Source organism: Callorhinchus milii, unplaced genomic scaffold (genome assembly GCF_018977255.1).
Source record: "Callorhinchus milii isolate IMCB2004 unplaced genomic scaffold, IMCB_Cmil_1.0 Scaffold2, whole genome shotgun sequence".
NCBI lineage: Eukaryota > Metazoa > Chordata > Chondrichthyes > Chimaeriformes > Callorhinchidae > Callorhinchus > Callorhinchus milii.
The window spans coordinates 125,301,722-125,362,669 of NW_024704743.1; the positions used below are offsets into that span (position 1 = coordinate 125,301,722).

A 60,948-nucleotide genomic window follows, 5' to 3' on the forward strand; every position below is an offset into this window, starting at 1 on the left:
TAACAATCATTGTATTTCATATCGCTCCTTTTATGTCAAAATAAGCTGTCCTACCCGAAAAGCAATCCCAATATACATTTGGTTCTTCACTGCATGGCTGTTTAGGGGACATTGCTGTGCAAATTACGTGCTATGTTACGACCACAAAAAACAGTCACTACAGTTTACAGTATATTCTGTGAAGCGCTTTGAGATGTCACGACGGTGTGGTAAGCTGCTATATCAAATGCAAGAATTATTATGTGTGTAGAGACTGTTTTCTTTTTGGCAAGGGTGGCAGCCATTTTGAAAATAGCAGAATTCCACAAACAGCCATGAAGTGAAGGACTAATTTATCTGGAGGAATGTTGGTCAGGACATTAGGAGAAACAGGCAGATAGTTTCAAGTCTCACAGAAACAGGAGGAAGCCATTCGGCCCCTCGAGCCTGTTCCGCCATTCTATAAGATCATGGCTGATCTGTACCTCAAGTCCAATTACCTGCCTTTGCCAAGTATCCAATGATACCCTGACCTAACAAATAGGTCTCAACCGAACGACATCAACTTTCAACAATGCAGCGGCACCGGGGCGAGAGCCGAGAGACTGAGTCTTACATTAATAATAATAATAATCCTTGCATTTGATATAGCGCTTTTCACGTCGGGAGGACGTCTCAAAGCGCTTCACAGAACACACTGTAAAGTGAATTGACTGTATATTTGTGGGCGAACGCGGCAGCCAATTGCGCACAGCAATGTCCCACAAACAGTCGTAGATTGAAAATGACCAATTTATTATTGTTTGGTTTTGGAGGATTATTATTAGGCTCTGTGTGGAGTAAGGAAACTTGCCCGAGGTTTCGCCCTCTGCCTGGAATTGAACTCAGGTCTCTCACTTGCAAAGCGAGTGCTCTAACCACTGAGCTACAGGACTCCACATTGTTTAAGTATCTTGACCAAATTTATGTTTGTTTTTTTTGGAGGGATTATTACCTCCAGAAAGTGATCCACAAATCGACTAACAACTGGGTTCCTACTGACTGTGAGGTAAACACGTGGGATCACCCAATGGTAAAGCACTAATACTCTGCACAAATCCTTGTACAATCAGGTGGGGCAGTGGGTGTTATTTGGATTACACAACACATGGCATTTACACAGAGCCTGTCTTTCACGTTGGGAGGATGTCCCAAGGCGCTGGATAGTCAGGGATTTGGACCCGAGCTGGAGCTGTGATCAGGAGGGTGGAGGACACGGAGGGTGGGGGTAGGAGGGTGACCGAAGGCCTGGCCAAAAAGAAGGGTCTTGAGACGGGTCTTGAAGGATGCGATGGAGGAAGCGACGCAAAGGAACTTTTAGATAGAGTTCCAAAGGTTGGCGGCAGAGAGGCTGAAGGCCCAACCGCTGATGGGGGAGCGGGCTGGGCGGTGGATGTGGAGCAGGCCGGAGCCAGTGGAGAGAGGTCGACATGGAGTTAGCAGGTCAGAGTTTCAATCCTAGAGATAGATCCCACTGCACCAGACTGAGAATTCCTTGCATGTCACCTACACATAGAAATTCCCTCGTTTGGAATGGATTGCGCTGTCTCCCTGGACGGACGAAACACACATACCTAATTCCGATTATGTGCACAGAGTTCCTACTCTGGTAAAGTCCTGGAGTTTTTTTTGCTTCCTGCACCAAATACCTTCCATGTTGGCTCACGAAAACAGTCACTACACCCGACAGTCATTACTTGTCACGTGTGTCCCACAAGGAAAGTTCTAGAAGCTTATTCTTTCCTGGCCAATAACTCCCAACGTAATTTTAACAAGGTAATTTAAAACGTAAATTTAAATGGCCCCAATGCTTTTAAAATTGTTTACGAGTTATTTTATAACTCGTAAACAATCGTAAAATTTACCAAATGAAAAGTGGTGGATGTGAGGAAATGGTGCCTTCTGCTGGTCAAGTGTGGTCAGGCAGGATAGACAGAGCCCTCGGGTGAAACAAACTCTCTTCATGAGCGAAGAAATAACAATAATAATCCTTGCATTTGTGGTGTGAATGTCCAACTTTATTTGGGGGATTTTTGGCCGGGACACCAGGAGAGAGAAACTGCCTTCTCGTCAAATAGTGCCATGGGATCTTTAACAGATACACAGAACCTCTATTTTTAATATCTTGTTGGCATTAGCTGCTGCATTATATATTGGAGAAGGGGAATAGTTGCTGTAGAAAGATCGTGAAAATAAAATTATTTCCTGTGCTTATTTATATCAAATCTGTAAAGGATTTGAGATTTATTGAGTATCCAAAGCAGGTCTTAATGCACAGAAATCACTGGCTTCGGGACCACATCACTCCCACCCTCGCTCGCCTCCACTGCTCCCCATCCCCCAGAGGATTGATTTCAAGATCCTCATCCTCACCTACAAGGCCATTCACGGCCTCGCTCCCTCCTACCTCTCCGACCTACTATCCCCCTACCTACCTGCCCGTACCCTCCGTTCCTCTGGCTCCGGTCTGCTCCACATCCCCCGCCCCAACCGCCCTACCATCGGTGGTCGGGCCTTCAGCCTCTCAGCCCCGAGGCTCTGGAACTCTTTCCCCAGTGCCTTCGCCGCTTCCTCCCTTTCCTCCTTCAAGGCCGGTCTCAAAACCTTTCTCTTTGACCTTCAGCCTTCAGCTCCGCTCTCGACTCTCTTCCCCCTCCTCGCTCCCTCCCTTCCCTCCCCTTACCCTGACCATTTCCCCCCTCCTCGCTCCCTCCCTTCCCTCCCCTCACCCTGACCATTTCCCCCCTCCTCGCTCCCTCCCTTCCCTCCCCTCACCCTGACCATTTCCCCCCTCCTCGCTCCCTCCCTCCCTCCCCTCACCCTGACCATTTCCCCCCTCCTCGGGTCCTGACCCAACTGTGCAGCGCCTTGGGACGTCCTCCTGACGTGAAAGGCGCTTTATAAATGGAATCTTGTTGTTGTTGTTGTTGTGGTTGATAGTTTTGAGGCGATAATAACACAAGATTGACATTGAGGTTTATTTTGTTTCTCCAAGTAAATAATAATAATAATCCCTACATTTGATATAGCGCCTTATCACGTCTGAGATGTCTCAAAGCACTTCACAAAATATACTGTAAAGTGAATTGACTATATTTTGTGGGTGAAACGCAGCAGCCAATTGTACACAGCAGCGTCCCCACAAACAGACGTGGATTGAGTGACCAGAATTTTTTTTAAGAGATTATTATCCACAAATAAGTGATTTTCCAATCAATCGACAAACAACCAGGTACCCACTTACTGCTGGTAAACAGAGACTTGTGGAGTAAGGAAACTTGGCTAACGGGATTGAATCCGGGTCCTCTTGCTTTCGAGTGAGCACTCCAAACACTACACTCACGCTCCGCCTGCTCCACATCCCCCCCGCCCGACCCGGGTTACCATCGACGATTGGGCCTTCAGCCTCTCTGCCCCCACCCCCTGGAACTCCATCCCACATTCCCTTCGCCTTGCCCCCTCCCTTGCCCTCTTCTTTGACCGTGCCTTCGGTCCCCCCTCCCTGATCCCAACCCCCCACCCCACTCGAATGCTAATCGACTGTTCAGCGCCTTGGGACGTCCTCCTGACGTGGACGTCGCTTTACAAATGTAATTTTGTATTGTATTGTATACTAGAGACTCCGCATTATTACTCCATAGAATATTCTAACACTTTAAGCCGCTCTGATTTAGATAAATTTCCTTTCATGTTTAATGCATACTTGAATACCATAACTACTGATATCAGACTGTGCCATGAATAATTTGCATTTGAGAATGTCATTAAATAAAATGTGTGGATAACAGCAACTCTCGAGTGCAAGACATCGTCCACACACACACACACAGCTGAATTTTCTGTGCAGCTTTGGACATGCCAATATCATCTCCGGCCTCAACGTCAGACAAGAAAGACATCCAAATGAATTTTATGTCAATATTTCAAATACTATTCTAAGCAGAATTATTAATCTGAGGGAAGTGAACAATGATGGAGAAGTCTGAGGTTTGCAGCAGATGCTTGTAACCGAATCAGCAAGTCCACACATCCTCTCCAGAAATATAAGTCTCTACTGTGTTTTGCTCAAAATTAGTTGAAATAAAATAATCCACGACTGTTTGTGGGACACTGCTGTGCACAATTGGCTGCCACATTTCACCCACAAAATATAATCAATCCACTTTATATTCTGTGAAGCTCTTCGAAATGTCTTAACAATGTGATAAAGCACTATATCAAATGCAAGGATCATGATTATTATAAATAATCCTTACATTTGATAATGCCTTACATCGGGAGGACGTCTCAAAGCACTTCACAAGACACATTGCAGTGAAGTGTCTGTGGGTTTGTAGGGAAGCGTGGCAATCAATTTGTGCACAAACAGCCATGAAATAAGCAACTAGTTTTACTGGGGAATTGTTGGCCATTTCGAGCATTTTTCCAATAGCCCCGCGGGATCTTCAACATGCATCTGAACAGGCAGACGGGACCTCGGTTTAACATCTCACCTGAAAAATGGCACGTCTGATAATGCAGCAGTCCCCAGCATTGGGGATGTCAGCCAAGTCTATATGAGGTCAAAGTCCTGAGGTGGGGCTTGAACCCACAACACTCAGACTCAGAGAGCTACGGAGAGCGGACTGAGCTAGGCTGACGTACAGGCCTTATGTCCTTCATAATCCTTGCCTCTGACAAAAGCTCTGGAAATGTCAAAACATCTCAAACTATTTCACAGGTAATTACTGACAAATCTACTGACTGTTTGAGCTTGTAGCAAATTATTGGTCCATGAATAATTTCAAACTATTCTTACTCCTTAATACCATTGTCATAAAGTTTAAACACTTTGCAAAAAATTCTGAGTTAGTTGTGGTTTAAAAACCTAATAATAATAACTTGGTCATTCAACCCACGACTGTTTGTGGGACACTGTGTGCGCAATTGGCTGCTGTGTCTCGCCCACAAATATACAATTAATTCACTTTTCAATATATTCTGTGAAGTGCTTTGAGATTTCCCGAAGATGTGACAAGGTGCGGTATCAAATGCCAGGATTATTATTATTAACGCTGAAAGTTCAGGTTGATTGTCTCATGGCAAGGGGCCATTATTATTGCGTGAGCCATAACAGCAGAGCTCCCAGGGGAGGGGGATGGGGAGGGGGGGAATGTCTGGATAGTGATCAAGAAATCAAGAGCAGGAATCCAGTGATCTGTAAATAGAAAACAGACAGCTTTATTGCGTAATAAAATAATTTGTGTTTTTTTTAAAAAGTCATTTTTTACAATCTGCACAAGTCATTATATAATAAGTTAGTAATAAACAAGTAATTCACACAAATGTATAATGACTAGCGTCTGTGGGTAATTGGGAGCCTTTGCTGGTGTGTGAAACCCTGACCTGAAAAGTCACTGCCAAACCACACAACCCCTGAACCAGTCAGTCAGTCACTCACTGGAGGCTGGAGCACCTCTGCTTTCGAGATGCCAGTGTTCACAGTGTTCAGAGAGGTCACAGCACTGAACGATATTTACATGCAAACATGATCCAGACAGCACAGGCGGACTCAGGGTAGGCGAAGACCCTAACTCGCACAGCCAGGCGCACCTGGTCCCCACGGCAGCAAATTATTTCTTCGCAAAACGGAGACCTGAAGAGCAGAACGGAAAACAGAGGAAACTATTTTGATTGCACTTTATCATGTCAAAACGTCGTGCTAGCACTGGAACCCTGTAGCTCAGTGGTTAGAGCACTTGCCTCACAAGTGAGAGACCCGGGTTCGATTCCGGGCGAAACCTTAGGCAAGTTTCCTTACTCCACTTAACTCTGTTTACCTAGCAGTAAGTAGGAACCCAGTTATTAGTCGATCTGCAGATCGCTATCCTGAGCGACTGTGCGTTTTGTGGGTGAATGGTGGGGTCAGATAATGATTGCCCAAAACAGTGCAACATCTGGAGGGGTTTATCAGTCAATTGGCTGCCTGTTTCGCTCTTAGTTAAAAGAATTTCAATTTGCAACATTGTGCACTTATATAGCACCCTCCCACAGGGCAACGTCTCAGTCTGACACCGAGCCGGGGGGCGTGGGGTGCGAGGGGTGATTGTAAGCACGGATGAATAGGAAGGTCTTAGGTGGGAATTTGAAAAAGAGAAGGGGGGGCAAAGCGGAGGGATTGAAGGAGAATGTGCCGGAGTTTTGGGGTGTAGTGGCTGAAAGCACAACCTCCAATGGTGGGGCAGAGGATGCGAGGGATAAGCAGGAGACGGTGGGGAGCGAGGGGCTCGGAGAGGTGGGGAGCGAGGGGCTCGGAGAGGTGGGGAGCGAGGGGCTCGGAGAGGTGGGGAGCGAGGGGCTCGGAGAGGTGGGGAGCGAGGGGTCGGAGAGGTGGGGAGCGAGGGGCTCGGAGAGGTGGGGAGCGAGGGGCTCGGAGAGGTGGGGAGCGAGGGGCTCGGAGAGGTGGGGAGCGAGGGGCTCGGAGAGGTGGGGAGCGAGGGGCTCGGAGAGGTGGGGAGCGAGGGGCTCGGAGAGTTGGGGAGGGAGGGGGTCGGAGAGTTGGGAGGAGGTGGGGGAGTGAGGGGGTCGGAGAGGTGAGGAGGGAGGGGGTCGGAGAGGTGGGCACTGAGGGGGTCGGAGAGGTGGGAGTGAGGGGGTCGGAGAGGTGGGGAGCGAGGGGGTCGGAGAGGTGGGGAGTGAGGGGTCGGAGAGGTGGGGAGGTGCCAGGGAGTGAAGGGATTTGAACACGAGAGTGAGAGCATCTTGAAGTGGATGTGTTGGGTGATGGGGAGCCAGTGGAGCCTGGGCCAGAGCGGATGAGATGTGGGGATGGAGTTTGGTTCAGGTCAGTATGTGAGCGGCAGAGTCTGAATGAGCTGATCTTGTGAACAGTGGAGCTGAGGAGATGGCGAGGAGGGGGTTGGAGTAATCCAGGGGGAGGTAACAATGCACGCACGAGGGTTTCGGATGCAATTGGGATAAGGTACGGTCGGAGGTGGGAAATGTGGCGATGTGGAGGAAGGCGTCCTGATCAGGGACTGAATGTGGGGGAGGAAGGACTCCTCCGTCTACAAGAAATCCATGCATTTAATACACCGCCTTTCACGTCGGGAGGACGTCTCAAAGCACTTGATAGAATCTTACTGTAAAGTTTTGTGACTGTGTATTTTGCAGGTGAACGCACACCAATGCTTTACCAACAGCCACGATGTGAATAACCAATGGGGAAGGAAGAGCAGGACACCCGGAGAAACTCCCTTCACTGTGTAACGGGATCTTTAACAGCCACCTGAACAGGCAGCCCGAACCTCGGTTTAACGTCTCAGCTGCAGGACAGAGTAAAGAATAAAAGATTTTGGGAAACTGACCTTAAACACGTTGCGAATGCTCTCCTGGCGTTGCGATGGATGAAGTGGATGGGGAAGCCCTTGAATGTGTGGCCATCGGGCACAGCTCGCTTGATCGAGTCCTGAAACTCCTCATTACCAGCAGACACTCCAGCCGAGCGCTCAGTCTCATACGCAGCGAGAGCCGGAGACAGCAGATAAGACAGATGGTCGTCCCACGTTGTGTTCAGAGACAGGTCCTGACGTGCAAACAATCAGCAGCTCAGACACGGGGCAGGTGGAAGGACATGTCGCATGTTGTTGTTGTTGTTGTACGATCACACTGGCTTGTGACAGACGGCACCCAGTCATTTGGCAATGACAACAAATGGCATTTACACAACAACAACTTGGATTTATATAACGCCCTCCACGCCGGACGGGGTCTCAGAGGTTTACAGTAACGGATCCCGGGACCGGGGGGAGGGGGAGGAGCCAGGGGGAGGGGGAGGAGCCAGGGGGAGGGGGAGGAGCCAGGGGGAGGGGGAGGAGCCAGGGGGAGGGGGAGGAGCCAGGGGGAGGGGGAGGAAGGTGACTAAAGGCGCGGTCGAAGAGAAAGGTCTTCAGTAGAGACCTGAAAATGGGAAGAGAGGGAGCAAGACGATGGGAGTGAGGAAGGGAGTTCCAGAGCCTCGGGGGTAGTGGCTGAAGGTACGGCTGCTGAGGGTGGAGCGGAGGCCTCGGAGGAGGCCAGACCCGGAGGAACGAAGGCAACGGGTACTGTTGTGAAGAGAGAGGTCAGAGAGGTCGAGGGATGCAGGGACTTGAATACGAGGGTGAGGATCTTGAAGTCGATCCTCTCTGGGATAGGACACGGTGCCTGCCGCACACGTCAGGGAGTCATCCTGAGGCGCTGGACAGTCAGGGCTGGGGTTTGGGATCAGGAGGGGTGGAGGGCAGGGAGGGTGACTGAACGCGTGATCGAAGAGGAGGGTCTTCAGATGGGCCTTGAAGGAGGCGAGGGAGGGGGCGAGGGGGAGAGACTGTGGGATGGAGTTCTATAAGGTGGAGGCAGAGAGGCCCGACTGCCAATGGAGAACTGGGCTACACAGGGGGCGGAGAGCTGGGCTACCCGAGCGGGGGGCCGTGGGGGATGGGGAACCGGGTTAAACAAGGTGCGGGTGGGTGGGGGGCGCGGGGGAGCTTACCTTCCTGTGCTCACAGACCAGGCCTCTCAGCACCAGCTCAATGTCGTTGCTGGCTGTGGCCGCATCCAGCCCCGGGGCACACAGAGGGGGGAATGGGGGCAGGGAGGTGGACGACCCAGGCGAACACACTGATTTTATGGCCTCGACGCTCATGGGCTTCCACTTGGATTCATCGTGGAGGTCGAACACACACAGCTCCACGACATCCGAGGGCTGACAATTTGCATAGAAGCTCTGGTGGTTGAAGAGGCAGCCGATTGTGCTGTAGGGATAGGCTGGCCTCGGCTGCTCTACCATCGGGGGGGCGTTTGGATTAATGGGAACGTGGACGTACCTAGAAAACATTAGGGTGGGAATAAATGTACACAAAGGTCCACCTTAATAAGAGCATTTATAATTCATCCTAAAATAATAATAATCCTTGCATTTGATATAGCGCCTTATCACATGATCGAGACATCTCAAAAGAGCTTTGCAGGATACACTGTAAAATGTAGTGACTGTGTATTTTGTGGGTGAAACGTGGGGCCAATTATGCATAGCAGTGTCCTATAAACAGTGGTGGATTGAGCGAATGTTTTGTTTTGATTTTGGTGGGGTTATTACCCCTAGAAAACGATTTGTCAATCGAGTGCGGAGTAAGGAAACAGTTTTAGACACAAAGACAGCCAGTTATTGACATCAATTGTGGATAAATATTGGATATGGATCCATGCAGATGACAGATCATCAGGCAAAGCCAAATTGTTAGTCTTTCTGTGAGAGTGAATTGTGTTCCCAATCAACTTGTGAGCATGAACTCAACCAATGTTTTTTGGTGTTGCACTTCACCTCAGCCCTGTTTATGATGTTCTGTTGTATATTGTTCACAAGCTGTTGATGTTCTTCACAAGCTGCAGATCATCCAAAACTCTGCAGCTCGTGTACTCTCACGCACCAGGCTCCGTGACCCCATCACTCCCACCCGACTCCACTGGCTCCCCATCCCCCAGAGGATCGAGTTCAAGATCCTCGGTTTCATCTTTAAGGCCATCCATGGCCTTGTCTGTCTCCTCCCTCTCTGACCTGCTGACTGCCTACCAACCTGCCCACTCCCTCTGTTCATCGGGCTCCGGCCTACTCCATGACTCCCGCCCGACCCGCCCTACCATCGGTGGCCGGGCTTTCAGCCTTTCTGCCCCCACACTCTGGAACTCCATCCCACGGTCCCTTGGCCTCGCTTCCTCCCTCGCCTCCTTCAAGGCCGGGCTCAAGACCCTTCTCTTCAACCGTGCCTTTGGTCTCCCTCCTACCTCTCTGCCTTCCCTCACCCCTACACCACCCCAACCCCATGCTTGGGCCCCGACACCTGACTGTTCAGCGCTTTGGGATGTCCTCCTGACGTGAAAGGCACTCTATACATGTAATTTTGTCGTTGTTGTATATGTGACACCAAATAGTCATAGAATCATACAGCACAGGAGGCCATTCAGCCCATCGTGCCTGTACTGGCTCTTTGAAAGAGCTACCACTCCCCCGCTTGTCTCTCAAAACCCTGCAATTTTTTTCTTTTCAAGTAAATATCCAATTCTCATTTGAAAGTTATAATCAAATCTGTTTCCACCCCTTCCAGGCAGTGCATTCCAGACTATAATAACTCTCTGGGTAAAAATAATTTCTCCTCATCTCCCTTCTGGTTCTTTTGCCAATTATCTTAACTCCATGTGCCCTGTTTACTGAGCCAGTAGAAACACTACTTTCTGTTCACGCGATCAAATCCCTTCATAATTGTGAACACCTCTATTAAATCTCCCCTTCACCTTCTCTGAAGTTAGGAGAACAATCCCAGCTTCTCTGGTCTCTCCATATCACTAAATTAGTCTAAGCCTAAGTACAACAGGGTTTTAAATACATTTTGAGGGGGGAAGGGAATCAGGATGTAGCATTGGAGAGGAAAACAAGTTACATAGAGGGCTGGGAGATACAAATAGCAATGTAATCAGGAGTAATCCAGAAAAAGGAGGGATTATATGGGGGAGAAATGCAGAACAGACTAAGTTGCTCTTGGAGTGCATATGCATAAATGCACGGAGTGTGACAAATAAGATTGGTGAGCTGCGGCTCAAGTTGCCACATCGAGTTATGATGTAGTGGCAATAATGGAGACCTGGTAGGAATGGGAGCTGAATATTCCTGGCTACAATGTATTCAGGAGGGATTGGGAAGGAACACAAAGGGAGGGCTGGGAATATTGATTACAGACACGGTTACGGACCTGAAAATGGACGATGTGCTCAAGAGTCCAAAAACAGAATCTATTTGGTTAGGGCTAAGGAGCAGGAAAGGAGCTGTTACTCTGTTAGGTGTGTACTATAGATCACCAAATAGTGGGAAGGAAATAGATGAGCAAATCTGAAAGCGATTTCAGAAAAATGCAAAACCAATAGAGTAGTGATAATGGGGGACTTCAATTACAACTGGCAAAATAACAATATAAAGGGGAAGGAGGGGGAAGGATTGCTGAAATGTGTGCAGGATAACTTACTGGATCAGTATCCAGTCCAACGAAGAAGGAAGCAAAGCTGGATCTAATTCTGGGGAATGAGGTGGGGCAAGAAGAGCAGGTTTCAGGAGAGCGTCTGGACAACAGTGATCACAACATCATTAGGTATAAAGTTCTTATGGAAAAGGACAAGGAACAATTAAAGGTGAAGATATTCAACTGGAAGAGGGTCTAATTTCAATGAGTTAAAAAGGGACCTGGCCAAGGTGGACTGGAAAGAGAGATTGGCAGGTCAAACAGCTGACAAGCAATGGGAAACCTTCAAGGAGCAGATAGTTCATTAAAAAACAAATATATTCCCAAAGGGGAAAGGTAGGGCATCCAAACTCGAGCAGAGAGCCCAGAGTGAGCTACGTCCGGAGTGAGGCGAGGCCAGAGTGAGAAGGAATTGGGTGAGAGTGGGAATTAGGTGCAGAGGGGGAAGTATACCTTCTAAACGACAATAATACAGGGATAAATAGAGTGAGAGGAGAGAACGGCCTGGCAGGTGATGTGTGAGCAATGTAGTATATGGGAGTTGATGGAGGGCAACCTGAGCCCAGGTGACTTCATCTGCAGCAAATGTCTGCCACTGAGGAAGCTCCAGCTTAGATGTCAGTCCTTGAACATCTTCAAGGCTGAGACTGATTGATTTTTAAAAAATAGAAGGATTAGGGGATATGGGGATAGGGCAGGCAATTAGAGTTAGGTCTGAAGATCAGCCATGATCTTATCTAATGGCGGGGCACAGGCTCGAGGGGCCGAATGGCCTACTCCTGCTCCTAATTCTTATGTTGTTATAAACCTCCCGGATGAATAAGGAAATTGGGATTAAAATAAAACAGGAAAAGGTTTATGATAAATGTCAGGTCCAAAACACAGAAGATAATCAAATAGAATATAGAAAGGAAAGAGGAGAGCTGAGAAAGGAAATACCCTAAGGTATTTTATCAGCATATAAAGAATAAAAGTTTAGTCAAAGGTCGGGTGGTCCAATTTGGGATCAAAGAGGAAATCTTCTTGTGGAGGCAGAGGGAACGGCTGACGTACTGAATGAGTACTTTGCATCAGTTTTCACAAAAGGAGAGGATGCAGCCAATGCCACAGTATCGGAGGAGAGAGTAGAGAAATTGGATAAGATGAGAATAAACCGAGAGGAGGGACTAAAAAGGCTGTCAGTGTTCAAGGTAGGTAAGTCACCCGGTCTGGACGGGATGCATCCTAAGTTACTGAGGGAAGTAAGGGTGGAAATAACGGAGGCTCTGGCCATAATCTTTCAATCCTCCTTGGACACCGGGGTGGTGCCAGAGGCCTGGAGGGTTGCAAATATTACTTCACTGTACAAAAAGGGACAGAAGAATAAACCCGGGAACTCCAGGTCATTCAGCCTAACATCAGTAGTGGGGAAACTTCTAGAGATTTTAATCCCGGACAAAATAACTTAGAAAAATATGGATTAATAAAGGACAACCAGCACGGGTTTGTTAAAGGTAAATCATGTCTAACAAACCTAATAAAGATTTTTGATGAAGTAACGGAGAAGGTGGATGAAGGGAGTGCAGTTGAAAGTAGGCATTTGATAAAATATCACATAAGAGACTTGTAAGTAAAATAGAAGTTCACGATATTAAAAGGACAGTGGCAGCGGATACAGAATTGATTGGGAGGCAGAAAGCAGAGAGTGGTGGTGAACGGTTGTTTTTCTGACTGGAAGGAAGTGTGCAGTGGTGTTCCCCAGGGATCAATATTGGGACCACTGCTGTTTTTGATCCACATAAATGACCTGGACTTGGGTGTAGGAGTACAATTTCCAAGTTTGCAGATGATACTAAGCTGGAAACAGTAGTAAACAGTGAGCAGGATAGTAGCAGACTGCAAACAGACAATCTTAATGGGGGTGAAGGGACAGAGAGACCTGGGGGTCATATAGTAAATCTCTGAAGGTGGCCGGACAGGCAGATACAGCTGTTAAAGAGCATCCGGGATACTCGGCTTTATAATAATAATAATAATAATCCTTGCATTTGATATAGCGCTTTTCACGTCGGGAGGACGTCCCAAAGCGCTTCACAGAACACACTGTAAAGTGAATTGACTGTATATTTGTGGGCGAACGCGGCAGCCAATTGCGCACAGCAATGTCCCACAAACAGTCGTAGATTGAAAATGACCAATTTAATTATTGTTTTTTGTTTTGGAGGATTATTATTAGGCTCTGTGTGGAGTAAGGAAACTTGCCCAAGGTTTGGCCCTCTGCCTGGAATTGAACTCAGGTCTCTCACTTGCAAAGCGAGTGCTCTAACCACTGAGCTACAGGACTCCAATTTATAAATAGGGCATAGAGTACACAAGTCAGGAAGTTATGATGAACCTTTATATAAAACACTGGTGAGGCCTCAGCGAGAGACTGGGTTCAGTTCTGGGCCCCACACTTTAGGAAGGATGTCAAGGCATTGGAGAGGGTACAAAGGAGATTGACCAGAATGGTACCAGGAATGAGGGACCTCAGTTATCAGGAGAGGTAGAGAAGCTCGGATTATTCTCCTCGGAGCAGAGAAGGTTAAGAGGAGACATAATAGAAGTTTTCAAAATGATGAGGGGATTCGTTCGATAGGGTGAACGAGGAGAAACTATTCCCACTGGCGGTGGGTTGGTAACCCGAGGACACCCATTTATAGTAGTTGTTATAAGAAACAGAGGGGAGGGGAGGAGAAATGTGTTCACACAGAGAGCTGTTGGTATCTGGAATGCATTGCCTGAAAGGATGGTGAAAGCCGATTCCATAACAACTTTTAAGAGAAGCAGATAATTATTTGGGGAGGACAAGTTTGCAGGACTGTGAGGAGAGAGCGGGGGAGTGGGGTTGATCAGGGCTCTGGGGAGAGCGCGGGGGAGTGGGGTTGATCAGGGCTATGGGGAGAGCGCGGGGGAGTGGGGTTGATCAGGGCTATGGGGAGAGCGTGGGGTTGATCAGGGCTATGGGGGAGCGGGGGAGTGGGGTTGATCAGGGCTATGGGGAGAGCGTGGGGTTGATCAGGGCTATGGGGAGAGAGCGGGGGAGTGGGGTTGATCGGGGCAATGGGGAGAGAGCGGGGGATTGGGGTTCATTTGGAAGCTCTTTTTAAAGAACCGGCACAGACACGATGGGTAGAATGGCCGACTCCTATACTGAATATCCTCATCCTCACCTACAAGGCCATTCACGGCCTCGCTCCCTCCTACCTCTCCGACCTACTATCCCCCTACCTACCTGCCCGTACCCTCCGTTCCTCTGGCTCCGGTCTGCTCCACGTCCCCCGCCCCAACCGCCCTACCATCGGTGGTCGGGCCTTCAGCCTCTCAGCCCCGAGGCTCTGGAACTCCATCCCCCAGTGCCTTCGCCGCTTCCTCCCTTTCCTCCTTCAAGGTCGGTCTCAAAACCTTTCTCTTTCACCGTGCCTTCAGCTCCCCTCTCGACTCTCTTCCCCCTCCTCGCTCCCTCCCTTCCCTCCCCTCACCCTGACCATTTCCCCCCTCCTCGCTCCCTCCCTTCCCTCCCCTCACCCTGACCATTTCCCCCCTGCTCGGGTCATGACCCAACTGTGCAGCGCCTTGGGACGTCCTCCTGACGTGAAAGGCGCTTTATAAATGGAATCTTGTTGTTGTTGTTGTTGAATAATTCTATGATTTTGTGGGTGAGTGCTCTGACCTCACCTGTGCCCAGTCAAACTCTCCCAGAAGGTGATTGCTCCATTGGTTCCACATGTCAATACCCAGGTGTGGGGGACTCCCTTGGCTTTTGTTCCAACGCACACATAGGCACCGAGTCCGTAGCCCAGCAGTAAGCTGCATAGCAGTGTGGCATGATCCTCACAATCTCCCTGCACATCAACAGCCACAGTTACATTATAATAGAGAAATAATAATAATCCTTGCATCTGATACAGTGCCTTATGTTGTTGAGAGTCTCAGAGTTTCACAGAACATACTGTAAAGTGAATTCACTGTATTTTGTGGGTGAAAGCCGGCAGCTAATTACGCACAGTACTGTCCCACACAGAGTCGTGGATTAGGGGACCACATTTTTTTTTGCGGGATTATTACCCCTGGAATGCAATCAGCCAATTGACCAACAACCGAATTCTTACCTAGGTAAACAGAGGTGTGTGGAGTAAGGAAACTTGCCTAAGGTTTCGCCCTGCCCACGTATGTGCACATATAAAAATATTTACAAAATTCTAGTGCATCATAAGAAATAATAATCATAGCATTTGATGTCGTGCCTTATCAAGACATCTCAACAGGCTTCATAGAATATCATGGAGAGTGTCGTAGTGACTGTATATTTTGTGGGTGAACGGGATAGCCAATTGAGCACAGCAGTGTCCCCATAAACAGCCATGGGGCGTGTGAGCAATATTATTTGGGGGATTGTTGTCCAGGACACTGGGAGAGAGAAACTCCCTTCTCTTTTCCAATAGCCCCGCGGGATCTTTACCATCCACCTGAACAGGCAGACGGGACCTCGGTTTAAAGTCTCCTCCCGAGGACTACACAGGAACGCGGGGGGGGGGGGGGAGATAGAAAATCCGAACTAGGATTCAGATTTCTGGAAAAGCATAAGTTGCGTTTATATAGCGCCTCTCATGCAAGGTAACGTCCTAGAGTGCTTGGTGGTGGAGCACGACACTAAACACTAAGCCGGGGGTAGATGACTGTTAGGCACAGTCGAATAGGAAGGTCTTCAGATGCGACCTGAAGATAGGAAAGGAGGGGCCAAGGCGGAGGGTTGGAGGAAGAGAATCAAATTCAACAAGAAACTACAGAACATATACCTTGCCTCGACAGAGAAAGGGTAGGAGCGTGCACCATTGCTCCTGCTTGCCACCACCTCCAACCACCGGGGCCCTTTCGTAACCCAGAACATTGACAAACCGGGCGGCTTGCCTCGGGGTGTCCAGCAGCCTCCCAGCTCGTAGCGGCCTTAAATACGAGCACACCGGCCGGTTAGTGCCATTCTCATCCTGGGCAAAACACACAATCAGAGCTTAAAGGGTTACATTGTGAGGTGGCATCAACTTGGTCTGTATTCCCTTGAGTTTAGAAGGTTGAAGGGTGATCTGATTTGAGAGGTTTAAAATGATAAAGGATTTGATAGGGCAGCTACAGAGACACTATTTCCTCTGGTGGGGAATCCAGAACCAGGGGCATCATCTTAAAATTAGAGTCCGGCCATTTTGGAGTGAAATCAAGGGGCAGTTTTTCACCCAAGGATAGTGGGAATCTGGAACTCCCTCCCCCAAAAGGCTGTGGATTATGGCTGGATCCACTGATATTTTCAAGATGGAGGTAGATAAATATTTGCTACAGTCAGGGTATTAAGGGAGATGGGGCAACGGTGGATAAATGGAGTTGAGAGACAGATCAGCCATGATCTTAGAGAATGGAGGAACAGGCTTGAGGGGCTGAATGGCCTAATCCTGTTCCTATGATCCTAATTAGATTTCAATGGACACTTAATTCAGATTCAAAGAATGAAGATTTTACAGGCTCTCAAATCAGCAAAAGTAAAAGAGCTACCACCACCACCAACAAAATTACATTTATAGAGTGCCTTTCACGTCGGGAGGACGTCCCAAAAAGCACCAACGACTTAATCCATGTATTTATTACATCAGCTACAACAACGACGCATTTATAAAGCGCCCCTCAGGCAGAGCCGAGGGGAGGTGACCATAGACATGGTTGAAGAGGAAGGACTTCAGGTACAACCTGAAGATGGTGAAGGAGGAGGCAAGGCAGAGGGATTGAGGGAGGTTATAATAATAATAATCCTCGCATTTGATATAGCGCTTTTCACGTCGGGAGGACGTCCCAAAGCGCTTCACAGAACATACTGTAAAGTGAATTGACTGTATATTTGTGGGCGAACGCGGCAGCCAATTGCGCACAGCAATGTCCCACAAACAGTCGTAGATTGAAAATCACCAATTTATTATTGTTTATGGTTTTGGAGGGATTATTATTAGGCTCTGTGTGGAGTAAGGAAACTTGCCCAAGGTTTGGCCCTCTGCCTGGAATTGAACTCAGGTCTCTCGCTTGCAAAGCGAGTGCTCTAACCACTGAGCTACAGGACTCCACAGGTTGTTTCAGAGTTTCTGGGAATAGTGGCTAAAAGCGCAGCTGCTGTGGAACAGAGGGACGCGGGACAAGCAGGATGCCAGAGCCAGTCGAGTGGAGACAGCAGGTAGAGGGGTTGGGGGTAAGCAGGTCGGAGAGATAGGAAGGTATCAGGGCATGAAGGGAGTTGTAGAGTAGTGTGAGGATCTTGAAATTAACTTCACCAAATCACTGCTCGCCAGACTTCTCAGGTGTTCCCCCCACAATCTGCAGACTATCCAGAAGCCTGCAGCCCACGTCTTGCAAGTCTATCACCCCATCCTCGTCCGGCTCTATTGGCTCCCCATCCTCCAGTGGATCCTCAGCTTCAAATCCCTCTGTGTCTTGCCCCACCGTCCCTCTGCAACCTTCTCAAGCCCTACACTTCCCGGCTGCTCCCTTCACTGGCCTGCTTCACATCCCCCTTTTACTCTTACTTACTTATTATTATTAGTCACCCCACCATCGGCCATTGGGCTTTCAGCCTGTCTTCCCCCCACCCAGGAACTGCATCCCGGAGTCCTTCCGACTCTGCCCTCCCCCATGTCTCGGACTGTGAGGCCCGGCCTCCCATCCCCAGTCGGGTGCCAAATCATGTCCAGCACCTTGTGAGGGCCTCCCGACACGAGGCACTGTGTAAATGTATTGCAGTGTAAGGACTGGATTAACTTGGCTACGGAAGACATGTAAATAGTTGGGATTATAGTATAAGAATCATTAATATTGATCATTTAGTGAATAGATGAATTAAGTAGAATGAATTAAAGAAATAAAAACTGCCATGTGACACACACACACACAGTCCTAGTAAAGAGGCACCGAGCTAGCAGGAGGTCACTGGAATGGGACCCATGGCCAGGAAAGATAAGGATAACTGGACCTGGAAAATGGATGGGATACAAACTAGTAATTAAAACTGAGAAAAAGCTTACTACAACAACAACAACAAAATGACACGTATAGAGCGCCTTTCACATCGGGAGAACATCCCAAAGCGCTGAACAGTCAGGTGTCGGGGGCTGAGCATGGGGGAGGGGTGGTGTAGGGGTGAGAGAAGGCAGAGAGGTGGGAGGGGAGACCAAAGGCACGGTCGAAGAGAAGGGTCTTGAGACCGGCCTTGAAGGAGGCGAGGGAGGAAGTGAGGCGAAGGTACCGTGGGATGAGTTCCAGAGTGTGGGGGCAGAGAAGCTGAAAGCCCGGCCACCGATGGTAGAGCGGGTCGGGCGGGAGACATGGAGTAGGCCGGAGCCCATTGAACGAGGGAGCGGATGGGTTGGTAGGGAGTCAGCAGGTCAGAGAGGTAGGAGGGGGCAAGGCCATGGATGAAGTCAGCAGGTCACATAGACGGAGTTAGAACGAAGGACTGAAACTTCAGGGACATGGAGTCAGGTTGTCTGGTCGGGCTGGATAAGATGGAATAGGAGTACCATCTTCTGCAGAAGGTATCCTAGTTGGTACAAGGAGAAACAAATTGAAGAGAGGGAAAGAATGCCTAGGAAAAGTGCAGAGAGCAGGAAAGAAGTCATGAAAAAAAGTTAGGACACAGATGTCCAGTGAAAAAGGGTGTAAAAATCAATAGCCAAAGCTAATTGTTTTTTGGAGCCTCTGAGGAGAGGAAGGAGTCGAATCTCTATGGAGAGGAAGAAGAATGCCTTTGAGGGAAAGAGGACAAGTCCAGCTCTCGCCAGAGTGGACCACAAAGAGGACGAGTTCAGCCCTTGCCAGAGTGGACCACCAAGAGACGTTTGCAGCCAGCAGCAAGCCAGAGACCGTGTTTAACTTTCACAATTTCCTGCCTGTTGATAGTATCTCTCCTACTCCTAAGACACGTACCCAATATACATACAAAACAGCTAGAGATTATTTAGGCACATTTCATATATCACATAATTTTTTTCATATGTTTACAACAACAACAAGATTTCATTTATAGAGCGCCTTTCACGCTCTGGAGTTCCAGAGCCTTGGGGCTGAGAGGCTGAAGGCCACCGATGGTAGAGCAGTTGGTGCGGGGAATGTGGAGCAGACCGGAGCCAGACGAACGGAGGGTACGGGGTGGTACGTGGGGGGATAGTAGGTCGGAGAGGTAGGAGGGAGCGAGGCCGTGAATGGCCTTGTAGGTGAGGATGAGGATCTTGAATTCGATCCTCTGGGGGATGGGGAGCCAGTGGAGGCGAGCGAGGGCGAGGGTGAGTGTGAGGGTGGGAGTGATGTGGTCGCGAAGCCTGGTGCGGGACAGGACACGAGCTGCAGAGTTCTGAATGACCTGCAGTGTGGAGGGAGGGCCGGGAAGGCCGGCGAGGAGAGAGTTCCCATAGTCCAGCCTTGAGGTGATAAAGGCGTGGACCAGAGTTTCAGCCGCGTGAGGGGTGAGGTAGTGCCGTAGTCTGGCGATGTTCCGGAGGTGGAGCTGAGAGATAAGGAGTGGAGTGGGGATGGGGTCAAGGGAGCAGGACGTGGGTTTCAGGGGCAGGATGAGTTTGGTGACAGAGGGTGGGGAAACGGGTACGAAGGTGTGTAGGGGAGGATGGGTAGGAGTCGGAGTGTGGGAGGGAAGGGGTGGGGAGTGGGTGGAAGTTGGAGGGGGAGTGACCGCGGAGCGGATTCCCTTGATTTTGGATTCAAGGAAATCCAGCATCTCCTCGCAGTTTAGGATTTTAGCGTTGAGTGTATCTTGTTAGGATAGAGCTATATTTGTCATTTAAGCGCGACAAGTAATGATCATGGTCAGGTGTAATGTGATGCTTCTGCTTGTGTGACTTTATAATTGCAAATAAAACATTTTAATAATATCCTCGGTGTGGTTTCTGACAAACGCTTGAACCCAATTTCACAGACACTCCAAGGCACCAACACTATAGCCACTTTTGAAGAGAAGAAATAAATAATCAATGACTACTTTCATAGAATCATACAGCACAGAAGGAGGCCATTTGGCCCATTGTGCGTGTGCCAGCTCTTTGAAAAGAACATAAGAATTAGGAGCAGGAGTAGGCCATTCAGCCCCTCGAGCCTGTGCCCCGCCATTCGATAAGTTCATGGCTGATCTTCAGACCTAACTCTAATTACCTGCCCTATCCCCATATCCCCTAATCCCTCTGTTTTTTAAAAATCTCTCAGTCTCAGCCTTGAAGATGTTCAAGTACTGACTGACATCTACAGCCTTCTGGGGGAGTGGATTCCATAAAGTCACTGCCCTCTGAGTGAAGAAATGTTTCCTCAACTCTGTTCTAAAAGGCTGACCCTTAATTTTAAGACTGTGACCCCTGGTTATAGATTCTCCTACCGGGGAAACAGTCCCTCAGTGTCTACTTTATCAGCCCTTTAATAATCTTATATGTTTCAATAAGATCTCCCCTAATTCTTCTGTACTCTAGAGAATACAGCCCCAGTTTATTCAGCCTATCCTCATAGGTCAGTCCCCTCATCCCAGGAACTAACCGAGTGAATCTACGCTGCACCCCCTCGAGGGCAAGTATGTCCTTTTTTAAATAAGGAGACCAAAACTGCACACAATACTCTCGGTGCGGTCTCACCAAAGCCCTATACAGTTGCAGCAAGACTTCCCTACTCTTATATTCTAAACCTTTTGCAATGAACGCTAACTGCCGTTCGCCTTCTTAGTTGCTGCTGCACCTGCAAACTAACTTTTTGGGACTGGTGTACAAGGACACCCAAATCCCTTTGAATACTAACACTATCTAACTTCTCCCCTTCCAGAAAATAATCTGTTCTTTTATTCTTGCTACCAAGGTGAATAATTTCACACTTGCTAACATTGAATTCCATCTGCCACCTACTTGCCCACTCCCCGAGCCTATCTATATCTCGTTGCAATCTTTTTGCATCATCCTGAGAGCTCACTCTGCTACCGAGTTTAGTATCATCCGCGAATTTAGACACATTACATTCAATGTCCTCGTCCAGATCATTGATGTAAATGGTAAATAGCTGAGGCCCAAGCACTGATCCTTGTGGCACTCCACTAGTTACATCTCCTGCCAATTCGAGAATGATCCGTTTATCACTACTCTCTGCTTTCTACCCGATAGCCACTCTTCTATCCATGTTAATATTTTCCCATTAATCCCGTGGGCCTTGATCTTGAGTAACAGCCTTTTGTGTGGCACCTTGTCAAATGCCTTCCTAAAATCCAAATATACCACATCTACTGGTTCCCCCTTATCCAACCTGCTAGATACATCCTCAAAAAATTCTAAAAGGTTAGTCAAGCATGACTTCCCTTTTGTAAAGCCATGTTGACTCTGCCTAATCTTTTTATGGTCTTCCAGGTATCCCATAACTACGTCTTTTATTAAGGACTCAAGAATTTTCCCTACAACTGACGTCAAACTAACTGGTCTATAGTTTTCCCTATTTTCTCTCCCACCCTTCTTAAATAGTGGAGTTACGTTTGCAATCTTCCAATCAATGGGAACTTTTCCAGTATCCACAGACTTTTGGAAGATTATAGACATGCCATCCACTATCTCAGTAGCCACCTCCTTTAAAACTCTCGGATGCAGGCCATCCGGTCCAGGGGATTTATCGGTTTTAAGACCCGACAATTTACCTAGAACCATCTCTTTACTAATGTTAATCTCCCTAAGTTGCTCGCTAACATTGTCTTCTTGGTCCTCTATTTTTGGTATGTTTCCAGTGTCTTCTACGGTGAAGACTGTAGAAAAATACTTGTTTAATGACTCTGCCATGTCTTTGTCCCCTATTATAATTCCTCCGGTCTCTGCCTGTAATGGACCCACATTCACCCTCGCTAGCCTTTTCCTCTTTATATATTTGTAAAAACTCTTGGAGTCTGTTTTTATGTTCTTTGCTAGTTTGCCCTCGTAATCTATTTTCTCCCTCTTGATCAATTTTTTGGTCCTCCTCTGTTGTTCCCTAAAGTTCTCCCAATCCTCGGGTTTACTACTCATCTTCGCTGTTTTATAGGCTTTTTCTTTTGATTTGATACTTTCCCTAACTGCTCTAGTTAGCCATGGCTGCACCACCTTTCCCGTGGCATTCTTATTCCTCAAAGGAATATGTGCTCGTTGGGAATTTTGCACTATCTCCTTGAATGTCTGCCATTGCTGGTCTACCGTCAAATCTTTAAGTTTATTCTGGCTAAATCCTCTCTCATACCAGCAAAGTTGGCTCGATTTAAATTGAAGACTTTTGCTTCAGACTTAACTACTTCCCTCTCTAACTTAACGCTAAATTCCATCATATTATGATCGCTTTGCCCGAGAGGAGCCTTAAGTTCCAGTTTGCTGATCAGCCCTGTTTCATTACACAAAATAAGGTCTAATATGGCTTGTTCCCTGGTCGGCTCCTCAGCATATTGATCTAGAAAATTATCTCTAATAATCTCTAATACATTCTATAAACTTGTTCTCTAAACCTTTTGCAATGAACGCTAACATGCCATTCGCCTTCTTAGTTGTTCTCTGCACCTGCAAACTAACTTTTTGAGACTGGTGCACAAGGACACCCAAATCCCTCTGAACACTAACACTATCTAATCTCTCCCCCTCCAGAAAATAATCCAGATTTATCAGTTTTAAGACCTGACAATTTACCTAAAACCATTTCTTCACTAATATTAATTCCTCCAAGCTGCTCGCTAACATTGTCTTCTTGGTTCCCCTCTATTCTTGGTAGGGTTTCAGTGTCTTCTAAGGTGAAGACAGTAGCAAAGTAGTTGTTTAATGACTCTGCCATGTCTTTGTCCCCTACTATAATTCCCCCGTCTCTGCCTGTAGCGGACCCACATTTACCTTTGACAGCCTCTTCCTCTTTATATATTTATAAAAACTCTTACGGTCTGGTCTTCCATTTTCTCCCTCTTAATCACTTTTTTGGTTCTCCTTTGTTGATCCCTAAAGTTCTCCCAATCCTCGGGTTTACTACTCATTTTAGCTGTTTTATAGGCTTCTTCCAATTTAATCCCACTCCCCTGCTCTCTCCTCATAGCCCTGATCAACCCCACTCCCCCGCTCTCTCCCCATAGCACTGATCAATCCAATTCCTCACTCTCCCCATAGCCCTGATCAACCCCACTCCCCCGCTCTCTCCCCATAGCTTAGTGTCATCTGCAAACTTGGAAATTGTACTCCTGTACCCAAGTCCAGGTCATTTATGTGGATCAAAAACAACAGTGGTCCCAATATTGATCCCTGGGGAACACCACTGCACACTTCCTTCCAGTCAGAAAAACAACCGTTCACCACCACTCTCTGCTTTCTGCCTCCCAGTCAATTCTGTATCCGCTGCCACTGTCCCTTTAATATCGTGAACTTCTATTTTACTTACAAGTCTCTTATGTGATATTTTATCAAATGCCTACTTTCAACTGCACTCCCTTCATCCACCCTCTCCGTTACTTCATCAAAAATCTCTATTAGGTTTGTTAGACATGATTTACCTTTAACAAACCCGTGCTGGTTGTCCTTTATTAATCCATATTTTTCTAAGTGAAAATTTATTTTGTCCTGGATTATAGTCTCTAGAAGTTTCCCCACTACTGACGTTAGGCTGACTGGCCTGTAGTTCCCAGGTTTATCCTACTACCCCTTTTTGTACAGGGAGTAACATTTGCAACCCTCCGTCCTCTGGCACCATCCCGGTGTCCAAGGAGGATTGAAAGATTGTGACCAGAGCCTCCGCTATTTCCACCCTTACTTCTCTCAGTAACCCAGGATGCATCCCGTCTGGACCGGGTGACTTATCCACCTTGAGCACTGACCAGCTTTTTAGTATCTCCTCTCGGTTTATTCTTATCCAATTTCTCTCCCTTCTCCTCCAATACTGTGGCATTGGCTGCATTCTCTTCTTTTGTGAAGACAGATGCAAAGTACTCATTCAGTACATCAGCCATTCCCTCTGCCTCCACAAGAAGATTTCCTCTTTGGTCCCTAATTGGACCCACCCGACATTTGATTAACCTTATATGTTTATAAAATACCTTAGGGTTCCCTTTTATGTTACCCACTAATCTTTTCTCATACAATCTCCTTGCCCCTCTTATTTCCTTTCTCAGCTCTCCTCTTTCCTTTCTACATTCTATTTGATAATCTTCTGTATTTTGGACCTAACATTTATCATAAACCTTTTTCTGTTTTATTTTAATCCCAATTTCCTTATTCATCCGGGAGGTTTGGATGCCCTACCTTTCCCCTTTTGTAGAAATGTATTTGTTTTTTAATGAACTATCTGCTCCTTGAAGGTTTCCCATTGCTCATTAGATGTTTTACCTCCCAATCCTTCTTTCCAGTCCACCTTGGCTAGGTCCCTTTTTAACTCATTGAAATTAGCCCACTTGCAGTTGAGTGTCTGCACCTTTAATTGCTTTCTGTCCCTTTCCATAAGAACTATATACCGAATATGTTGTGATCACTGTTGTCCAGATGCTCTCCTACTGAAACCTGTTCCACTTCATATCATAGAATCATACAGCACAAAAAGAGGCCATTCGGCCCATCGAGTTTGTGCGGCTCTTTGAATAGAGCAATTAATGTCAATCCCACTCCCGGCCCTTTCCCCATAACCTGCAAACCCGTCCTCCTCAAATACCCGTCACCGCGTTTTTGAAAATAGTTATTGAATCGGCCTCGACCGCCCTTTCAGGCGATGCCTTCCAGATTCCAACAACTCACTGCGTGAAAACATGTCTTCTCCCCTCCCCTCGGCTTCTTTTAGAGACTATTTTGAATCTGTGACCTCGAGTCACCGACACACCCACCAGTGGGAACAGTTTTTCCATTTCTAACCAATCAAATCCCCTCATGATTTTGAAGACCTCTATCAGGTCCTCGTAACCTTCTCAGCTCCAATGAGAATAATCCCGGCCTCTCCAGCCTTTCCTCATCATCACGGTCCCTCATTCCTGGTACCATCCTCGTAAATCTCCTCTGTACCCTTTCCAATGCCTTAACATCCTTCCTATAGTGCGGTGCCCAGAACTGAGGCAGTATTCTAACTGAGGCCTAACCAGCGTTTTATATCGGTTAATCATAACCTCCTGACTCTTGTACTCTATGCCCCTATTTATAAAGCCTAGAATCCCATTTGCCCTATTTACAGCCTTATCTCCCTGTCCTGCTATCTTCAAGGATTCATTTACCTGCACCTCCAGGTCTCTCTGTACTTTCACCCTTAGATTGTATTACCGCCTATAATGCTTCCCCTCATTCTTTCTACCAAAATGCATTACTTCACATTTCTCTACATTGAAACTCATCTGCCGTGTGTCGCCCATTGTACCATCTGTCTATGTCTTCCTGCAGTTGGCTCCTATCCTTCTCACTCTTTACCCCCTCCCTAACTTTGTGTAAAATGAATTGACTGTATATTTTGTGGACGAAACGCAGCAGCCAATTGCGAACATTCCTGAATTGAGTGACCAAATTATTTATTTATTGAAGAGATTATTACCCCCCCATAAAGCGAACCACCAATTGACTAACAACTGGGTTCTTACTTACTCGCCCCCTCCCTTGCCTCCTTGAAGACTCACGAAGACCCTCCTTTTCAACCGTGTTTTTGTTCACCTTGCTTTCCCGCCATCCCCCTTCCCCAATCCGACCCCCAGCTTGGGTACGAAACACTGACTGTCGAGGTCTTTGCGACGTCCTCCTGACATGAAAGGCGGTTTACAAACGTCATTTTGTTGTTGTCCTGCTAGGTAAACAGAGGCGTGCGGAGTAAGGATTCGCCCTGCCCGGGAATCAACCCAGATCCTCACTTGCGAAGTGAGTACTGTAACCACTATACTACAGGACTTCACAACACAGCTTTCTAGAGAAGTGTACACACCTGAGCAAAGATCTTCACCAGTCTGTTGTTGTGTGAGGGTCTGATCTGAAGGTACTCTCTCCACCACTGCTTGGCGTAGATGAGGAATAACCGCTCCCTCTCGGCAGTCTTCTGACGTTCTAAACCTAGCTGTAAATGTGAAGCTCGGTCAAGTTATTAATATCAAATTACAGGCCAGTCAGCAACAAACAGGAGCTGTGGCTGTCATGTTGGTGCCACACTCTTAGATGTGGGTTAACCCACCGCCATTTACCACAGTGAGTTCTGATCTGCAACAATGCTTTCGAGGAGAGGGGAAGGGGAGAAGAGCTACCCAATGGGGGAAGGAATTCCACCTAGGTTTAGATTTCCTCTCATTTTTTGCCTTTCAGAGCAACCAGAGTTTGGCAAATTCTTAAACAGTTTTAATTTTGGAGCTGGAGTTCTCTGTAAATTTATCAAAATAATTCTTGCTCCCTCCTGATGTTGTAAAACTCCCAAAATATTTCTGTGTATTATCGTAGTTAGAAAGTTCAGTACTTGAGTGCTAACTATTTCCTAGACAAAATGCCCGGCCCTGATTCATTTGTATTCTTACCTATTTTAAATCTGCCTGTTAATTTGGACAAAAATCTGGTTAATCCAGACAAAATTCCAGAGTGCGACTCACTCCCTGTGTCTCCAGCAGTGGATTGACAGTACAACAACAAGAAGATTCCATTTATAGAGCGCCTTTCACGTCAGGAGGACGTCCCAAGGCGCTGGACAGTTGGGTCGGGACCCGAGCATTGGGGGAAATGGACAGGGTGAGGGGAGGGAAGGGAGGGAGCGAGGAGGGGAGAAATGGTGAGGGGAGGGAAGGGGGCGAGGAGGGGGGAAATGGTGAGGGGAGGGAGGGAGCGAGGAGGGGGTAGAGAGTCGAGAGGGGAGCTGAAGGTACGGTCAAAGAGAAAGGTCTTGAGACTGGCCTTGAAGGAGGAAAGGAAGGAAGCGGCGAAGGCACTGGGGGATGGACAGTAGACTCCAACCACTCATAAGCAGCTTCGGGCTGTCAATCAGTGAGAAGTTGGGGGGAATGAGGAACGGGTAAGAAACATGGGAGGCAATGGGAGGAGTCAAATCACGATTGATTGACTGATTGATTGACAGCTGGAGCCACTTGTGATTGGGAGGAGCCCAAACATTCACAAGTGGTTCCAGGCTGTCAATCACCTCAGAGCAGCTGCTAATCGGTCCTCCCGTCTAATGGGAGGGACGAGGCGTTGCCGCTCCTCTGCTGGGCAGGAAGAGGTCAGAGAACTTTGGTTAACCTCGGACGCCGCTTAAACAGGACAAAACCGCCGGCCCCGATGTGTCCAGTTTAAGCAGCTTCCACTGTATTTAATTAATAACAGACACAGCATTCATTGGTATTTTAGTAACAGAAACAGTACCTGGGTGGTCAAAATCTCCTGGCTCAAGGTTTGCATCAGGCAGGGATACATTTCAAGTTTTATATTGAGAACTCCGACAGGAACCTTTGACTCTGTACCTGTGAGTGGGAGTAACATTTACAGTCAGTGCATTCAGGCTGACCAAATTGGATCCCATTTAATAACGGTTTCAGAATTCCAGTTGGAATTCACTTGTGCAGTGAGTGCAGTAAAGGTATAGATTACATTTTACCCTGACATGTGGGATGCACTGAGACAGAGGAACAAGAGGACATGAGGTCAGGACACACACTGGGAAGTGTAGCATATTGGTTAGCACACTCGACTCTCAAACGAGAGTACCCAGGCAGGTCGAACCCACAGGCAACTTTCCTTACTCCACAAGCCTTTACCCCTAATGGTCAATTGCGCACAGCAGTGTCCCACAAAGAGTCGTTGATTGAGTGACAATATTTTTTTGGGGAAGGGATTATTACCCTCAGAAAGTGGTCCGTGATCCACCAATCGACTAACAACCGGGTTCTTACTTACTGCTAGGTAAAGAGGCGCGTGGAGTAAGGAAACCTGCCTGAGGCTTCAACCTGCCCGGGAATCAAACCTGGGTCCTCTCGCTTGCGAGGCGAGCAGTCTAACCACTGTACCACGGGACTCCTAATACAAGTGTTACTTGAGTTGCTTCACAGCAGACAGCAAAGGCAGAATATGATGGAGGTTAATCTAGTGCATGCTCAGATTACCAATGTCCTTTTACAAAACCCCACTGACAACACTTGGCCCTGATAATGGGCCCATTCAGTAGCAGCCTGGCAGATACTTGACCTGTTGCACAGATTTGCATATCTGCAGTTTTAAGATTTTGTTTTCTACTTATTTAGATCATATGGTGAATTCACGAAGTGAAATGTCTCGAAGTGCTTTGCAGAGGCAGAGTGGGAACCATGATATTGGGTAATAATGTCACGTTGAGTTCTTTAACGTCCACCTGAAGAATAAGCAGACGAATCTCTCACCAGAAACACATGGCCTGACAGCGCAGCACAATTAATAATAACAATGCCTCACTCTCCCCCAAATCATTTTGCCTTGGACCTTCTCTCCCTGCATTCAGTATTATAGCTCAGTGGTTAAAACACTCGCCTCGCAAGCAAGAGACCTGGGTTCGATTCCTAGGCAAGGCGAGATGTTGGGCAAGTTTCCTTACTACAGACACCTGTTTACCTAGAAGTAAATTGGAACCCAGTTGTTAGTCGATTGGCGGATCACTTTTCTAGGGGTAATAATTCCTTCAAAATAATAATAATTTGGTCACTCAATCCACGACTTGTTTGTGGAACCTGCTGTGCGCAATTGGCTGCCATGTTTCACCCACAAAATATACAGTCAATTCATTTTACAGTATATTCTGTGAAGCGCTTTGAGACATTGCGAAAATGTGATAAGGCGCTATATCAAATGCATGGATTATTATTATTAAAACCCTCCTTAATCAGCAATGTCCTCATCGTGTGTGCACCTTTCTTCGTCTCCAATCTGCTCATACCTCACTCCTCCCCCCTCTCAGGCCTGCTGCACATCCCTCATCTCCACTGCTCCACAATCGAAGGCTGTGCTTTCAGCCACTACGCCTCAAATCTCCGGTACTCCCTGCCTCAGTCCCTCCATCTTGTCCCCTCTTTGCCCAGCTGTAAATCACAGCTGAAGACTTTCCTCTTCGATTGTGCCTTTGGTCACCTCCCCTACCTTTCGGACACAGTGTCAAACCACAAAGCTGTTACTTGCTCCAAGATGCTACCCCTGTGAAGGGCGCCGTATAAATGCAAATTGTTGTTTGTAGAACTTTGAGACATTATAATAATAATAATCCTTGCATTTGATATAGTACCTTATCACGTCATTGAGATATCTCAAAGCACTTCACAGAATACATTGTAATTCACTGTGTGTTTTGTGGGCGAAAAGTGGCAGACAATTGTGCACAGCAGCGTCCCACAAACATTTGTGGATTGATTTAATTCCTGTTCCATCCGGAATGTCAGCCTAGACTGGGAGCTGAAACCTGGATGGGAATTGAACCTGAAATCTTTTCACCCAGAGGTAAGAGTGTGACAAGCTGAGCAGGCTGAAAATAATCAACTCATCTCCCACCAAGCTGTTAAACCTTCATACCTACACCCTGCAGCTCCACAGCCATGCTCATTCTCCCACTGGGTGTACTGAGCACAGAGCGCCACTCCAGATAGTGGGATGCCACCAGGGTGGTTTCGCTGGCGGAGCCTGTCTTTATCAGAACCATGTGCACAGGATCGCAGACCGACAATAACGCAGTTGCGTCAGCCATTTTACTGCCGTCACCTAGAAAAACAGCAACCAGAAAGCAATAATAATAATCCTTGCATTTGATATAACACCTTATCATGCCATCAAGATGTCTCAAAGCACTTTACAAAATATACAGTAAAGTGGTGACTGTGTATTATTTGGGCAAAACGTGGTAGCTAGTTGTGCATTGCAGTGTCCCACAAAGAGTCGTGGAGTGAGTGACCAATTTTTTTTATTTGGGAGATTGTTGACCAAGAGACCAGGAGAGAAACTCCCTTCTTTTCAAATAGCATCACAGGATCTTTAACGCCCACCTGAACAGGCAGACGGGAAGTTCAGTTTAACATCTCATTCAAAGGACTGATAAAGTGATAAAATAATGGCGCAGAATTTTGGAAAGTTCTTACATTCAATCGTAATTTTTAATTCTGACTGAATTTAATTGAAGGGGCACATCTGAATGGGTTGTAGGAGAGGAGAAACACATCAGGCAGGGCTCTGGCTCCTTTTACTGCTGTAGCACATCTACTGTCAAGCGATCTAGGACACTACACTGCGTGAGGAACACTATCCTGCATGAGGGGCACAATATAAATGCAAGTTGTTGTTGTTGATAGTGCATGTATAATAATAATCCTTGCATTTGATAGAGTGCCTTATCGTGCCTTTGAGACATCTCAAAGCGTTTCACAGAATATACTGTAAAGTGAACTGACTGCAAAACTGCCAAATTTCAAGAGGATTGACTTTGTGTGCTTGAGAAGTCTAATCGGAGTGGGCCATGGCAGGCTTCAATATGGCAATGGGAGTGGAGGACCAATGGAGTTCCTTCAAGGAGATGATGATGAAGGCAATGGAACAATGTACCCACGCGAAGCAAAGGTATCAAGCTCAAAGGCACTCTAGCCTGGTTGGACTGGGCTACAAAGCAAATCATGAAGAGGAAAAAAAGGCATTTAAGGCCATGAAGTAAAATGGCTCAAAATTAAGATTCAATACCAAACAGCATGCCAGGACTGAAAAAAAGGCATCAGAAGGGCAAAGAGATATGAAGGATAATAACAAAAAGTTTTTTTAGTTGCATTAGGAGTAGATGAGAAACAAGCAATGGAATAGGGCCACTGAAGGTGGGTTCAGGAGACAACATGACAAATAATGCTGCACAAGCTGCAATAGTGGTAAATAATTTTTTTGCATCAGTCTTTACCAAGGAGGAGACAGGTAACCTATCTGATCTGGAAAGAGAACTCAAAGATGTCACAGAGAAAAGTTGCCACAATATTCATATCACTATCAGCATCGCTGCCAAACAGCTGCGTAAACTTAAGGTAAATAAATCTCAGGGTCCGGATAAATTGCATCCAAGTAACCTTAAGGAACTAAGGGAGGAAGTCGCAGAAACGCTGGCACACATCTTTCAAAAATCACTGAATACTGGAGAGGTGCCGGGGGACTGGAGAAAGGCAGATGTTACTCCTATTTTTAAGAAAGGTAACAAAATTGACCCAGGAAACTGCAAACCAGTAAATTTGACGTCCATTGTGGGTAAAATTATGGAGACTCTTATTAAGGATAAAATCATGGAGCGTCTGGACAGAAATAAAATCATAAATGATAGTCAGTATGGGTTCATGAAGGGAAGGTCTTGCCAATCTAATTTACTGGTTTCTTTGATGGTGTGACAAGGAGCTTGATAAGGGTAACGTTGTGAATGTTGTATATCTGGATGTCAGTAAGGCCTTTGTTACAGTTCCTCTTGAGAGGCTGGTACTGAAAGTAAAGAAAGCAGGAATCGGTGGAGGTAAATTACAATGGATACGTAATTGGTTGACTGGAGGAATCCAGAGAGTGGTGGTACAGGGAATGTCATCAGACTGGGAAAATGTTACCAGTAGAGTTCCCCAAGGGTCTGTTTTGGGACATAACATAACATGTAGGAGCAGGTGGAGGCCATTCGGCCCTTCGAGCCTGCCCCGCCATTCAATCATGGCTGATCTTCTAATCTAACTCTGGCTAATAACCTGACGCTGCCTTACCCCCATATCCCTTAATCCCTTTTGCAATAAGAAATCTATCTCAGTCTAGAATATGTTCAAGGACTGAGCGTCAACAGCCCTTTGGGGTAGTGAGTTCCATACATTCACTGCCCTTTGAGTGAAGAAGTTCTTCCTCAACTCAGTGCGAAAGGGCTGCCTCTGATTTTAAGGTTGTGACCCCTGGTTTTAGTTTCTCCAACCGGGGGACAATCTCCCACTATCTACTCTATCATGCCCTTTGATAGGTTTCTATAAGATCCCCTCTGATTCTTCTATATTCTAGAGAATAAAGGCCCAAATTGGTCAGCCTGTCCTCGTAACTCATCCCCTTCATCTCTGGTACTAACCTAGTAAATCTACGCTGCAACCCCTCCAAGGCAAGTACATCCTTCCTTAAATAGGTGGTAGATTTGAAACTGAACAAGAGAGGTTACAGGAGGATTTGAACATACTTGGGAATTGGGCAGATCAGTGGCAGATGAAATTCAATGTGAAGAAATGTAAAGCATTTCACATGGGGACAAAAAATCCAGGAAAGGACTATTATTTGAATAGAAGGATCCTTGATTCTGATTGACAATAAATCGAAGCTCTCCCAACAATGCTCTGTGGCAGTGAGTAAAGCAAACCAGATGTTGGGATGTACCACACAGAGCCTAATAATAATCCCTCCAAAAACAAAACAATAATAAATTGGTCATTCTCAATCCACGGCTGTTTGTGGGACACTGCTGTGACAATTGGCTGCCGCGTTTGCCCACAAATATACAGTCAATTCACTTTACAGTCTATTCTGTGAAGTGCTTTGAGATGTCGAGAAGACGTGAAAAGCGTTATATTGAATGCAAGGATTATTATTATATTGTTATCAAAAAGATCAATAGCAGCCGAAATAGTGGGGTAATAGTGCCACTGTATAAATCATTGGTGAGACTGTACATAGAGACTGTGTACAGTTCTGGTCACCGCAGTACAAAAAGGATATTGGAGAAATCAAGAAGATACAGAGGACGGCAACCAAAATGACTGAGGGAATGGAAGGACTGGACTGTGAGGAGCGACTGAGTAAATTGGGCATGTTCACGGTGAAAAAGAGAAGAGTGAGAGGCGACGTGATTGCTGTCGTTAAGGTTCTAAAGGGGCAAAACAATCTGGATCATGACGGGCTGCTTCAACGTGTCCAGAATAGTAAACCAGGGGACACGGCCTACGATTGAACAAATCTACGCAAACACTATTTCAGTGAGCGAATAGTGACCCTGTGGAACAGGCTCCCTGGGGAGACGGTTGAAGCAGGAAATGTTGATTCTTTCAATCACAGATTAGATAGTTTTGTTTTAGGGAATAACATGATGGGATACAGCACATAGGGAGATGGGGACAGACATATGTGCATGTGACCGCCAGGGAGGTGGAAGGCCAACTAGATGGACCTTGGTCTTTTTTCGTCCAGCATTTCTTATGTTCTTATGTAAAATGCAGCAGCCAATTGCACACAGAAGTGGATTGAGTAACCACATTTTTTTAAAAAAAAAGGAATTATTACTCTGGAGAGCGATCCGCCAATCAACTAACAACCTGGTTTCTTCTTACCGCTAGGTAAACAGAGTTGTGTGGAGTAAGCAAACTCGCTCAAAATTTCACCTTGCCGGGAATCAAACCCAGGTCTTTCACTTGCGAGGCGAGTGCTCTCACCACTGAGCTACAGTGCTCCACATGTATGGCAGCTAGTGAGGTTATGTTGGATTATGACGCCCTATTCAGTACTGTGTCACTGACTGACACTCCCTGCCAAACTCTTCTCGACATCTCAAAGCACTTCACAGAACACACTGTAAAGTGAATTGACTGTATATTTGTGGGCGAAACACAGCCAATTGCTCACAGCAGTGTCTCACAAACAGTCGTGGGTTGAGTGACCAAATTATTATTATTATGAAGGAGGCAAGTTAGGGAGTGAGGTGGAGGGGCTCCAGGATGGAGTTCCAGATGGTGGGAGCAGAGAGAATGATGGCCTGATCACTGGTTGGTTTAGTCTATCACAGAGGTAGGGTGGAGTGAGACCATGAGGGCTTTAAAAGTGAGGATCTTGGACTATTCTCTGGGGGATGGGGAGCCAGTGGAGCTGGGCGAGGAAAGCCTGGTGCGGGAGAGGACACAAGCTGCAGAGTTCTGAATAATTTGTAGTTTGTGGAGGGAGTTGGGAAGGTAGTTAAGTCTTTGGGGGGTGCGGGGGAGGTATCTGATACGTGCGAAAACCCATCACCGTGCTTAAAAGTCTCCAAACCAAACCGAAATTTCCATGTATCCCACCTACACATGGAATTCCCAGAGACAGATTTGTCGGAATGGAATGAGCTCTCTCTCCCTGGAGGGACACAACCTACTTATCTAATTCCAGAGAGTATTAGATGCAGGTTGGCAAGAGCTTGAGGAACCCAGAGTGTGCATTGGGGTAACTGTTTGAGCTAAAACAACATAACTGGCCATTGAGAGCACTATCTAGCAAGCTTTTCTGCTGCTTGTCCAGCTGGGACCATTATGGCTTTGGCTTACAGGGTTAACAACAACTTGCATTTATAGAGCGTAGCTCATGCAGGGTAGCGTCCCAAAGCCCTTACAGTGGGAGGATACCCTGCCCCCAGTGACTGGTCTGCCCTGGATGTGATGAAAGGGTGGATAAGCTGAACGTCTCTCACCTAGACAATCTCTGTGTATTTCTAGCAGAAAGCCATCTTGCAGGTCAGGCTCACAGGCACACGGCACGGGCTTGGACTGAAACCTCTGATTGCGGAAATGCAGGAAGAGGGTAAAGGTGGTGCAGACGTGTCCAGGGAGAGGCTGTGGTTCCTGCAGGTGCTCCAGGAAAGCCTTTCCTCCCAAAACCTGGAGGTACAAGTATCTTCTGCTAGGATCAATATTGGCTGAAATGACAATAATAATAATAATCCTTGCATTTGTTATAGCGCCTTAGCACGTCGTTGAATCACAGCTCAAAGCGCTTCACAGAATATACTGTAAAGTGTAGTGACTGTGTAGTGTAGTGACTGTATATTTTGCGGGTGAAACATGGTAGCCAATTCCCAATAGCAGTATCCCACACACAGTTATTACCTCCGGAAACGCAATCTGCCAGCCGACTAACAACCAGGTTCCTACTTACTGCTAGGTAAACAGAGGTGTGTAGAGCAAGGAAATGTGCCCAACGTTTCGCCCTCCTGGGAATCAAACCCAGGTTTCTCGCTTGTGAAGCAAGTGTTCTGACCAATATGTTACAGGACTCCATAAATGGAAGTGTGTGAATGTATGTTTTAAGAATACAGGATTAATTACCGCGCCTCTTTCAACAACAACAACAAAACTACATTTATATAGCGCCCTTCACATCGGGAGGACGTTTCGGACCTGAGCTGGGGGTCAGGGTGGGGGAGGGTGGAGGGCAGGGGTGAAGGCGGGTGACCGAAGGCAAGGTCGAAGAGGAGAGGCGAAAGCACAGTCGAAGAGGAGGGACAATAGTGAAGTTGTGTGAACTTGCACAGTCCCTATGGCCCTGAATTTATTATTCCAACATCCTTTTTATTATTACAGACATAAAATCATTTTTCAATTTTCTGATTTTTCTCACACGTTGCCTGAAGGAGCTCACTTGCTGGAGTAACGTTCTACAGAGACCTCTCCAGTGGCCATCCTTCAAATGCAAACTCGCAGAGAGTTACTGTAAGCAGCGGTTTGATCATTGTGGATTTCACAATCAAAACTTAACTTGTTATCAACAACAACAACAAAATTACATTTGTGAAGCGCCTTTCACGTCCGGAGGACGTCCCAAGGTGCTGGATTTACAGAGTTATGGACGCGAGTTGGGGGTCAGGTTCGGGGAGGGTGGAGGGCGGGGGGGGATAATAATAATAATAATCCTTGCATTTGATATAGTACTTTTCACGTCGGGAGGACGTCCCAAAGCACTTCACAGAATATACTGTAAAGTGAATTGACTGTATATTTGTGGCCGAACGCGGCAGCCAATTGCGCACAGCAATGTCCCACAAACAGTCGTAGATTGAAAATGACCAATTTATTATTGTTTTTGGTATTTGGAGGATTATTATTAGGCTCTGTGTGGAGTAAGGAAACTTGCCCGAGGTTTCACCCTCTGCCTGGAATTGAACTCAGGTCTCTCGCTTGCAAAGCGAGTGCTCTAACCACTGAGCTACAGGACTCCACGCAGGGAAGCAGGGAGATCGAAAGCACAGTCGAAGAGGAGGGTCTTGAGATGTGTCTTGAAGGATGCGAGGGAGGGGGTGAGGGAGGGGGTGAGGCGGAGGGACTGTGGGATGGAGTTCCAGAGGGTGTGGGCAGAGTGGCTGAAGGCCTGCCCACCAATGGTGGGGTGAGCGAGGCGGGGGATGTGAAGCAGGCCAGAGCCCACTGAGCGGAGGGAGTGAGCAGGATGGTAGGGGGTTAGGAGGTGACAGAGGTCGGGGGCAGCAAGACCAGGGAGGGCTTTGAAGGTGAGGACCAGGATCTTGGACTGTATCCACTATAATGGGAAGTCAGTGGAGTCGGGCGAGGATGGGGGTGATAGGGTCACGGAGTTTGGTGCGGGAGAGGACACGGGCTGCAGAGTTCTGGATGATCTGCTGCCTGTGGAGGGAGGAGTTGGGGGCTGACAAGCAGTGAGTTTGCATAGTTGAGCCTTGATGATATGAAAGCAGATACGAGGGTCAAACCCTGCTCTCTCTCTCAACAATGCATCAACCAGTGAGCAATTTAAACTGTTTTATAGGCCTTTTTTCACTGACAACAAAATATTTTTAAATAAATAACAACAAATTACATTTATACAAAGCCCTTGACATCAGGAGGTCCAAAGTCGTTGGACAGTCAAGGATTCGGACCCGAGGTGGGGATTGGGATCAGGAGCAGTGGAGGATAGTGACGGTGGGGATAGGAGATAGCCAAAGGCACAGTCGAAGCGGAGGATCTTTCTTGAGATGTGCCTTGAAGGAGGTAAGGAAGGGGACGAGCTGAGAGTTCCAAAGGGTGGGGGCAGAGAGGCTTAAGGCAAGATCGCCGATGATGTGGGGGATAGGGTGGAGCACGCTGAGCGGGCAAGTCTGTATGGAAATGCCACTGATGGGACTTCAGCAGCCTTGAGGTTTTGAAAGGGGAAATGAACTCAGCAACACACTGTTTAACACCTTCTGCTTGTGAATGAGTACTGTACAGGTCTTATTACCCACCTGTTACAATACAGTGATGTGAGTTTACGGAGGAGCTGGGACAAGTCGTCACAGATACATTTGGCCTCTTCACTCCATCCATGTGAGGGAAGATGTCACCGAACATGGCAATGGATCATTATCTGAAAATGATGCCAACCTGCGCCTAATACTTTACAGATTTAGGTAAGCAGGATGCATCCCTCCAGGGAGAGAAAGCACATTCCATTCCAACAACCTGTCTCTGGGATTTCCATGTGCAGGTGGGATATATGGAAATCTCAGTTTGGTTTGTATTCTCTTAAGCACAGTGATGGGTTTCCGCATGTGTCAGAGGCCCCCCCCCCACCCAATTTTGTTTTACCTCATTCCGAAGAGTATTAGGCACAGTTGGCTAAAACCAAGGCTTGTGCACCCCAGAGTGTGTGTTGGGGTAACTGCTGGAGTCTCACCAGCTAAACCGCACAGCTCGGCCATTGATATCACTGTCCGGCAGCTTTCCCGCTGCTTTTCCAGCGAGGACCCCCCTCCCCGTTAGTTAGGGCTTTGGCTGTGGGGTTACCAGGAGCTGAGGGGGGGGATTCCCCGCCCCCAGTGACTGGTCGGCCCTTCCAGGTCCTGCTGATGAGCCGGGCCGGGCTGTGCTGCCATCAGCAGTGAGTGCCCTGGGATACTGCAGCCCCTCCTGGCTCAGGAACCGGACTGATGATAGTTGTATAAAGTGAGACCAAGCTTTGACAAGCGATCAACAAAGACAATACAATAGCGCAGTGACTCACTTTGCTTTAATTCAGCTGGTTCCTTATCCACAATATGCGTGGATGGTTTCGAAGAAGATGCAACTTCTTTGCCCATCGCATTCTGGAAACAAAAAAAATCACATTGTTCTTTTCAAAATCCCTGTTTCCTCAGAAAATAAATTGATAGCGTGTCACAATAGCCTCATGTCAAATAAAATAAATGGTTACAAAGATTATATATATTAGTCAATAATAATAATCCTTGCATTTGATATAGCACCTTATCAGGTCTTTGAGATGTCTCAAAGCACTTCACAGAATATACTGTAAAGTGAATTGACTGTATATTTTGTCAAAACAGTCGTGGGTGAAATGTGGCAGCCAATTGCGCACAGCAGTGTCCCACAAACAGTCGTGGATTAAGCGACCCTGATTTTTTTTTTGGCGGTATTTTTACCCCTAGATTTGGTCAGATAAACTGGTATTGAATATATAATACTATCTCAATCAATCAGTATCACCAAATGTCTCTAAAGTGTCTAGATGTAAGGAAAGCTGGCCAGACAGTGCCATCAATGGCAAGCTATGTGTGGTTTTAGCTGGTTAGACTCCAGCAGTTACCCCAACACACACACTGGAGCCTTGGCTCTTGCCAACCTGCGCCTAATACATTCCGGAATTAGGTAGGCAGGTTTTGTCACTCCAGGGAGAGAACGAGCGTGCATTCTATTCCAATAATCTATCTCTGGGATTTCCATGTGTAAGTCGGATATATGGAATTCTCAATTTGGTTTGGAGACTGAAGCATGGAAAAAAATCACAATACTTTACACTATACCCACTTTACACTCTACCATGTGGAGCACTTTGAAATGTCTTCGGGGGTGAAAGGTACTATTCTAAATGTAAGAATCATTATTCTGCTACCCAGTAAACCTCACATAAGTTGTATCAGTTGGCATATATAACATGACTTATGCAAAATGTGAGTTATATCAAACTTGCATAGAATATAAACTCTTGAACAGGACCTGGGCAGATATACGACTTATATTTGATTATACAATTTATGCAGATCAGACTTCATAGAATCTTACGGCACAGGAGGCCATTCGGCCCATCGAGTCTGTGCGGCTCTTTGACAGAGCGTCACTTTCACTGACCCCAATCACCAGCTTTCTCCCCATAACCCCACAAACCCGTCTTCCCCGATACCTGTCCAGTTCTCTCTTAAAAGCTGTTATCGAATCGGACTTCACTGCCCTTTCGGGCGGATCATTCCAAATTCCAACAACTCGCTGAGTGAAAACATTTCTTCTAACCTCCCCTCTGCTTCTTTTGGTAGATATCTTCAGACTGTGACCGCGGGTCACAGACACACCTACCAGCGGAAACAGCTTTCCCTATCTCGCCTGTCGAAACCTTTCATGATCTTGAAGACCTCTATCAGGTCCCCGCGTAACCTTCTCTGCTCTAATGGGAAAAGTCCTAACTTCTCCACTGTCCTCATAGCTAAGGTTCCCCATTCCTGGTATCATTCTCGTGAATCTCCTCTGTACCCTTTCCAGTGCCTTAATGTCCTTCCTGAGGTAATGTGCCCAGAACTGGACGCAGTACTCCAGCTGAGGCCTAACCAGTGTTTTGTACAGATTAACCATAACCCCTACTCTTATACTCTGTGCCCTACTAATAAAGCTCAGTACACCAAATGCCTTTTTACTGCCCTATCTACCTGCTCTGCCACCTTCAATGAATCGCTTACTTGAATGCCCAGATCTCTCTGTACGTTCACCCCCTTAAGATTGAGCTACAAAGCCTATATTGTCTCCTATCATTCTTCCTCCCTAAGTGTATCACCTCACACTTATCCACATTGAAACCCATCTGCCACATGTCAGCCCATTCCACCATTCTGTGTGTGTCTGTCTGCAGTCCGTCACAATCTTCTTCACTATTTACTACCCGACCTAACTTGGTATCATCTGCAAACTTGGAAATAGTGCTCCCTATGCCCAAGTCCAGATCATTAATATATATTAGAAAGAGCAGTGGTCCCAATACCGATCCCTGGGGGACACCGCTGCACACCTCCGTCCATTGCGAGAAACACCCATTAACACCACCCTCTGCTTTCTGTCACTCAGTCAGTTCCTAATCCAAACGGCTACTGTCCCCTTAATACTGTGGGCCTCCAGTTTTTTTATTAACCTCTTATGCGGTACTGTGTCAAAAGCCTTTTTAAAATCCATGTAAATAATGTCCACCGCATTTCCCTCATCAACCCTCGCAGTCACCTCTTCAAAAAATTCTATTAGATTTGTTAGGCAAGATTTGCCTTTAACAAATCCATGTTGGGGGTCTCTAATTACCTCGTGTTCCTCTAAGTAGAGATTTATTCTGTCCCGGATTATGGTCTCCAGTAGTTTTCCTATGACCGAAGTTAGGCTGACTGGCCTGTAATTTCCGGGCTTGTCTTTCTGCCCCTTTTTGTAGAGTGGGATAACATTAGCCACTCTCCAATAATCCTCCACTTATCCGAGTTTTACTGTATCCATAAAGAAATAAAATCACCAGCTTCTTTATTTATTATTTTAAGAGTTTTCTTTGCCCTCACTGTAGTAAATCACTGAAGAGCACTTAGGACGTGGATGATTGATGGGGATAAAATACTTACAGTAACAAAACGGAGTTCCTTCATGACGTCATCTACAATTCCACGTCGTCGTAACGCGTTCACGAGATCCTCCTCAGAGAGCGTTTCAATGCTGATCCCCAGCTCCTCCCGCACAGACTCTGCCAGCACTTCCCTGACCTTGGAATGGATATCCATCTAGTCAGAGCATGTCAGAAGTTAACACAAACTGGCCCACATTCCTTTTAGTTTGAAAATGCCTCCACACACAGCACCAAATAACTGGACCTTTATCAAAAACAGTTGCATGACACTTAAATAAAGAAGGAATTCCAGAGGTTCGGGGTGTAGTGGCCAAAGTTTCGACCTCAATGTTTGTGACAATGGGTCAGCGGACGCTGGGCTTGAGCTAGCTGAGCAAAGGGGGAGAGGGATGACGAGCAGGTTAGAGAGGTAGTGGGGAGCTGTGAGGGAGTGAAGGCATTTGTACATGAGGGTTTTGAAGTCAACCCAGAAGGACCTGCAGTCCAATAGATCAATGTTTAGAGCACTCTCTTTGCAAGCGAGAGCTCTTGGTTCAATTCCTTGGGCAAGTTTACTTACTCCACACACCTGATAATAATCCCTCACGAAAAAATACACAATAATAAATTGGTCATTTCAATCCAACGACTGTTTGTGGGACACTCACTGCTGTGCGTAATTGGCTGCCGCGGTTCACCCATAGATATACAGTCAATTCACTTTACAGCATATTCTGTGAAGCGCTTTGAGATATCTAGAAGATGTGAAAAGCGCTATATCAAATGCAAGGATTGTTATTATTTTGTTATTAAGCCTCCGACTCAGAGGCAAGAGAGCTGAGCCAGTCCCGAAACCCATTAATTGTTTTTTGGATGAGGAGGGTGTCAGTCACATGCGGAAACTCATCAACGTTGCTTAAGAGTCTCCAAACCAAACTGAGAATTCCATACATCCCACCTACACATGGAAATCCCAGTTAGATTGTTGGAATGGAATGCGCTTTCTCCCTCTCTCGCTGGAGGGACATCCTACTTACCGAATTCTGGAGCGTATTAGGTACAGATTTTTTTTTAAAAAAACTATATTTGACAGCAATTCCTTGCTTTCAGATGATTTGTTATTTTACAACAACAAAATTACATTTGTATACCACCTTTCACGTCGAGAGAACTTCTTTATTACCTACAAGGAGTATTTATTTCCTGGCTCACCCCATTATAACACAATGTTTTGGGTCCACAGTCGGACCCTGTGTTATAAAGGGGCGTGCTAAAAAAAAAGGTGTGTATGAGATGCAAAGATCAGTATTATTTACTACAGTTGCTCGGATGGCTGGAGGCCGTCTGCACCTGCACCCTATGTCAGCAAGAGTGCACAGTACACCCTTCTTATAGTGTGGGACACGACTATACTAAGGATATACATACTTATTAATACGTATGGAATTACATGGGCAATACAACTTTTCAAACATGGGATACAGTAATAATAATCCTTGTATTTGACATAGTGCTTCATCATGTCATCATACTATCTCAAGGCACTTCACATGATTACTGGAAAGTGTACAACAACAAAATTACATTTGTATAGCGCCTTTCACGTTGGGAGGACGTCCCAAGGTGCTGGACAGTGTACAGCATTTCAGACCCGAGATGGGATCGGTGGGGAGAAGGGAGGGGAGGGGAAGGGGGGAGAAGGGAGGGGAATGGGGGTGGCCGATGGCATGATCAAAGAGGAGGGTTTTGAGGAGGGACTTGAAGGAGGCTAAGGAGAGGGCGAGGCAGAGTGATTGGGGGATGGAATTCCAGAGTTTGGGGGCAGAGTGGCTGAAGGCTCTCCCGCCAATGGTGGGGCGGGGGACGTGGAGCAGGCCTGAGCCGGGTAAGCAGAGGGAACGGGCGGGTTGGTAGGGGGTTAGGAGGTCGCAGAGGTAGGGTGGGGCGATGCCATGGAGGGCTTTGTAGGTGAGGACCAGGACCTTAAACTGGATCCTCTGAAAGATAGGGAGCCAATAGAAAGGGCGAGAATGGGGGAGATGGGGTCATGGAGTTTGGTGCAGAGTTCTGGATTATCTGCAGCTGTGGAGGGAGGAGTTGGGAAGGCCGACACGCAGGCGTTTGCATAGTCGAGTCTGGAGGTGATGAAGGCATGAACAAGAGTTTCAGCGCCTGAGGGGTGAGGTAGTGGCGGAGTCGGGCGATGTTACGGGGGTGAGGGAAGGCAGAGCTGGTCATGGCTTGGATGTGGGGAAGAAAAGACAGTTGAGGGTCGAACAAGACCCCTCGGTTCCTGACTGGTGGTGAGTTGGTGAGTTGTAGTGTACACCATGGAGGGTGATGCTGCCACAGCCTGAGGTGCGGAGGCACTGGGGGGAGACGATCAGGAGGGCCTCAGTCTTGTTCACATTCAACTGTAGGAAGTTTGCCCTCATCCAGGACTTGATGTCCGACAGACAGTCTGTCAGGGCAGCAGTGGGTCTGGGGCTGAGGGTGGGGGCAGACAGACAGTCTGTCAGGGCAGCAGTGGGTCTGGGGCTGAGGGTGGGGGCAGACAGACAGTCTGTCAGGGCAGCAGTGGGTCTGGGGCTGAGGGTGGGGGCAGACAGACAGTCTGTCAGGGCAGCAGTGGGTCTGGGGCTGAGGGTGGGGTAAGGTTTGGGGGGACGGAAAACAAGGAGGATTTTTAGGGAAAACCTGGAAGGGTGGTAGAGAGTAAGATGTTCAAAGGAGGGGAAGGTTCCAGAGGAGTAAGGGGAAAGGCCAAGGGGGGGACCGGGAGATAAGAGCCACACCATTGTCACGCAATCAAGTGTAATGAAAAAATACGCAAAGAACAACAAATTGCATTTATATAGCGCTTTTCCCGTCGGGAGGACGTTCCAAGCACTGGATAGTCAAGGGTATGTACTGGAGCTAGGAGTTGGATTCAGTAGGGATGTGAAACAAGGAGTAGGGAAAGAAATGACCGAAGGTGCAATCGGTTTTGAGACAGACCTTGATGGAGATGAGGGAATGGGCGAAGTGAAGGGACTCTGGGATGGAGTTCCAGAGAGTGGAGACAGAAATCCTGACCAACATTGTACCACAATCAACAATAAAGTATTTATATATAACACTCTTCACAGTGAGGGGATTGGATGCTAAGCAAAGGGGAAAGAAGGTGACCATAGCATGGAAGAAGAGGTGGGTTTTGAAGATAAAGTGGTGAGGAGGAGGGATCATGGCTGGGAGCTGCAGAGATTGGGAGTATAGTCGCCGAAGGGTCGTCCAGGACGGATCTGAAGATGGATCAGGGGATGCTGGACTTTCCAGTCCCCACACCCAGTAATTTTTTTTTGCTCAGCCGTGTGTCTGACACAGGCAGAAACCCGTCACCTGCTTAAGAGTCTCCAAACTAAACGGTGAATTCCATGTATCCCAACTACACATGGAAATCCAGAGTAGGTTGTTGGGATGGAGTGCGCTCTCTCTCGCTTTGTCTCCCTGAAGGGACACATCCCTTATCTTAACTTCCCGAAAGTATTTGGCGCAGCCAAAGCTTGTGCGTTTGGACATTCTCCTGACGTGAAAGCCGCTATACAAATGTGATTTGTTGTTGTTGTTGTTGGGGTAACTGTAACCAACTAAACCCTCAGGTGGTCAGACTGCCACTGAACCCTGTTTTATGAGCCATTCAGACAAAACAGTTTCAAAGAACTTATCCCCTCTGAGGCACTGACCGCACGACGGCGCTACATAAATGCGAGTTCCTGCTGTGGAGTCACTGTAATTCAATACAATGTTAAATTAGTGCACTCTGTAATTTTTATTAACAGTGTATTTAGGGGTTACACATCTACAGTGCCCCCCCCCCCCGAACAGTGTCCCCCCCCCGAACACAGTGCCCCCCCACCGAACACAGTGCTCCCCCCCCCGAACACAGTGCCCCCCCCCGAACACAGTGTCCCCCCCCACCAACAGTGTGCCCCCCCACCGAACAGTGTGCCCCCCCACCGAACAGTGTCCCCCCCCACCAAACACAGTGTCCCCACCGAACACAGTGCCCCCCCCCCCCCCGAACACAGTGTCCCCCCCCCGAACACAGTGCCCCCCCCCCACCCCGAACACACACACTCCCTGATCTGGAGGCACTGCTCTCACTTTGTTCAGCTGCTCGTGGATGATCTGCTTCAGCTCCGAGGCCTTCCCTGGAGCCAACGCCATGGCGGGCACTTCCCTGCAACCGCAGCCAACCCGCGTCTCCCCCCCCACTCTCCCCGGGACTCTCTCTCCCTCTCCCCGGGACTCTCCCCCCCCCACTCTCCCCGCGTCTCTCTCCCCCCTCTCCCCGGGACACTCTCTCCCTGGGACTCTCCCCCCCCTCTCCCCGGGACACTCTCTCCCTCTCTCCCCGGGACTCTCCCCCCCCCCTCTCCCCGGGTCTCTCCCCCCCCTCTCTCCCCGGGACTCTCTCTCCCTCTCCCCCCGGGTCTCTCTCTCCCTCTCTCCCCGGGACACTCCCCCCCCCTCTCCCCGGGTCTCTCTCTCTCTCTCTCCCCGGGACACTCCCCCCCCCTCTCCCCGGGTCTCTCTCTCTCTCCCCGGGTCTCTCTCTCCCCGGGACTCTCTCTCCCCCTCTCCCCGGGACACTCTCTCCCTCTCTCCCCGGGTCTCTCTCTCCCTCTCTCCCCGGGTCTCTCTCTCCCCCTCTCTCCGGGACTCTCTCTCCCCCTCTCCCCGGGACACTCTCTCCTTCTCTCCCCGGGTCTCTCCCCCCCCTCTCCCCGGGACACTCTCTCCCTCTCTCCCCGGGTCTCTCTCTCCCCCTCTCCCCGGGACACTCTCTCCCCCTCTCCCCGGGTCTCTCTCTCCCTCTCTCCCCGGGACTCTCTCTCCCTCTCTCCCCGGGTCTCTCTCTCCCCCTCTCCCCGGGACACTCTCTCTCTCTCTCCCCGGGTCTCTCTCTCCCTCTCCCCGGGTCTCTCTCTCCCTCTCCCCGGGTCTCTCTCTCCCTCTCCCCGGGTCTCTCTCTCCCCCTCTCCCCGGGACACTCTCTCCTTCTCTCCCCGGGTCTCTCCCCCCCCCTCTCCCCGGGACACTCTCTCCCTCTCTCCCCGGGTCTCTCTCTCCCCCTCTCCCCGGGACACTCTCTCCCCCTCTCCCCGGGTCTCTCTCTCCCTCTCTCCCCGGGACTCTCTCTCCCTCTCTCCCCGGGTCTCTCTCTCCCCCTCTCCCCGGGACACTCTCTCTCTCTCTCCCCGGGTCTCTCTCTCCCCCTCTCCCCGGGTCTCTCTCTCCCCCTCTCCCCGGGACACTCTCTCCCCCTCTCCCCGGGTCTCTCTCTCCCTCTCTCCCCGGGTCTCTCTCTCCCTCTCTCCCCGGGACTCTCTCTCCCTCTCTCCCCGGGACACTCTCTCCCCCTCTCCCCGGGTCTCTCTCTCCCTCTCTCCCCGGGTCTCTCTCTCCCTCTCTCCCCGGGTCTCTCCCCCTCTCCCCGGGTCTCTCCCTCTCTCTCCCCGGGTCTCGGTCTCTCCCCCTCTCCCCGGGTCTCTCCCCCTCTCCCCGGGTCTCTCCCCCCCTCTCCCCGGGTCTCTCCCCCTCTCTCCGGGTCCACCTCCCGGAGCCTCTGACGCTGAGACCCTGTGACGAGTCTCGTTTCCCCGGTAACGACCTCTCAAGACCCCATTTGAAAACTTTTGGCGCCAAAACCCAGCGGGAAGCTGCCCGCTTCATCCGCCTGATTCAATAACCCCCCAAATCCCAACCCCCAACCCGCCCCAAGGACTTTGTTTTTATCCAATTTTTGAACAAATATTTCCTCCTGATTAGACATTTTATCTAAAAATGACAGTCAACAACAAATAGTATTTACAGTATATAGCGCCCTTCACGCGCCCCCACAGCGCTTTCACTTTACAGAATATCCTGTGAAGCGCTTTGAGATAAAACGACGTGATAAGGAGTTATATCAAATGCCAGAATTATTATTATTATTGACACAGGCGCTACATGTCGCCCTCGGTGACGTGAATGTTGTGCGCCAAACGGAGCGGAAGCCCCGCCCCTGGCAATGTGCGACACGACAGGAGCCAAAATGGAGGCGGTGTTCATTCGCGCGGCGGCCGCTCCGTGTGTGGACTTTAAAGGCTTCACTTTGGTGCTGGTGCGTCCCGAGGCCGCGCGCGGGAGCGGAGCTGTAAATACCGCTATTGTTTATTGTCGTTTCTAATAATAATCTTCGGTTTGATACAGCGCCTCATGACGTCATCGAGACGTCGCAAAGCGCTTTCCAGGAGACGTGTAGAGTGTAGTGACTGTGTTTGTCGCTAATTAACGACCACTGCAGTTTTGGGGCATTGGGCTCTGGTGCCGGTACTCACCTCAGCCTCAGCCCACAGTCTCCACACCTCAGCCCCCGGTCTCCACACCTCAGCCCCCGGTCTCCTCCTCAGCCCCCGGTCTCCTCCTCAGCCCCCGGTCTCCTCCTCAGCCCCCGGTCTCCACACCTCAGCCCCCGGTCTCCTCCTCAGCCCCCGGTCTCCTCCTCAGCCCCCGGTCTCTCCTCCTCAGCCCCCGGTCTCCTCCTCAGCCCCGGTCTCCACACCTCAGCCCCCGGTCTCCGCCTCAGCCCCCGGTCTCCACACCTCAGTCCCCGGTCTCCTCCTCAGCCCCCGGTCTCCACACCTCAGCCCCCGGTCTCCACCTCAGCCCCCGGTCTCCACACCTCAGCCCCCGGTCTCCACACCTCAGCCCCCGGTCTCCTCCTCAGCCCACAGTCTCCACATTTGAGCCATCAGTAGGAACTCAGTTGTTAGTCAATTGACAGATCGCTTTTCTGGGGGTAATAATTCCTTCATAATAATAATAAATTGCTCACTCAATCCACGACTGTTTGTGGGACGCTGCTGTGCACAATTGGCTGTCACATTTTGCCCACAAAATATACAGTCAATACACTTTACAGTATATTCTGTGAAGCGTTTTGAGACGTCTCAAAGACGTGATAAGGCGCTGTATCAAATGCCAGGATTATTATAGTAAAGAGAGCTTTATAAGCTGCTTATAGCTTTACTGAGGTGTATGGGATTTAATATTACACAATGTTTAAGTGGTTTAATATTGAGTTTATTTTCCAGCCGGCAGTGTCTGTGGGGAACGTGGGTCAGTTGGCAGTGGATCTGATTGTGTCCACTCTCGCTCTGCCGGCCGTTGGGTATATCCACACAGATTGCCTTGTTCCAGTGGCAGGAAACAACCCGTACGCAACAACTGCAGAGAATTCAGCAGATCTGTGCACCAGCTCACAGGGTGAGTGGGGAGTTTGTCATTGTTGGGTGTCTTTAGCGATATAGGAAAAGATAAAGAGAAGATTATTTGTCAATAATTAGTTCAGTGAAGAATTTAATACATATACAGTAAACTCCTGGTAACTCGACCCTGGCTTAACGTGTCACTCCCACTTAAGTCATCGTGCTGTTAATATCCCGGCCGTTTTTATTTGCACATTTATACACTTGTCTAACTTCCCATTGAGCTCTTTGCCCTTGGAGTGACAGGTTATCAGGAGTTACTGTATCTTATATGATAAATTGTAAAGAAACGTCTCCCAACTTAGATGGTGGCAGTGCATCATTCCATAGTGAGTGATGCTGTGTCTACCACTAGAGGGCATTTGAAGCCCATGTGCAATGGATACACCACTTCCTATATCTTTTCGAATACAATGTTTTAGTTAATAATAATAATACCGGCATTTGATACAGCACCTGATCACGTCTTCTTGACGTCTCAAAGCGCTTCACAGGATACACTGTAAAGTGTAGTGACTGTGTGTTTTGTGGGCGAAACGTAGTTGACAATAAAGCAGTTAAAATTGAGACTGGTGATGTGAAACACAATATCGATAGTTCCACATCATTGGATGATAATTCCAGTCTATTTTTTGGTCAGTCCGGTGTCTTGAAACACACGGAAATCTATCAGTGTGCTTACGAGTAGCCAAACCAGCCCAACTGTTATTATTATTTTCATCCAGCAATTTCTATATTGCTATAAGTGACCCAAACCCGGCTGCTCGAGCGCAGATGGCAGAAAACTGGCCTGACAGTTCATCACCAACTGTGGCTCGAGTACCTCCACAGCTACTGCCGTTCTTTGAGGCACACAAAAATGGTTTCTACTCCAACACCATCTTGGAGTCAAAAAACAATCCTAACGTCCTTTTTTCCACCACCCACTACGTCCATCAGCGCTTTCGGACGTCCTCCCAACGTGAAAAGCGCTCTATGAAAGTAATTTTGTTGTTGTTGTTGTGTCCTCCGTGGCCCCCCCTCAGGCCTCCTCAATCTTCGTATCAAATGCCAAGTGCGAGGAGGTCATGGACGTCTTTTCATCTAAAATACGTAACATCCGCCAGGCAGCCTCATCCACCTGCCCCTTGTCACCCACCACCGGCCCTCTCTGCCCCCCTCACCTTCCTCATCATCAGCTCCTACTGCGACCCCCATCCTACGTTCCTTAATCCCCATCTCTCCCTCCTCCCTCTCACCCACCATCACCTCCATGAAATCCACCACCTGCTGCCTCGACCCCCTCCCCACCAACTTACTGATCACTCAGCTCCCCCTCGTCTGCCCACTACTGGTTGACATCATCAACCAGTCCCTCTCCTCCGGATCAGTCCCTCAAAACTGCTGTCATCACCCACCTCCTCAAAAAAACCCTCCTTAGATCCCTCAAACCCCAGCCATTACCGCCCTATGTCTAACCTGCCCTTCCTCTCAAAAGCTCTAGAACGGGTTGTGGTCAACCAACTCTGCGCACACTCCTCCCACTTCCTCTTCGGACCCCTCCAGTCCGGTTTCCGCCCACAGTACAGAGACTGCACTTGTGAAAGTCACAGACGACATCCTCTCTATCTGTGACCAGGGCTCCCTCTGCCTCCTTGTCCTCCTGGACCTCTCCACCGCTTTCGACACAGTCGATCACACCATCCTCCTCCACCCCCTTTCCTCTGTCATCCACCTCAGTGGGACCGCACTCGCCCGGTTCGAGTCCTACCTCACAAACCGCCAGCAGTACATCTGCACAAACGGCTTCTCCTCCCCCTCTCACCCGGTCACCTGCGGGTACCCCAAGGATCCATCCTTAGCCCCTCCTCTTTCTGATCTATATGCTCCCTCTGGGGATGTCATCCACAGACATGGGGTACACTTCCACATGTATGCGGACGACACCCAACTCTATTTTTCCACCTCTCTTTGCGACCCCCAGTCCCCTGATGTTCTGTCAGCTGCCTGTCAGACCTCAGGGGCTGGATGAGCCCGAATTTCCTTCAGCTAAACGTTGACAAGACAGAAGCCATACTCTTTGGCTCTTGTCAACGTTTAAAATCTCACGGCTTTCACCTCCTCCAACTACCCGACCTCCCACTAAAACTCTTCGAACCCGTACACAACCCTGGCGTCAGGATCCACCCCCAATTATCCTTCCTCCCCCACATCCGGTCCCTCACCAGCACCGCTTTCTTCCACCTCCGACGCATCGCCCGTCTCCGCCAATACCTCTCTCAGAAAGCTGTTGAAACCCTGGTCCATGCCTTTGTCACCTCTCAGCTGCACTACTCCAACGCCCTCCTCGCCGGTCTCCCCTCCACTACCACCCATTAAATCCAAATCATTCAGAACTCTGCCGCCCGCATTCTCGCCCGCACCAAACCCCACTCCCCGATCCCCCCAGTCCTGGCTCTCACCCCCACCCCCAAACTCCACTCCCGATCCCCCCAGTCCTGGCCAGACTGCACCGGCTCCTGTCCCAGAGAGGATCGACTTCAAGATCCTCACCCTTGTCTTCAAGTCCCTGCTCTCCTCTGCACCCCCCCACCTCTCTGACCTCCTGTCCCCTCACAATAGTGCCGGTTGCCTTCGTTCTTCCGGGTCTGGCCTCCTCCTCGTCCCCCGAGTCCTCCTCTCCTCCATCGGCGGCCGTACCTTCAGCCCCTACCCCCCGAGGCTCTGGAACTGCCTTCCTCACTCCCTTCCCCTCGCTCCCCCCCTTCTTATTTTCAGGTCTCGGCTGAAGACCTTTCTTTTTGACCGTGCCTTTGGTCACCTCCCCCACCCTACCCCCGGCTCCTCCCCCTCCCCTTGGCTCCTCCCCTCCCATGGCTCCTCCCCTCCCATGGCTCCTCCCCCTCCCCATGGCTCCTCCCCCTCCACTGGCCCCTCCCCCTGGCTCGGCCCCGGGATCCGTTACGGTAAAGCTTTGAGTCGCCGTCCGGTGTGGAAGGCACTATATACATCCAAGTTGTTGTTGGATGTTAGTAAGTTGAAGAATGGGGGTGTTGTAAGTTGATCTGTAGCCTAAGCACAACCGGCTCATGTTTGGATTTTCTGTTTAAACCAGTTTACGCTTCAGCCGATCAGAAGCTCGCAGTGCTGCAGATTCGGTCCCCCATTGTTCAGGTAATCAACAAAAATTTTCACACGGAATAGTGTCTTGGAGCGTTAATAGTGGCAGAGCCTAATGGTGAGCTGAAGGGAGGTGATTGTAGCACGGTAGAAGAGGAAGACCTTCATTCGTGATCTTAAAGAGGCGAAGGAGGAGGCAAGGCGGAAGGATTGATGGGGAGAGTTCCAAAGCTTCAGGGTATAGTGGGTGAAAGTGCAACTGCCAATAGAGGGGACGCGGGACAAGCAGGAGGTCAGAGCCACCCGATCAGAGGCAGCGGGTGGAGGAGTGGGGTTATCGATTTCTTCAACTAGCAGTTTCAGAGCTATTATGCTGAGGTTTCGCCTCACCTGGGAATTGAACCTGGTTCCTCTTGCTTGTGAGGTAAATGCTGTAATCACTACGTAGAGAATTGCAGGCTTAACATAACATAACATGGAGGAGCAGGAGAAGGCCGTTCAGCCCTTCGAGCCTTCCCCGCCATTCAATCATGGCTGATCTTCTAATCTAACTCCAGTTGATAATCTGACCCTGCCTTACCCCCAAACCCCACCCACCCCAGCCAGCCTGCCCCTCCCCCCCCAGCCTCCCCTCCCCCGCCTTATCTCCATATCCCTTAATCCCTTTTGCAATAAGAAATATATATATCTCAGTCTTGAATATGTTCAAGGATTGAGCATCAACAGCCCTTTGGGGTAGTGAGTTCCACACATTCACTGCCCTTTGAATGAAGAAGTTCTTCCTCAACTCAGTGCGAAAGGGCTGTCCTCTGATTTTAAGGTTGTGACCCCTGGTTTTAGTTTCTCCAACCAGGGGACAATCTCCCACTATCTACTCTTATCATGGCCTTTGATGATATTATACAGCGTCCTGTAGCTCAGTGGTTAGAGCACTCGCTTTGCAAGTGAGAGACCTGAGTTCCATTCCAGGCAGAGGGTGAAACCTTGGGCAAGTTTCCTTACTCCACACAGAGCCTAATAATAATCCCTCCAAAAAAAAAAACAATAATAAATTGGTCATTTTCAATCTACGACTGTTTGTGGGACATTGCTGTGCGCAATTGGCTGCCGCGTTCGCCCACAAATATACAGTCAATTCAATTTACAGTGTGTTCTGTGAAGCGCTTTGGGACGTCCTCCCGACGTGAAAAGCACTATTCAAATGCAAGGATTATTATTATTATTATTATTATGGGTTTCTATAAGATCCCCTCTAATTCTTCTATATTCCAGAGAATATAGGCCCAAATTGGTCAGCCTATCCTCGTAACTCATCCCCTTCATCCCTGGTACTAACCTAGTAAATCTACACTGCACCCCCTCCAAGGCAAGTACATCCTTCCTTAAATGAGGAGACCAAAACTGGACGCAGTATTCCAGGTGTGGTCTCACAGGGCCCTATACAGTTGCAGTAAGACTTCCCTACTCTTATACTCTAATTTTTTCATAATGAATGCTAATATACTGTTCGCCTTCCTAATTGCTGCTGCACCTGCAGACTAACTTTCTGTGATTGTGTACAAGGACACCCAAGTCCCTCTGGACGCTGACACATTCCAATCTCTCCCCTTCTAAAAAAGGCCTCCACCCCCCTTCCGCAGGGTGAAGCTTTGCTGAGATCCTGATGGTAGCACAGTGTGGCACGCTAACTTGATCCTCTGTTGTTCCCATTCCTGTCTCAGGGCAAAGCCTGCTCCTTTCGACACAAGCTGATCTCATGGATTAAAGAGAGTGGCTTCAGCAAAGTCGTGTTACTGTCCAGCAGCCACGCCTACCAGCGTATCGACAAGCAGCTCGTGGGGTATGTTCACATTCCGTGTGGGAGGGCTGGTGGAGGGGGGAAGGCAGGGGTAGAAGGAGGGACGGGGTAGGAGGGGAGGAGGAGGGAGGGAGGAAGAGAGGAGGGGGAAGTTGTATAATTGAGCCGTCTCAACGACTTGATAAGGTGCTATATCAAATGCAAAGATTATTATTATTATCGAATGAGTAACCCAGTGGCTGGTAAATAAATCATGTGGCTTAGTGCAGTTGGAAAACCAAGACAGTGGCTCATTTTTTTCTTCAGTGAGGGGAAGTTTATAAACTGTGATTCCTGTAGCTCAGTGGTTAGAGCCCTCGCCTCGCAAGCGAGAGACTGGATTCGATTCCCGGGGAGACGAAAAGTTAGGCAAGGTTCGTTACTCCACACACGTCTGTTTACCTAGCAGTAAGTAAGAACCCGGTTGTTAGTCAATTGGTCGATCACTTTCCTTTCAAAAAAAATTTGGTCACTCAATCCATGACTGTTTGTGGGACGCTGCTGTGCGCAATTGGCTGCCGCGTTTCACCCACAAAATACCCAGTCTACCCACTTTACGGAATATCGTTTGAAGCATTTTGAGATGTTTCATTGACGTGATAAGGTACGGTATTAAATGAGAGTATTATGTTATTATAAAGACATTGTGGTATTTGGTAAGAAGTGCTTGTGAAGGTGAATGCTGCTGTTACAGTTCCCTGCTGAGGTTCGTGGCCACACCAGCCCTGCAGAGCCTGGTGGGGGAGGAGATTCAGGCCCTGAACTGGACAGAGCTGGAGAGGGTGTCAGCCTTCCCTGGGATCAGCGAGGCAGAGAATGAGGTCTCCATCCCCGGAGGCGGCATCACCACATCACTGTATAAGGACAGGTCAGTGCTCTGCTTACAACCTGCATTTACACAGCGCACTTCATGTGGGGCAGCGTCTCGGAGCGCTTCACAGTGGCCGAGCTGGGTGGGAGGTGACCTTAACACAGAAGAAGAGAAAGGTCTTCATGCATGATCTATAAGGGGGGGCAAAGCGGAGGGAGCTCCAAAGCTTTGGGGCGCAGTGGCTGAAAGTGTGGCCGCAGATAGTGGAGCGGAGGGGATGAGCAGGAGGCCAGAACAGGCTGAGAGAAGATTAGTCCCCAACGCAGCAGAGGAAGAACGGGAGCTGCAAACAGCACTGGGCGTGAGCAGTTGCGAGCCGTGTCTCTGACTTGCTGTGACCTGGTGTCTGTGACAGCTCCACCATTGTTAAGCGCTCTGAGACGCTACTCTGCATGGAGGGCTATATAAGTGCACGTTGATGTTGTCACCTGTGGCCTGATGTCTGTGACCTGTGACCTGGTTCTCACCTGGTGGCTCCGTCTCCACGATCTTCAATCAGTGGACGCTGCAGCCAGCACTGGGGCCTGTACCGTGCTCCATTCTCTGATCTCATCACCTCCTGTGCTCCACCTAATGTTTCCTTTGTCTTTCTCTCCCACCCACTTCTCTGTCCTTATAATTTACTCCCTTCCAACATCCCGCAGTTCTGAAGAAATGTCATCAACCGGAAGCATTAATTCACTTTCCTTTCTCCATAGATGCTGCCTGACCTATTGAGTGTTCCCAGCGACTTCTGTTTCTGTTACAGATTTCCAGCATCTGGTGTATTTTGCTCTGGTGGCTTTACCTTGGCTCAGCCGTTTAGCTCAGTCTGTTAGCTGTGACTGGGCAGCATTGAGATCTCCGCCCCCCCCCCCCCCCCCGTCTGTACTGTAAAGCACATCGAGATGTTTAAGGCAGAAGCTTCTCTTGAAACCCAAGTTCTTTTTTCACTTGCGTTTTCTAATCAAAATATACAGTAAATTCACTTTACAGTATATCCTGTGAAACCTTACAATCATCTCAATGACGTGGAAGGCTCTGTATCAAATACAAGAATTATTATAAGACCCATCTCAAGACCCTCCTTTTCGACCGCGCCTTCGGTCATCCTCCTACCCCCGCCCGCCCTGCCCTGCACCCTTCCTGATCCCAACCACCAGCTTGGGTTAAAATCACTGACTGTCCAGTGCCTTGGGATGTCCTGACGTGAACAACGCTGTATAAATGTCAATTGTTGTTGTCTGTTAGCTGGTAGTTTGGAGGATCATGGCCAGCAGGTGGTACACTTCTGTGTGCGCCTTGTGCTGAGCGCAAGCCGTATCACCTTAATCCAGAGGGCTGTGTGCAAGCGATGCTATGTGAGGTTCTATAGGTAACTGCGCTGATCTTGTTCCCTGTCTATAGCTGTGCAGAGGGAATCCCACTGGCTGTGCTGCTGATATTCTGCTCCGAAGGCGACAATATCCCTGACGCGTTCTGTCTTCTCAACTTCCTCAACGAATGGCTGCAGTTAACAGGGAAACTAGTGAGTCAGGTCTGTCCTCTTCAGTCACTTTTTTATTACTAAACCCCGTCCCCCCATCACCCCAGCCCTCGCCAGGCCCCACTGACTCCCTACCACACACACTAAACCCCATACCCCATCACCCCAGCCCTCGCCAGGGCCCACTGGCTCCCTATCGCAGAACATATTGATTTCTCTCACTCGTCTCCAAATCCCTTCATGCCGGCACCTCCTACCTCTCTGACCTGCTCACACTCCAACCCACAACCTGTTGTATCTACTTGACCGGCTCTGGACTTCATGTTCCTTGTGCCCTCCATTCCACCATTGATGGCTACGCTTTTAGCCACTTCCTTCCCCATCTTCAGGTCGCACTAGAAGACCTGGCTATTCGATTGTGCCTACGGTTACCTCCCCCTCCCCCCAGCTAAACGTTGTGCTCCGTCACTGTCAAGTGCTCTGAGACACTACCCTGCACAAGGGGAGCTATATAAATGCAAGTTGTTGTTTGCAGAGTTTGTTTGCTGTGGATTTGAAGTATTATATTAAAAGCTGTTATTCTGCAGCAGCTGCGGTAAATTATGTGGAGTCCTGTAGCTCAGTGGTTAGAGCACTCGCTTTGCAAGCGAGAGACCTGAGTTAGATTTCCAGCAGGGCAAAACCTTGGGCAAGTTTCCTTACTCCACACAGAGCTGAATAATAATCCTCCAAAACAAAACAATAATAAATTGATCATTTTCAACCCATGGCTGTTTGTGGGACACTGCTGTGTGTAATTGGCTGCCGCGTTCGCTCACAAATATACAGTCAATTCACTTTACAGTGTATTCTGTGAAACGCTTTGAGACGTCGAGAAAACGTGAAAAGCGCTATATCAAATGCAATGATTATTATTATTATGGTTCTAAGAGTATAATTATATATACTATATACTATATACTAATATATATCCCTGCATGTTCTATCAAACACCTCTAATCCCTTTCTCCACAACTCCACACGCCTCTGTTTACCAGCAGATAGTTGATCATGTCCCAGGCCGGCATTTAAAAGCTGCCACTGTACAGGGTGTTCACAAAGTCCTGTTACCCCCATGTTTCCCCCTACAGTGACCAACTGACCAACAACTGACACATGTGGAAGAATGTAGATAATCAGAAGATAATCAAATAGAATATAGAAAGTACAGAGTAGAACTGAAAAAGGAAATAAGAGAGGAAAAGAGAATGTATGATAAAAAATTAGCAGGTAACATAATAGGGAACCCTAAGGTATGTTATAAGCATATAAAGAATAAAAGGTTAGTTAAAGGTCGGTTGGGTCCAATTAGGGACCAAAAAGGAAATCTTGTGGAGGCTGACAAACTGAATGAGTACTTTGCATCTGTCTTCACAAAAGAAAAAAATGGGTTAAAATAAAGGACAGTCAACACGGATTTCTTAAAGGCAAATTGTGTCTAACAAACCTGATAGTTTTTTGATGAAATAACAGAGCGGGTGGATGAAGGTAGTGCAGGTGATGTAGTTTATATGGATTTTCAAAAGGCATTTGATAAAGTGCCACATAAGAGACTTGTAAATAAAATAGCAGCCCCGGTATTAAAAGGACAGTGAAAGCAGATACAGAACTGTCTGAGAGACAGAAAGCAGAGAGTGGTGATGAACGGTTATATTTCTGACTGGAGGGAAGTGTGCAGTGGTGTCCCCCCGGGGGTCAGTATGGTGGCCACTGCTATTTTTTATCTGTATAAATGACCTGGACTTGGGTATATGGAGCACAATTTGCAAAAATTTGCAGAAATACTAAGTTAGGAAAAGTAGTAAACAATGAGGAGGATAGTAACCGACTGCAAGAGGATAGAGACAGACTGGTAACACGGGCAGACACGTGGCAGATGGAGTTTAATATGGAGAAATGTGAAGTGATGCATTTTGAGAGGAAGAATGAGGAGAGGCAATATAAGCTGATGGTACAGTCTTAATGGGGGTGAAGGGACAGAGAGACCTGGGGGTCATATAGTAAATCTCTGAAGGTGGCCGGACAGGCAGATACAGCTGTTAAAGAGCATCCGGGATACTCGGCTTTATAAATAGGGCATAGAATACACAAGTCAGGAAGTTATGATGAACCTTTATATAAAACACTGGTGAGGCCTCAGCGAGAGACTGTGTTCAGTTCTGGGCCCCACACTGTAGGAAGGATGTCAAGGCATTGGAGAGGGTGCAAAGGAGATTGACCAGAATGGTACCAGGAATGAGGGACCTCAGTTATCAGGAGGGGTGAGAGAAGCTCGGATTATTCTCCTCGGAGCAGAGAAGGTTAAGAGGAGACTTAATAGAAGTTTTCAGAATTATGAGGGGAATCGATAGGGTGAACGAGGAGAAACTATTCCCACTGGCGGTGGGTCGGTAACTCGAGGACACCCATTTAAAATAGCTGTTAAAAGAAACGGAGGGGAGGAGAGGGGAAATGTGTTCACACAGCGAGTTGTTGGGGTCTGGAATGCATTGCCTGAAAGGCCGGTGGGAACCGATTCCATAACAACTTTTAAGAGAGATGTATATACTTATCTATGGAGGACAAGTTTGTAGAGCTATGGAGAGAGAGTGGGGTTGATCAGGGCTATGGGGAGAGAGCAGGGGGAGTGGGGTTGATTTGGAAGCGCTTTTCAAAGAACCGGCACAGACATGATGGGCTGAATGGCCTCCTTTGATGTATAATTCTATGATTCTAACGATGATAATTGTATGTAGAAGTTACTTAATTGTATTTAGTCCAAGTGTTTAACTGTGTTTAGATGTCCAGGGGATGGGTGTGAGTGAGTGTGGTGAGTGTGTTAGTGTGTGTGTCAGTGAGTATGTATGAGTGAGTGTGTGTGATTGAGTGTCTGTGATTGAGTATGTGTGTCCATGTACGTGAGTTTGTGCATACGTGAGTGTGTACGTGAGTGAGTGTGTGTCAATGAGTGAGTGTGAGTAAGTGAGTTAGTGTGTGCGAGTGATTGAGTGTGTAAGTGTTTGAGTGAGTGATTGAGTGTGTGAGTGATTGAGTGTGTGAGTGTGCGAGGGAGCAAGGCCAAATGTATCTGTAATGGCTTGTCTCAGTTCCTCTGTAAGCTGAAATTATTGTTTTGTAAGGTGGGGGGGGGGGTAACATGACTTTGTGAACAGTCTGCAGATGGAGCCTAACCGGGATTGACGTTTGGATGATTGTCTCCTCAGGGGAGCTCAGCCCTGGCTCAGTGGAAAGTTCCGAGCTCCTGGAGATTGCTGTTTGGCAGTGGTATCCCCCCAGCCCTCTTCTGACCCAGCCACCCTCATGATCTTATCCAATCAAAGGTACAGGCACGACAGCTCGATGCAAATGAACAATTCAACCTCACTAAGTGCCTCTGGGCGACCACATTGGGCTGACGTGGAATCTCCTCTCACATCTACAAGATCAGACACTGGCAAATTCTGCCTCTTGTTGTCTTTCAATAAGAAGTTATTTATTCCCTGGTTCATTGGGTTGATGAAGGAGAGGCTTGGCTGAACTGTGACTTGTAGCCTCATCTGTCAGGGAGTGCATTGGAGGCACTTTGAAGGTAACCTTGAAATGCTGTGTGTGTGTGAAATGGAAGGTTCTGAAAGTGTTAGTGAGAATCCTGGATGAATGCCACATGTGCTTAAAATAAATTTTCAGCTCTTAAAGGATGTATGGGGTTGCGATGGAGCAAATGGGACACCTTTCCTACAGAGGATGGTGAACAGTGACACACACAAAGAGAGAAACACACAGATACAGAAAGAGACACACACAGATACAGAGAAACTCACAGATACAGAGAGAGAGACACACATATACAGAGAGACACACACACAGATACTGAGAGACACACACAGATACAGAGACACACACACAGATACAGAGAGGGACACACACATATACAGACACATACACAGATACAGAGAGCAACACACAGATACAGAGAGCAACACACAGATACAAAGAGACACACACAAATACAGAGAGACACACACAAATACAGATACACACACAGATACAGAAAAACACACACAGATACAAAAACACAGACAGATACAGAGACACACACAGATACAAAGAGACACACACATATACAGTGAGGGACACACAGATACAGACACATACGCAGATACAGAGAGCAACACACAGATACAGAGAGACACACAGATACAAAGAGACACACACAAATACAGAGACACACACAGATACAGAGAGATACACAGATACAGAAAAACACACAGATACAAAAACACAGACAGATACAGAGACACACACACACAGATACAGAGACACACATATATCCAGAGAGACACACAGATACAGAGAAACATACACAGAGAAACTTTCACACAAAGAGTGAAAAACCCATACACATAGACACACACAGATACAGAGAGACACACACACATAACACAGAGAGACACACAGGCAAAGAGAAACACACACACTCACCCACAGACTGACTGACTGACTGACTGACTGGATTGAGGGGTGACCTTTACAGGTGATACTTAACACTTGGACAAATGGACACTGGTGGACTCAGGGCGTAGAGAAATGGTGTTGGTTTTTATGCAGTGAATGGCTGGGTTCCTGATGCTTAAGCCCTCTGAGACGCTACCCTGTGTGGTGGGCGCTATATAAGTGCAAGTTGTTGAGCTGTGCCACTGAGCGAGTCGGTGTCTCGGGAGAAGGGAAGACCATCACTACATAGAATTCCACAAATAGGCCATACGACCGTTAAGTTTGCAAAGTCATTTTCCTTCACATGAGCCACACTCTCCCACTCAAATCCCACTCTCCTGCTACTGCCCCCTCCCTCGTCTCCTTCAAGGCCCATTTCAAGACTGCTATTTGTTCGTGCTTTTGCCCCTTTCCCGGAAACTGTCCGGCTTAACAGGCTTCCTCTGTATATAGATACACACACACACACACGTGTGTGTAACACAGTCACGCCTTTTTCAAAGGATATGAAAAATAAAAGCAAGAAAATCAGTTATTTCAACTGTTTTTAATGGTTTTGTGCTATGGCCTGACCATAGTTAAGTACAAGCATAACATAGTTTTGACCACAACAGCACTGAGAAACAACTTGTGTAAAGTATTGCAATACCAGACCTGAGGTCTAAAAACTAGAACATCACCATTGTCTTGTTAAAAAGATGCAAATACACAACAGTTTAATTTTTTTTTAGATAACTGGCTGTTACCATGGAAACAAGCAAATATTGAATTTTTAAAAAAAATTCCATGAAAGCAAATGTTGAAGTTTAGGTCACATGAACGTGTATCAATTGTACGACGGCTTTATTGAAGTTAACATTTCCTACAGCACCACCTGGTGATAACAGAACTTGAAAGGCAAAGAACATTCGACAATTTCCGATGGTGCTGCACACAATCTTTTTGTTGGAAACTAAAATAAACTCTTGTTGGATGTATGTACAATGGTCTGACGGCTACAGTAAATAACCAAAGCAAGAGATACGCAGAACGGAGAGCCGCAGTGGGGGGGGCGTTCATTTTGACTAAATCTGACCTGTACAATATCGCTAAGTAATCCTAACGTGCTCTACACTGTCTACAGTATCAAGTAAGGTACTTGATTTGACAATTAAACAATTCTAAACATCCCTGTGAAAACACAGTTGTAATTTCTTAAATCATAGAACAGTGTGTTTATTGTGATTGTCTGTGTGTTGTGACGAGGACGAGGTGGCAGGGCTCCTAGTGTCATTCATTCTGACTTGTCATCTTCAGCAATAAAATCGCTGTTCTGGGAGATTCCCATTAACTTTCACACTGTATCTACTCTTATTGGAAAATGGCATAAAATAAATGTTTTCAGGTTCATGCACAGTGAAGGATCATCGTTTGGGAGAGTTATACAGAATTTGACTAAAACATTCCGCATTAAACTGATATTCTCCAAAATAATCCCTTCTCTGT

At 47.9% G+C, this 60,948-nt stretch overlaps 2 protein-coding genes across 5 annotated transcripts; one reads left to right on the top strand and one right to left on the bottom strand.

Moving 5' to 3' along the window:
* Positions 1-5,220: 5,220 nt before the first annotated feature.
* On the bottom strand, positions 5,221-44,664 carry cep76 (centrosomal protein 76). Its single transcript, XM_042331751.1, has 12 exons — positions 44,531-44,664; positions 40,407-40,562; positions 37,772-37,853; positions 34,470-34,694; positions 29,582-29,767; positions 27,416-27,513; positions 26,004-26,132; positions 15,866-16,054; positions 14,745-14,911; positions 8,531-8,864; positions 7,365-7,582; positions 5,221-5,653 (listed from the first exon to the last, which is right to left on the bottom strand). The coding sequence occupies exons 1-12, from the start codon at positions 44,591-44,593 to the stop codon at positions 5,515-5,517; spliced, it is 1,986 nt and encodes a 661-aa protein (XP_042187685.1). The 5' UTR covers positions 44,594-44,664; the 3' UTR covers positions 5,221-5,514.
* Positions 44,665-46,447: 1,783 nt separating this feature from the next.
* psmg2 (proteasome (prosome, macropain) assembly chaperone 2) lies at positions 46,448-58,760 on the top strand. 4 transcript variants are annotated; one of them, XM_042331754.1, is made up of 7 exons: positions 46,448-46,565; positions 47,506-47,677; positions 50,774-50,832; positions 52,500-52,618; positions 53,310-53,483; positions 54,873-55,002; positions 58,194-58,760. In XM_042331754.1, exons 1-7 carry the CDS (start codon positions 46,464-46,466, stop codon positions 58,275-58,277), a joined length of 840 nt encoding a protein of 279 aa, XP_042187688.1. In that variant the 5' UTR covers positions 46,448-46,463; the 3' UTR covers positions 58,278-58,760. The 4 variants fall into 4 exon arrangements, with proteins under 4 accessions (XP_042187688.1, XP_042187689.1, XP_007909611.2 ...); XM_042331755.1 differs by having other exon boundaries at positions 54,873-54,993; XM_007911420.2 differs by having other exon boundaries at positions 46,448-46,532.
* Positions 58,761-60,948: the final 2,188 nt, after the last annotated feature.

Coding starts and splice junctions, on each gene's coding strand:
- cep76 (XM_042331751.1), bottom strand. CDS start 44,593: ATGGCGTTGGCTCCAGGGAAGGCCTCGGAGCTGAAGCAGATCATCCAC. Junction 26,133..27,415: donor AGGAGATTTTGACCACCCAG/GTACTGTTTCTG, acceptor TCACATTTACAG/CTAGGTTTAGAACGTCAGAA. Junction 7,583..8,530: donor TGGTCTGTGAGCACAGGAAG/GTAAGCTCCCCC, acceptor TTTGCACGTCAG/GACCTGTCTCTGAACACAAC.
- psmg2 (XM_042331754.1), top strand. CDS start 46,464: ATGGAGGCGGTGTTCATTCGCGCGGCGGCCGCTCCGTGTGTGGACTTT. Junction 52,619..53,309: donor ATCGACAAGCAGCTCGTGGG/GTATGTTCACAT, acceptor CTGCTGTTACAG/TTCCCTGCTGAGGTTCGTGG. Junction 55,003..58,193: donor CAGGGAAACTAGTGAGTCAG/GTCTGTCCTCTT, acceptor TTGTCTCCTCAG/GGGAGCTCAGCCCTGGCTCA.